The 71,897-nt window shown below is 45.2% G+C and overlaps 1 protein-coding gene, 1 non-coding gene and 1 pseudogene across 2 annotated transcripts; 2 read left to right on the top strand and 1 right to left on the bottom strand.

The window, feature by feature from the left end:
- Positions 1–3,260: 3,260 nt before the first annotated feature.
- LOC114089811 (ras association domain-containing protein 3 pseudogene) lies at positions 3,261–4,102 on the bottom strand (annotated as a pseudogene).
- Positions 4,103–27,984: 23,882 nt separating this feature from the next.
- Positions 27,985–43,241, top strand: Kbtbd8 (kelch repeat and BTB domain containing 8). Its single transcript, XM_027931939.2, has 4 exons — positions 27,985–28,057; positions 28,408–28,615; positions 32,914–34,028; positions 36,511–43,241. Exons 1-4 carry the CDS (start codon positions 28,042–28,044, stop codon positions 36,972–36,974), a joined length of 1,803 nt encoding a protein of 600 aa, XP_027787740.2. The 5' UTR covers positions 27,985–28,041; the 3' UTR covers positions 36,975–43,241.
- Positions 43,242–61,617: 18,376 nt separating this feature from the next.
- Trnav-cac (transfer RNA valine (anticodon CAC)) lies at positions 61,618–61,690 on the top strand. Its single transcript has one exon. It is a non-coding gene; the product is annotated as a tRNA-Val (tRNA).
- The last annotated feature ends 10,207 nt before the right edge of the window (positions 61,691–71,897 follow it).

Below are 71,897 nucleotides of genomic sequence, written 5' to 3' on the forward strand. Positions count from 1 at the left end.
TCCCCATTGAGACCGTCCTCCCCTTCCCCATTGAGATGGTTCTCCCCCTCCCCATTGAAACGGTCCTCCCATTCCCCATTGAGACAGTCCTCCCTCTCCCCATTGAGATGGTTCTCTCCCTCCCCATTGAGACGGTCCTCCCCTTCCCCATTGAGACGGTTCTCCCTCTTCCCATTTAGATGGTTCTTCTCTTCCCATTCAGATGGTCCTCCCCCTCCCCATTGAGACGGTCCTCCCTCTCCCCATTGAGACGGTTCTCCCCTCCCCATTGAGATGGTTCTCCCTCTCCCCATTGAGACAGTTCTCCCTCTCCCTATTGAGATGGTTCTTCTCTTCCCATTCAGATGGTTCTCCTTCTCCCCATTGAGACAGTCCTCCCTCTCCCCATTGAGACGGTTCTCCCCTCCCCATTGAGATGGTTCTCCCTCTCCCCATTGAGACAGTTTTCCCTCTCCCCATTGAGATGGTTCTTCTCTTCCCATTCAGATGGTTCTCCTTCTCCCCATTGAGACGGTTCTCCCTCTCCCCATTGAGACGGTTCTCCCTCTCCCCATTGAGATGGTTCTCCCTCTCCCCATTGAGACGGTTCTCCCTCTTCCCATTCAGATGGTTCTTCTCTTCCCATTCAGATGGTTCTCCCTCTCCCCAGTGAGATGGCCCCCCTGCCTGTTCACATGGTTCTCCCTCTCCCCATTCAGATGGTTCTTTTCTTCCCATTGAAGATGGTTCTTCCCCTCCCCACTCAGATGGTTCTCCTTGGATATCAGGGCCCTTGTCTCTCCTGCTCACTGCTGGGTGGTGTATTCATGCCTAAAGCATCTCTGGAACACAGCAGATAACAACTAATTGCTGAATGCCAAATGGATGAAATCAAGAGTTTCTTTTTTTTTTTTTTAACAATTTCAATTTTTAATAATGGAAACATTTTGCCATTCAAGAAAAAATTTCAGGGGAGAAAAATCTTCCCTATAAAAATAAACTCATCAAAATTATAAATATTATAACTTTTACTTCTGCAATTTAAAATGCTCCCCTGCAATACCACCCCTTCATATAACACCTTTCCTGTACCATCACATTTTGAAGAGAAAACAATATTACAGCAAAGCTCAGTTTTAATTTAACATAACATTTGTAAAATGACTTTTTAAAATCTTTGGCCTTCGGAGCCTTTATTCTTATTTTACAACATTAAAAATGCTGCTGCAGTAACCAGTGTTTGGGAGAGAACATCACTCTTCTAGAACCATGAACAGACAGAATTTTAATACAGTAACTTCCAAATTGTAACTTGTCGTGCACATGACAGGGAGGTTGGGATAAACACAGAGGAGAATATGCCTATTTCAGACAATCTACTTCAAGTAAAAAAAAAAAAAAAAAATTCACAGATACCCATCAGCTACTACTTCAGGTTCTAACAGTGTCATGAATCTGAGAAACAAATGCTTCACAAACTATAAGTTTACTGGGATGAGTAATTAAAAGACCAGGTAGTTGATAACAGTATATTCAAACCCAATCCACAGTCTGAATAGGAAAACCAGTATTAAAATCATGAAGGCATTCCCTGAACAACAAAGGCCAAGTGTTGGATGACAATGTCACTAAAACCTCATTGATGTACTAAAAAGAAGTTGCATGCAAAATTAAACAAGGTGTGCCATGCATAATTTATAGCTAGTTCTACTTTTCCCCCCACAACTTTCCTTAAAAGCTTAGGAAGATCTGATTGTCTCAGTAACTGTATGTGGCACAGTGTAACCAACATGTAAATCTGCCTCCAACAAGATGGGTATTCTCTGAAAAGTCAGAAGAGCCACCAAGAGGGAACAGAACTGAAGCACCTCGGAATTTCAAAAAGAATCCATTAGGTGTCACCAACGTGTTAACAATTCCTTGGGAATGTATAAACAAACAAATCTAGATTATAAATAGTGACTGTAAGGACCCACTGGGACCACAGCACACCTTCCCCGCCGTTCTCAGATCTGTAAGTCGCTGCAGAAGATGAGGTTATTTTGCCTGTATTAAGGAAGCCTTCTATTGCACATGCATTTCTTTGGTTGAACATGCACTTTTGTTCAATAGTTCCACTCTGAACACCCAGTGTGTGGTCAGCTGAATGTGGACTTCCCTCGATCCTGAGGGCCCTCCTCCTTGCAGTCAAGTCCTTCAGAACTGAGGATGATGTGGTAGTGCTGGGTCTTTACTCAACATCCCTGTTCTATAGCATGTGAGACCAGAAGACAGGGAGAGGGAAAAGGAGGGAGGAGAGGGGGGAGAGGGAGAGGGAAGAAGTAATGAAGAGGAAAATGAAGGAAGGGTGGAATAAAAGAGAAGGGAATGGTTGTCACAAGTTGGATATGAGCCCTGTACTTGATAAACCTCCTGGCTGATCATCGAGGAGAAAACATCTGCCCTTACCCAAACTCCTTTTCAACTTTGAAAACAACAGCGGGGTTGGGGGTAGACACAACTATATGATATAAATTTAACTGGCCAGGCCCCACCTACACAGACCAGGCACACCAGTGGGACCTTTCACTTGAAGAGGGGAGAATCTGGGTGTCCAGGCACGGAGGGGTCGGATCCAGCTGCATGAGACCCACCTTGGGCTCACCTCCGTCCACCTGCCTCATTCTCCAGAGTTGCTGGGTCCTTCCTTGGGGTTAGCTCCTACCTCTTTGGCTCTGCCCCACATTTTTCTCATTGGGAAATCAAGTAATCCTAAAACACATTTAACATCTCAACACTGAATGCTTCTCATCTAACTCATTTACAAGCAAATAACAAGGCCTTTCTTTTCTACCACCAACTTACCCCTGCCACCCTCCTCAGCCCTCAGAGCCCTCACCTCTACACAATCCTTTTTCCAAACTTGCTTTTACTTTCTTTGTCAAACTCCTACAAAATCCTTCCCAAATTCCCCAGAGTTCCTAGATTCCTGTGCCTTCCGTTCACATGGATAGATTCCTTTACTGTTAAAAAAAACAAAAATACAGACAGGTAGTTTCAACATAGGACAAGTATTCAGAGACTCCTTGTTAAGCTTTTAAAAACTCATTTGCACATCCTAAAGCTTAACATCATCACATAATTAAAACAACTAGAAGAGAGTAAGAAAAGAAAAAAACAACCCAGAGTTCATGCTTTCGAGCACTCTAGAACGCGCCTGATGCCTACAGGTTCGCAGCTTGCAAGAGGTAACACCGCCATGCCCTAACAGAAGGAGCTCGCGGAGTCCCTTAGGCAGGATGCATGAGGTGCGGCAGGCGGCGTGACCAGGCTTTGGGAACTAAGAGATAAAAGGAGAAGACCCCAGCATCATGGGGCAAGACAACAGCTCTCTGAAGAGAGGCACTGGCTGCTCTTTGAACATGGGTCCCAACTGGGGCCTTCCTGGCAGATGCCCCCGGCTAGCCAGGCTTCCACACCTCGCCACGGGCTTCTTCCAGCCTGAGTCTGTAGGCCGCGAAGCGCCTGTTAGGTTCTGCAGCGGCTCATCTTCCTCCTGGTCCAAGATGCGCAAGAAATTCTGCAGTTCTGGAAGGCGGAAAGCTTCCCACTCTCCAATTTCATGTTCCCGAAGAAGGAAACTGAGTGTGTGGGTTCTGGGCCCTGCTACCAAACGCGGGTGGAGTGGATGTTCCCGGTCAGAGGGCTTGCAGGCACAGCCTTGGTCTTCCCTATGACAAGGCTTATAGAGTGTCACAAGACACTGTGAGCAGGGCCTCGATGGCTTGGCCCAGTGTTGGTGCTGCCGAGGGGAAGTGTGTTCACGCAGCCAACGCTGCTGGGGTGACTGTCCCGGCGAGGGGAGGAGTGTGTGCAGGGCTGCAGAGTTCCGTCTGCACTTGAATGAAACCAGCGTAAATCCCATTTGAGTTCAAGGTCATCTTCGACTTGTCTGTGACAGCTGCATTATATTCATGAACTTTCTCTTTCATTTCCTCTTTGCTGAGGTGATGGTGAATTTCCTTCTTTCTCCACATCTTGCTGCCCGGCGCGGGGCTTGCCCTGGGGGCTCTCCTGAAGAAGGAGGTCCTGGCGGTGAAGAAGTCCTCCCGTCCTCCTCCAGGCTGCTGTAGCCGCTGCTCATGCTGCTGGTCCCGTGCGCACGGGCGGCCTCCCCGGGGCGCGGGCGGCCAGGCAGGGGGTGGCCCGGGGCGCAGGCGGCCAGGCAGGGGGTGGCCCGAGCCGCCGGGCGGGCCCTAGTGCTGCAGCTGCGGCGCCTGGGCCCCTCCCGCCTGCCAGGAGTTTCTTGGGTCACCTGACTCAGGAGTTATCACACACACTCTCTAGCAGGAGGGCCAGGCTTCCGTAGAAAGACGTGAACCTGAGCTACTTCCCAATGAGCAAGAGATAATGCATCTGGTAATGGCTTCATAAAGTATGTTAATTAAGGAACCACAGAAACCATCTAAGCTAGAAGGTTTCCTTACCAACATCGAGTGCTGATTCTACTCACATAGGAACTGACTCAGGATCATGCAGCTAGTAAGCACTGCTGAAGGCACACCTGCCAGAGAGAATCTCCAACCCTGACCCACACCAGAAATAATGTCTGTCACAAAAACGTGACATTCCTGTGCCATCCATGCCCTTTCCCTCTAGCAGAAGCAAAAACAGTGAAATAATGTTACCACAATTTAAAATTCTTAAATTATACAATTGTGTGATGATAGATGTGATCGTTAAAACCTAAAATGACTTTTTAAAACTCTAAAATTCTGTTGAGGTGTTAAGAATAAAGTGTTCACAGGTTGGTTTCCAAGAATCATTCTTTCATTAGTGGGTATGTATGAAACCACACCATTACTGTGTGTGTATACACAAGGAAAAGACACATATTTGTAATTTTGCATTCTGCCTCACAAATTTAAGCAAAAGGCAAAATGTGTATTTACACAAGCAAGCACCATGTTTTTTGTCTGATTTATATTATTCCATGAATTTTATTTTAAAATAAGCCCCCTCTTCACTGATGCTGCAGATAAGTACTGAGGAACAACATCTGCAAGTGACTGTGGGCTCCTTAGTGACTCCTAATGACAGAGGCACCACGGCTGCCACTCACCCTACCTGGCAGCTGGAGGGGCTCCCTGCCCCTCCCACATTCAGAACACATCCCCTGGGGTTGAAGAGCTGCCTGGCCTGGGCACGTGGGGTCAGTCTTGCTGCACTGATCTCACAGAGAGCCGATGCTCCAGTCCTCTCTTGTTCTAGAGAGCATTGTGTTGAGGAGCTGATTTCCGTGATGCAAAGTGTGAGTATCATCTAATAAGATTTTGAGACTTAGCAAGATCAGCTTAGTGATTATTTTCCATTTTCTAATTTACCTCTCAATTTCACTCAGATACATTTGAAAGTAATAGTTAAAATAAATATAGCAAGCAATGTGTTTTCGCTTTGCTCACTTGAGCTGCCAGAGTGCTTCACTGGACTGTGGCTTTTTTCTTCCTCTGTAGTTTATGATTATTTGGGGAGGTTATTTTTTGTTCTAATTAGTTACACATGACAATAGAATGCACTTTGACACAGCCTACATAAATAGAGTATAACTTCTCATTTTTCTGGTTGTACGTGATGTAGAATCACAATGGTCGTATAATCATATATGCACATAGGGTAATGGTGTCTGATTCATTCTGCTGTCCACCCCTCTCCCCTCTGTCTAATCCAAAGTACCTCCATTCTTCGCTAGCCCCCCACTTATTGTGAATTAGCAGACACATACCAGAGAAAACATTCAGCCTTTGGGTCCACTGTAACTATCCAACTCCTCATCAAAATATCAAACCATTCATTCATTTACTTATATCAGTATGGGCTTGAGGTTCCTGTTTTATTCAGGAGGCTATAATCTGTCTCTCTCTGTTTGGTGCTGGATATTATCATTATATACTTTGATATTTAATTGTCCCCGGTTTGACCAGTGGGAGCCCCTTTGAATTAATATGTCCCTATCATTCTTTGGGCACTTTCTTTCTGACACAACAAAAGAGTCTCAGCTCTTCTACTTTTCTTACCCCAGTTCCAGAACCAGCTCTTCTTCTAAGAAGCCCTGATTCTTGTTAGTGGAGAATGATATGTAGAAGCCAAGATTTGGAGCTAGGTGAGCTCATTGATGTGGGTGTTGGTTTTTCACAAACCTTCTCAGCGAAAAGAGCTCAGGAACTCTATTGCACACGTACATACTCATGTATGTATGTGTATTAATATGTCTGCATATGCATATAACACCTTTCAGTGAACAGAGCTGGGGGACTCGCAGGCAACTATATACACGTGCGTGTGCTTCAATATGTCTGTATGTGCATAAAATACCTCAGCAGCAGACAGAGCTAAGGAACTCTATGTATACATATGTATACATGTATGCATATGTGCTTTAATATGTCATATAATCTATCCACACAGATATCTAAACAACTACATCTAGATACAGAGGCACAGTATTTGCAATATAAATTAATTTCTATATCTCTCTGTGTACTGAAATCCATGAATCATACTATTGCATCCAGCATCTGTCCAACACTGAGGACTCACTCTTCACATTCCCTGTCTATATTTGTGCTGCCCTTTCAGACACTGAGAAGCTAGGTTCCCACAAAACTTAACACACATAATCATTGGTCTATCCCCTTGGTGTAGTTGATTTCTCGTACCCATCCTGTTGCTCCCATGTGTCAGTGGCTCCCCAGCCCACCAGCACTAGCACTATCCTTGCTGGGCCACGGGTTCCTGGACACTTCCTCACCCACCACGGCTCTCACTCCCTGGGGTCGACCCCTCTTCTGTAGGGGCTGTAAAGTGGGCTGACTCCCACCAGGTTGCCTTCCTCACACCTCCCGGGCTTCAAGCCCTCCTGCCTTTGCACACCCATGCACAGTCCTGCTCTGTCCCCCTGGGCTCCACACCAGGCCCCACCTCCATGCAATAGCTACCTTGCTCAGCCCCACCTGATTGCTTATTCAAGTTGTTGAATGGAAGGGAAAGGAAAAGGAACAGAAGGAAAAGGGAAGAACTATTAGACTCTTTCTGAAGACTTAAAATAGTAATCAAAATATAGCAAGGAAATCTCCATTATACTTTTGTTAACAGCCACATGATGCTTGCCCCCAGTGAGAACTCACATACCTAGAAAGCGCTCGGAACCCCAGCCCACCCCTGAGCTACCTGCCTCAGACATAGAAGCGAGACCCTGTACACATGCCCTTGTTTCCCTGTGAGCATAGCCATAGCAGGATTGCACTAACTGCTCTGCCATGACTTTCTGTGTCCATTGAATACATGTCAGAGGTCTTCAGATGGCAGCACGGTACTTTGATTTTAGTACTTGCAGGGCATTCTTGTTGGAATTATGGATGGACATTTAAGTGACTCCCAACCTTTCCTTCCTACAAAGAATGTTGCAGTGCACATCCTTATAGGAATCTCTTTGGGTATGTCTCTTCACATTGTCAATTACAAGAAATTATTTAGTTCCTAAATCAAGTAATTAAGTAGATTAAAAAAATAAAATATAGTCTATTTTTTAAAGATTTTTTTTAGTTGTTGATAGACCTTTATTTTATTTATTTATATGTGGTGCTGAGAATCAAATCCAGTGCCTCACACAGGCAAGTGTGCTACCACTGAGCCACAACCTCAGCCCCAGTATAGTCTATTTTAAAAAGCATTATATCTTGGGTTGGGGTTGCAGCTCAGTAGTAGAGCACTTGTCTAGTATGTGTGAGGCACTGGGTTCAATCCTGAGCACCACATAAAAAATAAATAAATAAATTTAAAGAAAGGTATTGTGTTCATCTTCAACTTAAAAAAATTAAAAAGCATTATATCTTAACTGCAAGTTTGTTTTGTCATTAAAATTGTAAGGTTAGGGCTGTGGTTGTGGCCTAGTGGTAGAGCACTTGCCTAGTATGTGGAGGCACTGGTTCAATCCTCAGCACCACGTGAAAATGAATAAATTAAAATAAAGGTATTGTGTCCATCTACAACTAAAAACAAAAAAAATTAAGGTTAAAAGAACATAATCAGATCATAAACTCCTCTCTACAGCAGATAAGGGAATGCAGGGGAAAGACCAGTTCATCAACAAAGCTGCCACTTGCACCCACGGGTCCAGCCGGGGACAGGATGGGGTGGGGGCCACAGTGCAAGCCCAGCCTGCAGGAGGCCATCTGCCTCTTACCCGCATTCACAGCTCACCTGGGAATCTACTTGCATTTGCAGAGGCTCTTGAATCCCACCCTCAGCTGTTCACTCCTAGACATCCAGGGTCTGGGTTGAAATCCAGTCAGACCTCCTGCTCTTGTTCTCCTTGTCTTCCAGTGAGAAATCAATGACTTGGTTTTCAACACTCAATTATCTTTATCATCCACAAATATATCACATTTAATGAAAGACCAGATCGATAAGGAAGAGAAAGATCAATAAAGACAAAACTAAAAATAAGACCTTAAAAATGAAGTCACCAGGGGAAGAGAAAGAAAATAAAACAAAGTAAAAGTGGTTGTAAAGGGCACATTACCTTCTAAGAATTGAGAGAAAAGGTCATAGAGTCCCAGAGCAACAGATGAATTGGGACTTCAGGCACCAAACAAATTCCCGAGATGAGGTTTAGAATTTAAAAATTGTGGATATAACAAGAGAAAAGGGAAAAATAAAATCACTGGCATCAACTTATTTCCCACTCAATCTTCTTAAATCTTAGACAAAATAGTTATTTTGGGATTGCATTGACCATTATTTTAAATTATTATTCATCATATGCTTGTCTCAACTAAAAAGAGTGAAATATAATGTAGGAATACAACACTAGGCATATCTTGGCAGGAAAAACCCATGACCACAGAAATATTTAGCAAGTAAACTAAACTAGCATGGTATTCAACTTATGAAAAAAGAGATGTTTTTGAAAATCTAATAAACATAAGAAGAGGACCCTGCTTGTATCACACCATGTCAATCTGGAGAAATATGCCAGGAAGTCTCACAACTCCAGTGTACCAAGTTTCTGATGCAACATAGGGTGGCAGTGGTTTCCTCCACCCTCAGTCCCTGCTAAGCCATCCTTGAACTAACCCAGGTTCGGGGTACAGCTGTCCCTACAGGGCTCAGTCACAGAGAGAGTACATGCAATGTGCTTCCAGGCAGATGGCTGTGAAGGGAAACAGCAGAAGGTAGAGTAGAGGAAGGGAGAGGGTGAAGCTGTCCCTTTTTCGATCTGTTCTAACATGTGTGCATTGTATCATGCTGTTTAAAAGTGCAAAAAATAGAGCCACTTTAAAATATTATCACAATGACGACTGGTTCTAGCTTCACTTGTTGAGTTTACTCACTGGCGCTACTATGGTCTTGCATGAGGCAGGAGGATAGGGCCATCTGTAGCTGGGCCTCACTAAGTTGCCATCCCCAAAGCATTGTAGACCTTTTGAAAATAGACATCCTGGGTCTTAGCCAAGCCCAGGGAGCTTGGCGGAGACCCCAGGGTCTGAGAGAGCATCCAGGCTACCAACACCTCCTGAGATACATTGTGCCTCCAGCCACTACCTCTGCAGATCACCAACCTTCCTCCTATGCCCAGGAGCTGGAGTCTGTGTCTCACCATCTCAAGTCCAGACAACCAGACTGGATTTTCACTACATTCCAGGTGGACTGAAAGACCATACAGAATTTTCTCACAGACCATCTTACAGAATGCCTCAAGAAGTCCATCACATCACCTCTTCTGCCACTTTACTTCCTTTCTGCTGACCTTTAGGTGAAACACAGGCGAAATACAAGGGAAGATAGAAGCCTGGCTCCTTGCATTACCCCTGGTGGCTTGCTGTCCTTCTCACCAGCAATCTATCTATAATTTAACTTCCCTGGGCACCCACAATGTGTGTCTTACTATGCCTGAGCCTGGAATCTGTCTCCCCCAAAGAGACTGAGGCCCCAGAATGCTAAGTGGCCTACCCAGGGTGACCCATTAACAGTGCTGGAAATGGAGACAGCTGGACCCAATCTTCCTGGCATGGCTGGACTTCTGTGGCCCAGAGCTACCCCGATGAAGATGTCTGAACATTCAGATGTTCACTCTCAGTTTCCCCAAATGCCAGAGCAAAGCCTGGGTCCTCACCTCTCTGAGGTCCTCTAGCTGCACCGAGCTGACTGGTCACTACTGGACACCTCCCATTATAGTTCTTATTACCTGCACTGTGTCTGCTTGTGGTTGCCAACTTCAGTATTCTTCGAGAACCTGGACCAAAGGGATATTTTTCAACGTCTTTGATTCTTTGATCTTGCACAGAGCCTGGTATAAAAGGCTCCACCAATAACTGATGAGTGAAGAAAGAAAAGGAGGACGTTAGAACTGGAAAGTCCCACACCATCTTCAGATATGCATGGAAGAGAAAGTAATATGCTTTGCTCGCCGGAAAGTTTCCAACCATACCCTACCTAAACATGATCCTAATAGAATGTGTCACATGTACATGATCCTGGGAATGAAATTGGGCAAAATGTTGGAGAAAAGTAATGTTTAAGGGCATCACAACTTTTTAAAAGTGTGTCATGCCCTCCATGAGAAGCAAACCGATTCCCCAACTTACTAGGGAGATAGACTCCCCTTCATTAGGATCAAAAGCACTTAACAGCATTGATGAATTATTTTTATACTTATATAGGAAAAGGATCAGGTAAACATGACAAACTTGTGAAAACAAAAGCCAAACAGAAAGATCAACCGTTTGAGATCAAAGGCAACTTCTCTAAGTTTCCAAAGCTCTAACAGAAATTCTTAAAAGTGGATGGTAGTGGTTACACAATTTAGCAGAAAGGAACATAATTAGGCTGTAAAATGATTAATTTCAGTATTTCAAACAAGATTCAAAAAGATGACATAAATACATATATCCAGTTTTCACAGAATTCCTCAGTTTTCTCTGTATGTTTGTATGAAATAGTACAGCCTTTATAAGCTAAGTCAAATGAACACACTAAAAGGTAAGCATTGCAAGGATGTGATATTTAAAATTCAGTACTCTTTGCTTTTCTACTGATTAAGCATGAAATAGAAACTAACATTCTCAGAAAAGACAGAACTGTCAATTTCAGAAGTTTTAGACAGTGGTCCAGGAGCTAAAAAACAATAAGGAATTTAAAAGTAAGCACTTATAAGCTTATTTTGCACCTAATAAACCAGTAACAGGTCCAGAAGGACTATTTTAGTCTTGCGTATAGTTAATCAGTTTATTTGGACTTTTCCCCTTAGAAGTAGCCAACTGCAAAATAGACATACTCTTCACTGAGACACCAATTCCCCAGCCAGTTACACAAACTGGATGAGTCTAGAACACGTGAAAGATGGGAAGTGCTTGGTCAAAAGAGAGCTCCATAACCTTTGTATCAGAAGTGCCCTTCGGACTATAAGGCATTGGTGACGTGCAACCACGTTACAGCACACACCGCGGGATTGTGAGTGGCCTTCTGCAGGTGCTGGTTGTGTTCACTAAGATAGACTTGGTTCTTAGGGTAATGTAAACCTAACTAGGACCCTGTCAGTTATTGCTCTATTTGGGGCAGACACTCCATTGCAAATGACTGTATTAGGAGCCCACTTAATGAAATTCCAAACATCTTCCTTGTCAACCTTTGAACTAGAGATGTTGTAATAAGCTTTGCTATTTTAACTCTTGAAGGATCTACAAGGAAGATAGTGATTTTAATTGGTAGTCGCATATTCCATTCAATGGATTCAGTAAAATCAGTCTTGAACTTAACACCACATTTCTACAACCATCCTTTTTCATGGCCTAAAAATAAATTTTTCAAAATATTATAAGTGAAGTGAGGTTTAATGATAATTTCTAGTTCATTCTTGCATTGGGTTCTTTGTTCAATGCCTGCTTCTGAGCACTCACTCGAGACTCAGGCCTTGTGTGGAACACAGTGGAGCAGGTATCAAGGCACATCCTACCTCTGCTCTTAGAGAAATGCAGATAAACAATATTTACGCACATGTGCATTTCGTGATGCAGGTGGTGAAGAGCAGGTGCTGAGTTTCGCAGCCAGTGGGCCTGAGTTGAAGCCACCTACAGGTCAGCAGGTGCTGGCTCTGGCCTCCTCCTTCAGCAAAAGGGAACTGTGACATCCTCCACCAGGATGCTGAGGGTTAACAGGGGTCCCGTCTGGGAAAGGTGTGATGAAAAGTGTTCAGACCAGTTCCGTTTCATCCTGCACCTGCACCCCTTCTCTCTTATTTTCTGTCCCTATAAAACTGAGGGACCAAAAAATTGGCAGTGAAACTCTTTTTCCCTCTGTTAAATTTAAGAAGTTATTTGTTCCAAAATTACTTGAAAGCAAAAGCTAAAATAATTTTCTTAGTTAATGAAAAAGTCATCTATATTGAAAGTAAGTGTATATTGAATTTTGTTATAAAATTTCTAGTCTAGTCTCAGTGTTCATGCAATTTCCTTATAAGAAGAAGGATTTTTAAAAATAAGAATATTGTTTTCATTGCCTTAGGGACAACCAGATTTTTAAATTCAAAATAACAACACACGAAGGAAAAAAAATAAATGAAGTATACACACTTAGAAAACCAAGGTTATGGAATTAAAATTATTTAGGTCTATGAAATCAATATAAATTTGAACAAAGCTAATGTAGTTAAGTCCATCATCTACAGTTTATAAGACTAACAAAATTTTTTACTTACTAGGATTGTGGGGTGAAACAAAATATTAATCTGCATTAGGCAACTTCATAGGTATGAAAACTTCTGTTCAGTTTCAACTCCATTTTTAAGATGTTAAACAGGGAATTGACTTTGTAGATGACGTTTTACCAATGACAACTGCGCTCCCCACCTCTCTTCGCTGCTGACTGCTTATATAAACCCAGTAAACCTAATTCTCAACTCATCACAGTTCATTTTAATATGATCTGCCTTAGAAGAAAGTGCAGATTTATGATCCAAAATTCTGATGAGGAAGAGTCTCCTGCTTCCTTTTCCTGCTAGGTAAAGAAAGGAAGTAGGTCACACCTTCTGAGTTTATACCTGGAAGCAGCAAGGGAACTGAAAGAAATCCTTGGGACCAGTTCCCTTAGGATCATGATGGGAAGCTCAGGAGGTCTGAGGACCTGTTTCAAGACAGCAGCAAGTCGGGTCCCACATGGGGTGGCCCTGAGGAGAGGTGTCCAGCATACGGGAGGGCGGGGGCCCTGCAGGTCTCCACAATCCTGTGCTTCCCCAGCCCCAGTTCACCTGGTCTTTAGTGCAGAGGAAACAAGAGAAGCCAGCCTTGCTGAGCAGTGGGAGAGAGAATTCTACCACTTAATCTCCTGGTGATTTAGGGTTCACATGTGTCCCAGCATTTCATGAAAACCTTTTGTTTGCTTATTCTATATCTTTAAACTATTTTAATACAATAATTTAAAGAATAAATCACACAAACAACTAAACGGTCTATATAACAAATTCTAACACAATTTAACAAATGTTTTGAAGATCGGCAAAACCTGAATCTGTTGTTCAGTTCACTTGCTTTGCTGCAGGCCTCAGAACAGAGCAGGGGTCTCAGAGTAGGACCACAGAGACCCAGAAGTATCATGGGGACTGAAGGCCATTGAATCTAGGAAGCAGATTTTTGCCTGAGGATATGTGGGCCCAACATTGCAGATCTTTGTTCTTTCAGATGGAGTTCTATGCTGTATCATTATGCAGTTATGAAAAATAACCACTAAGGATCCAACCTGTGACCAGCTTCATTACCACCTGCTCACTGAACTGTGAATACTAATCACAAAGAACAAAGAAAATCAAATGAAAGTGGAGTTACACAGTTTTCAAAGATTGGCACTTAGTGAAGTGAATAAAAAACCAGAACTTTGCATTCAAAGAAAGAATATCAGCTTGACCACCTCTAGGAAAAAACTCTCTTTTGTTTAATTAAAAAATATTATGGCCAACATGGTGTATTCATCTGTAATCCCAGTGACTTTGGAGGCTGGTGTACAAGGATCTCAATCAAGTTCAAAGCCAGCCTGGGCACCTTAGTAACACCCTGTCTCAAAGTAAAAAATAATAATAATAATAATTTAAATGGCCTAGGGTTGTAGGTTGCCGGCAAAGTGCTTGACTAGCATGTGAAACAGCCTGGGTTCAATCCCCAGTATCACAAAAAAGATTTTTTTCTGGGACTCCAAGGAGTTTGTTGAAACACACAAACAACAAATTGAGGCTGGAATCTCCTGCATCCCCTTTTCTCTTTGCTACTATTTCAGCAACATTTGAGAGTTTGTGTTCCTCAGGACTGATTTTTTTTTTTTTTTTTGGTACCGAGGATTGAACCCAGGGGTGCTCTACCACTGAGTCACATCCCCAGTCCTTTTTACTTTTATTTAGAGACAGAATCTCATTACTTTTATTTAGAGACAGAATCTCATTAATTGCTTGGGACCTTCAGCAGCAATGCTAGCTAAACTGGGGCTGGTTTTTCTCAGTTCTGTCTTCGCTTTGTGAGAGTTATAAGGAAGCAGAAGACAGACAATCTGAGGGACAGGGATATAGCCCAGTACTTGCCCAAACACCACGAAAACAAAACACACAAATCCTTTAAAGAGACCAACTAGTTGACTTTGAGCCTGTCTCATTAAATCATATTGTGAGAAGAAAACATGATCTCTGATCCCTCCTGCTCCCTCCTCTCTCCCTTCCCCTTCCTCTCGTCTTTTCTCTCCCCTCCTTCCTCTCCTTCCTCTCTTCCCTCCCTTCTCCTCCCTCTCCTCCCCCCTCTTCTTTGCTCGCTCCCTCCTTCTCTTCTCCTTCTCTTCTCCTCCTCCCTCCTCCCTCTCTCTTCCTCCTTCCCTCTCTCTGAGGGGCTGGGCTTCAGCTCTGCACACAGAAGTGGGACGAGGACAGTTAGGCAAACACATCTGGGGTCACCATCAGCAGAAACAGCTGTTCTTTACCACACCTTTAATTGTTGGGCATATTCTTTCCTCAAACAAAGCCAACTCGATGAGGTGCCAGAGAGTGGCAGCAAATGGATAAAACATTAAACGTACCTCCCCCTTTTACATATGCTTCCAGTTTCCAGGTGTTTGCATATGTGTTAACTTCAGAATCACCTTGAGAGTTAAGCACTATTTTTACCCCAGGTAAGTCAATGAAAGCTCAAAAGCATCAATTGATTTCCCTTCCACCATGGAGCCAGGAAGAGGCAGCATCAGGACTAAAATTCTCTTCTGTTTATTACTACCATAACCACAAAGCACAGATCTCAAGAAACACACAAGGCAACCCTTAGAGACAAAGACACATCCATGTCAAGGAATCTGTGTGAGTCTTGGAGGTACCAAGAAATGACCAGCACATGGCTCAGACCATTACTGCCTAGGGGTGCTGAGCTCCTGGTCTCTGCTCAGCAAAGAATGGAAGAACAGGACACAGAGACAGCAAGCAAGCAGCAGATTGATCCAAAAGGGACAAAAACAGACTTCTCAGAAGAGAAGGGGCCCAGAGCCAGAAGTCCCGTGAGGAGTTTTGGCCTGTTCTTTTTATGGTCTGGAATTTCCTTCTTTTCTATCTCCTCCCTGTCCACACCCTCCTCACGATTATTAATTGGTGCCCCTGTGTCCATGCTTTAGTTTTTCTATTGGGTCCCCCTGCTTAGGAGCATAATTGGGTCCTCACCCACCCTCTTGCCCTGGCTGCCTCTGCCCCTCTACATCCCCCTCACCATCACGGAGCCCCAGGCAGCAGAGGACCCGGGGACAGAACACCAAGCTCCCCATCCCTGTGTGGCTGCCACCAAAGCCAGAAAGGCCATGGAAAAGCCATGTCACCCTGAAAAACCCAGGCCCTTCCACTCTGCTGGCCTCAACAGCCTGCTCCTGGACCAGTGCTGGTCATCCAAAAGACAACCAGCATTTCAGAAGTGCAGACCTCCCTCCCGCCCTGAAGCCATCCCTTTGCCTCTTGCGTATTCCCGAGGCATTAAGAGACGTCCATCTTACTGCAGCCAGTCTTCCGCCTTCTCACAGATCTGAGTTATCATCCAATGGGAACCAGAAGACTGACTTGCTCAAGGTCCACGGTCAGGAAAGGTGGGAAAGAAGGAAGAGGGGAGGCCTCCTACGGGACAGCTACTCACCCTACTGTGTGTAGGAAGAACCAACATTTTCTTCTTTCCATTGACCTTCGCACCAATAAAACAAATTCTGTCTACTGGGGAGGCTGGGGTGGCCGTGTCTGAAGCACTGCTCTCGGGAGGAGGAAAGCATAATCCAGCTGAGCAGACCAAACTCTGCGCACAGCACCCCAGCCTCTCAGAGGAGGGCAGGATGACTGACTGGCTCTGTTCTCTCCATGTCTCCTCCTCCTGCGGGTCTTAGGTGAGGGGGTGGCATCTGGTGAGGTTGATAAGCTCTCATTTCTGTTGTTTCTGATACGATTTGAGAGTTATTATTATGAATAACAATAAATTCACAGGCTACACCACTTCCATGGTGGCCGCTCTCTGAATACTCCTGGGCATCTGATAGTCATAGGCCGGGAAAACACAAGTTCTTTTATTCTCGTCTTCATTCTAACAGCCTGTAGCTGTTCTGTACACCATGGAGTTACTCAGGGCAGGCACAGCCTGAGAGCTGCTGTTCTACACCCTGTGGAGTCACTGAGGAAGGCATAGCCTGAGAGCTGCTTCCTACACTGTGGAGTCACTCAACAGCCACAACCTCACACTTAGGCACTTGCAAGTCAACTAAACCCTCTAATCCAGGTTTTCTCAGCCACAACAGTAATGGCATCTTGGACTGGACGCTCCTTGTTGTGGATCTGTCTTATGTGATGTTGGGTTTTAGCAGCACCTCTGGTCTCTACTCAGGAGATACCAGCAGCAGCCCCAGCCATGACAACCAAACCTATTTCTAGGCCTGGGCTAATTTCCTCTAAAGGGTCAAATGGGCCCTGGAGGAGAACTGCTGATCTAATCCAGGAGGAGAGAGTACCTGATACACAGGCCTGCCAAGCCTCTCAGGGAGGGTCCTCAAAGGAGCCACACCCTCCTAATCCCAGTCGTAGAGCTATGGACTTCTCAGGCCATAATTGTATACCTCAGAGCTCTATATGCCAGTTTCACTTATTGCAATTTACATAAATATTATATAATCCAATGAAATTTGAAAGCAAGATACGAGTTTCTATTTCTACTCTAAGTTGAATGACTCAACAAGATTCCATATGGCTGAGACCAAGGTCCTCTTCCTTTCCATCAAAGGCTAAACGAAGAGTCCCAGCTTCCTGCAGTCAGGGGAAATCCATGTTACCACGTTCCAGGTGGGGGGATGTGGGCACAGTGACGAGCACTGTTTACAGGTGTGGCATTTAAAACTCCTCCTCTCTCTCTGGTTGCCACTGTAAAGACTTCAGAAGATGTCTCTGAAAGCCTGAAACAGGGTAGCAGACTGTCTACAAAAGATCAAGTACTGAACATTTTGAGTTTTGCCGATTATTTTTTAAATAATCCCTTAAAAAGTCAAAAACATTTTGGTAGTCAGCTTTTTGTCACTGAAAGAAAGGGAATTTAGAGGAGGCTCACGGTTGCCAAGTGTGGCTCTACTGCGGTGGGTGAAGCAGGACTTCCTGGCAGAGAGCACACAGCAGGCCAGAGGTCTCAGCTCATGGCTTCCAGGAAGCAGACAGAGGCCGGGAAAGGTCCAGGACAAGACAGAGTCCCCAAGAGCATGCCCCTAAGAACCACTCCGTTCAATCAGGCCCCAGCTCCTGCAGTCTCCACCAACTCCCCACAGTCCATTCCACCAAGACTTCATTAGGGGATGGATACACCGATGAGGTCAGAGCACTCATGATCCCCAAAGCCCATCTCTGACCACTGCTGCACTCAGAGCAAGCCTTTGACACAGGGCCTTTGGGGGGCATTCCAGTTCCCAGCCATACACATTCTTAGCTCATGGGCTGCACAAAACACACCCTAGACTGCTTGGCCTGTGAGCAGCAGTTTGCCCAACCTGCCAGTGTGATGCACACAATGATGCAAACGTCTTTCATCAGGATACCTAAGAAAATCCCTGTTGAACAGGCAAAATAGTATGGGAAACTATAAAAGTCTAGAGTGATCTGCATGCAGACAGCTTCAAAGGTCATTAAATTCTCATTCTACATTATGGATAGTGAAAGAGGAAACCCTAGAGTCTGCAACTCCAAAGACGTTAAAGGAAAGAAAACGAGCAGGATTCCAGAGAACAGACTCCGTCCAGATTCGGTCCCAACAGCAGTGAAAGGGACATTATCCTGGAGCTCAAATCAGTGCTCCTTATATCTCTCTTCTGAGTCTCCATTTTATCTGATTTTTATTCAAGAAAGAAGGCTTCTATTTTAACTTTTTTTGTGTGTGAAAACAGACTGAAATGAGATGGCAGAAGAACCCTAAGAGAAATGGCACAATTCCATCATGCAGATTCCTATACTGGGTCTTGACGCAGACATTATCTCTCCCAGAAATGTATGACACTGTAGAGTGGAAATGCTAGAATCCTTAAATGCTTGCCAGATGAAGATGTGCGAAAAGAGCAGCTAGTACAGTTAAAAAAAAAAAAAAAACACAAAAGGACATGAGGCAGGCGTAGCAATAAACTATTGAAAGCTAAAAGCAAACATCAGACCTGGGTACTGTGGTACTCACCTATAACTATAATCCCAGCTACTCTGTGGCTGAGGTAGGGGCATTGCAAGTTGGAGGCCAGCCTGGGCAATTTTGTGAGATACTATTTCAAAACAAAATAAAAAAATAAAGGCCTGGTAATGTACCTCAGTAGTAGAGTGCATCTATAAGGACGTGGGTTCCATTCCCACTACTGCAAAACAAACTAAAATGCATGAAAGTCAGTCATTATTCCAAGTGAATGTGTCTTTCTGTTCTTATATGTGCTTAGCTATTCAGCATTAGAAGCCCTACACAAGTTAGCTTCAGTGTTTTTAAGTATGACCTATATAACTTACACCATGCTCTTTCCTCTTGCAATTGCTAATAGCTTTCCAAGAAAATGTTTCACAATTGTCTCAGTCAGCCTGGCTTCTGTAACAAAATATGGCTCTGCAGGCAGTGCGGGAAGGTGCCAGGGTTAGCCACGCATGTCAACTGGGTCCTCTTCTTGCCAAGGTGCCAGTGGGGCCAGCATGTCGTGCGCACAGAGGAGAGGGACCAAAAGAGAAGGGAGGGAGAAGAGGGGGCACGAGAAGGAAGAGAAGGAAAGTGTGGGGCTGGGAAAGGGAAGGGGAGACTGGGGCTGTCTGTTGTTCCTTCTTGTAAGAACACTGATCCCATTGTGAAGGCCACATGTCCATGGCCTCATACAAACCCGACTCTCTCCCAAAGACCACATCTCCAAATACTATCAGGTTTGTGGGAGGTGGGCTTCAGCAGGTGCATTTGGGGGTGCAGTTCAGTCAGCCGAGGCTCCAGGTGCAAGCTGCTGTGCTGGCTGTGAGCGAGAAGGGCTGGCCGCGCCATTCTCGGCCTCCCACGGCCAGTCGCCAAGCGCTCAGCTCAGGCCTAGTGCTGGAGAGTCAGCCAGCTGGGGCTCAAGCACCACAAAAGCACACCTGTGTCTTCCTCTTCCCCCACATGCCCTTTGTATTGTTTCATTTTGGTAAGAAGAGGAACTGGTTGAGGTTGACAGGTGTGGTGACCCTGGCACCTTTCATCATCACTGTCAGAGAAAGGCTTGGGAGAGCAGCAGCTTAGATCTGCCCAGCAGATCTAACAGTGCCTCCATCCTGTCCAATGCTCCCTCCTAACACCTGTCACATCTCTGCGTGTGTGTGTCTGTGTGTGTGTCACTGGGGATTGAACCCAGGGCCTTGTGCATGCAAGGCAAGCACTTTACCAACTGAGCTATGTCCCCAGCTCTTTAAAAAAAAAAACAAATTAGTTGTAGATGGACACAATACCTTTATTTTATATTATTTATTTACTTTAATGTGGTGCTGAGGATCAAACCCAGTACCTCACACTGGGTGCTCTGCCACTGAGCCACCACCCCAGCCCCTGCCACATCTTCTTTAAGCAAATCCTAAGGCAATCTTTCCTTCCTCCCTCTCTCCCTCCCTGCCTCCATCCTTCCCTCCCTTCTTTTCCTTTGTCCCTTCCTCTCTCCCTCCCTCCCCTTCCCTCTCTCCCTTCCTCCCTCCCTCCCTCCCTGTCTCCCTTCCTTCTTCTCTCCCTCCCTTCCTTTCTTCCTACTGCTGGAGATTAGACCAGGACCTGGCACATGCCAGGCAAGGGACCTGTTGCTGCCTCCCCAGCACTTGAAGCCACCTCTACCGTCACCTCCCTGCAGCCGTTCAAGTTCCAATAGGAGAAACTGCTTCTTTCCACTATATCATCTATCTGGAGGTTTTGTGTTTCTCTGCTCTTACTTGAAAATGCTTAACCCTATACAGCGAGTTCACACACACTCTTCAGTTTACCAAAAGGTTATCTTGGTGCCACTTTTACTTTATGCCTCTGTGCTTATGTGCTTTTGTACTTATTATTTGTGCCAAACTGCTTATCATCAAATTGCAGACACCATGGCCCTTCGCTGCTAAACACTTAAGCTGGCATTCTCATTTACTTAATAAACACAGCCAAGGAGTGAAAGGATTTGCTGGCATTCACCAAGACAGATGTGAAAGGGGCCAAGTTGTTGTTGTTTTTAAATAAAGAATGAGTACATTGATTAAATTTCCCGTGTTACTGCAGGAATCTCATAAATAAAAGAATTCCAAATTGGGTTCAGGTCTGCTTCTTTGACCTTTCTTAGCCTGAGTAATTAATAGTGTTTGAATTGTATTTGCCCTATAAGCTTCAACTCCCGAGGAGTCCATGGGTCAACATGGGAAAATTGGCAATTTATAGGTTCTGTACATGCCAAGCATGTCTGAAAGCTTTCTTAAGCTTTATTGGAGATTCTGAGCTGGGAGCACTCTTGAGCGTGCCCACACTGGCTCTCTTGGCTCTCAGGACTAGCTTTTGGAGCCACCAGTTGACACCTGCCTGCATACCTACATGTGCCAGGTGAGCAGCTTCCATCCTGGAGCCAGAGGTTCCACATCCCTCAGCTCCGAAGCCCAGGGCAGGAAACAGGATCTGACACCTGGGAAATGACTTTAAACCTAAGTCCTAACACAAGCGAATGCCAGAAGGTCACAGTTTCAGAGTTGTTTACTTATAACTTCCTATTAAGTATGGAGAAGTCCCTCTGCCTGCCTTCCCCTCTGCAAGCAGGTGTGCTTCACGTAGCTTGCTGACAAATGCTGTTAGAGATTGGGCTCTAGCATGCCCTCACTCCTTGGCCACTTGTAGCTGACCGTATCCTGACTGGTCCATCATGGTGGACCATGCTGAGGAAGACATGCCCCTGTGCAGGCCCCACAATGGTCTTACCCAAGGCCAGGGTCTTGTTACATCATATACCTTTTTTTTTGTCCCCATCTGGACTAGCCCTTGCTTCATCAAGGTGTTAGGAATATTTGTGGTTCATTCTTTTTAAAGAGCAGTGTTTTAAATTTGAATTTCAAAGATTTTTGTGAAGAAACGTGTGGTCTAGTCTCTAGTCTGAATAGGAGCATCCTGTACCTAAGGGTGAAAGTGCCAGGGGCTCCTTACACGAGGCGCCACCTCCTCATGCCATCAGCAGCTTTCTATCTCAGTGGAGTGCGGGGTGCGGAGGTGCTCCTTTCCACACCCTAGATAGCGCCTGTGCTCTGCGCCCCTCAGTTCCTGGTCCACTTGCTGAAGGCTGCTGTCCACTTTTTCACCCTCAGTACCACTCACATCCGGGGCCATGGTTCTGTTACAGGAGCTTGTCTGGGAATGACAGGGCACGGGGCCAGCTCTCTGGCCTCTGCCCCCTCAGTGCGAGCAGCAATGCCCACACCCCCAAATATGACACTCAAACTTGTCTCTAGACGTTCCAAAATGTCCCTGCACACCACTGTGCCCCAGAGGAGACCCTGTAGGAGACAGCTGGGGCCTGTTTCTTGTGTACAGCTGGAGTAGACGCTTATCAAGGCTGCTTGGCCTTGGTGGGCATGTGCAGCTCCATTGCCACCACCTGCAGCCTGGTCCTCTTCACCTGGGCACCCTGCACACATCCCAGTCCTGGTGGGGGTACCTGCCTCTGGTGCTGCCAGCCAGACACCCCTGACTTTTCTCCTCCAGAGAATGGCAAGCATGTACTTCCCATCCTGCTTCTGCCAGGGCCATCCCTGGACAGGTTCTGAGTGGCCATGGGGCACACCCTCCAAGTGGGAGCTTAGAGCCAGCACACCATCCACCACACAGCTGTGATGCTACCGCCTCAGCAGGGGTGGTGAGCAGGGCCCTGCTGACCATGGACACAGGTGAAACCAGAGGGCTGAAGGTCCCGAGGCGGGTGTTTGTCACTGTGGCATGTCTTCACCTCTCCCTACACACGCAGGCTTACCTCAGTGCCACAGATGTGTGGAATGGAGCACTTGTATGCTTGATTCTTGTTCCCTCAGCCTTGCAGGGCCAGAGTTCGGTCACTCCTGGTGGCACACCCATGTGAGATACGTATCTGGGAAGACATCGCACCTCAGCGCATTGCTCCGGCTTAGCTGTGATGAGTCTACAAAGTGGTTAATTTGTCATGAAGAACAACACTTTAACTGTAGAGTTACCTAGAAATTTAATGGAATTCCTGCTTTACTCAGAGTCCAACTTATTAGTACTAACCAACATTCACTACCCACCCTCTCTGTGCCTGTCATTAGGCTAAAGATGCAGCATAAAGCATCTTCTCTAGTCCTTACAACAGATCTCTCATTAGCCCAAATATAAAGTTACACTCACCGACTCTGGAGTTGAGGACATACACGTCTTTGGACAGTCATTATTCTGGCTAGCATATCCATGTGGCATTTAATATATTCACTTATACAATTAATCTCCTGCCTTCTTTCTTGGGCAGTAGTGCAGGGCCTTGACCCCAGGACCTCTTGCCTGCTGGGTAAACACTCTTCCTCTGAGCCACACCTCCAGCCCCATTATGGGAACTCCACTGAGTCTTACCTATGCCAGGCAGTGAGTGGCTGGTGGGAATACAAAGAGGAAAAGCAACTGTACACAAAGAAATATGCATAAAAAAGAACCTCAAAAACACGGTACCAGGTGAGGTAAGAAACGCAAAGTGATCACGGTGCAACACCATCACAACAGCACATAAAATACCACGACACGTTTTATGAGACTAGATGGACAGGTTCTGAGTGGCCCCACATCAAACCTATAATGGTGTTGTTTAAAGCTGGAAAAGGATGAGAGAAGAGACTGCTGATTTCAGGAAAGAGTTCTTATATCATGTGAGAGATGGGACTTAGGAACCAAAGAGACATGGTGGTATGAACAGAGGAGTGGGATTAATTGAACTCTATGAAATGCATATTTAAAAAGGATAAGAACAAAATGGTTTTAAGCAGTCACAGCACTGAACCTATGTCAACTGAGACAGAACTGCTGGTGCAGTGGGAGAACCCACAGCACGGAGGGCGCAGAGCACATGGGCCTGTCTTGTGAACGGTGGTTCCTAACAGGGCGACTTCCCCAGGGGGACGTTTTCAGTTTCATGTCTGCTGGAGGGAACTGTGGCATCTCATGGGTGGGGCCGGGATGCTATCACGCGTCTGATGACACAGGGCAGCCTGCTGCAGCACAGTATCATCTGGCTGAAAACATCACAGTGCGGAGACGAAGAAAGCCTGTGCAGCACAACCAGAGGTGGATGGTACATACTGCAGAGGGGCCCAGGCAAGCAGCGGATCTGTCCTGCCAATCTCATGACCCGCGTGGCGGTGTGTCTGTCCTGTGCCATCTGATGGCCTGCAGGACCAGCCACAGGTCACTTGTGCTGCACACTCTCTCCATGGTCAAGGTGCTCCTTGTCACGACCCTGGTGCCTGTGCTCTGTGTTCCTGGGTTCTTGGTCTACTTGCTGAAGACTACTGTCCACCACTGTCCTTCCAGTCAGGCTTCCCAGTGATTCCATGAGCTTAACAAAATCAGATCACGACTAGAGTCAGAGGGGACCACAGTCCTTCTCCACTCTGATATTCCGTTGGTTCACACAGAGAAGAGTGTTTATGTCTCCTGGGTCGACAATGGTTTGGTTCTCAAAATCATTCTAAGTTTAAAAAACCACTGAATAAATTAGGTGTATATACATGGTATAGATATTATGTACTGGAAAAACAAAAACCTTTAATTACTATACCTCTAAAATTATCAGTTTTTTTGACAAAGTTCAAATAGTTCAGCAGGGCTATGAGGTTGTAGCCCAGGAGCAAGGCACTTGCCTAGCACGTCAAAGGCCCTGGGTTCAGTTCCCAGCACCACGCAAGCATCACACACACACACACACATACACACACACACACATGCACACACACACACACGCACACATACAGTTTACCAGTGTGACTTCAGCTGTTACCCTCTAGCCTTTCCATTCCTTCAATTTCTTGGAGCATTCAAATATCAAGCCTCTACCAATAGTTTTGTCCACTCATGACCAACACTCGTTTCCCTTGTGTTTGACATAAAACTAGATGTGCTTACTGTGGAGAAAATTCTACTACACATCATTTCCAGTACTGTATCATTTCCAGGGACCTGTGTATGTAACGAAAAGTGGGTTGCCTTGGAGCCAAAGACCCTCTATAACTATGGGCAAGTTATTGAAAATCCACAGACCTTACTCTCCTCATTTATAACACAGTTATTAACAAGTTAAAACAAGAATTTAAATGAGATAAAATAGGTACCACATAATTCTTTTCCCTTTTTCAATTCCTGAACTAAGTCCCATCAATATTAAAGTATGAACAGGGAATTCTTCATCTTCTAGGCCAAGTCAAGATAAAGTGAATAAGAAAGTGCCCAGCTGTTTCCGCAGTCTTCCTGTGGTGCTGACCAGTCTAAATCCCATACCAGCCAAACAGGATCTCTCCTCAACATTCATTGTGTGAAATATGTACTTTGTGCTGACTAGAGGTTTCCAAGGGCTCTAATCTGGTTGATTTTTATTTGAACATATTTTATCTCTATAGATCAACTACAAATTCCTTGAAGTTAGGAACTTACTTCCCCTACTTTCTGCCTCTTTCTTTTCTTCCTTCCATCCTGAACCTTGCTTCATATAGTGTCTATTGTGAATGCTGGTGGTGGTCGTGGGGACAATAAGTATTTTTGAGGAGTTGAATATTTGTGCTACTAGTTTCAGTCTCCATTTTTATGTATATGCTAAATTCCAAATACTTAAAATATAAATGAATGTGTTTTAATATTCCCAGTATAACCAGATTTAGTGATTCACAAACTTCAACTTTCTAACTATTACCACATTGAATTCTTTCATGACCTCAGAAGGCATTAAAAAAACACAACAAAGTTTGGAAATGCCAGGCTGGCGATGTGGCTCAAGTGGTAGCGCGCTCGCCTGGCCTGCGTACGGCCTGGGTCAGCACCACATACAAATAAAGATGTTGTGTCCACCAAAAAATAAAAAAATAAATATTAAAATTCTCTCTCTCTCTCTCAAAAAAAAAAAAGTTTGGAAATGCCCATCAGTGAACTTCCTGTCAATACCTATTTATACAGCTTTGAATTTAAAAAAAACAAATCACATGCAATATGTAAAGCTCTAAAAAATTGTTGAAAAAACAATTCAGTATCTGCTACTATATTAAATTTATATTGAAATGGTTGCTTTTGTTGCTTCTTTCCAAGCACTAATCCAGTCCTAACAAAAGTCTTTAGCAAGGAAAAATGTCACACTGAGCAAACCAAGAAGGCTGTGGCTGAAGGCTGAGAAGTATAAATACATAAGGATGTCATTTGGTGGAAGGTAGGATTCTCCAGCATTCCCCTTACTTTCGTTTTATATAGCTCTGGTCAATTTCACAGCCTCAGCTGATACGGAACAGGGAAATTGAAAACCGCAGAACTGATTTGCAGAAGTGAGGTTCTATTTTCTTAGACACTGCCTTCATCAGAGCCACCATCATTCTTGTGTGGTGTGATAGTATTATCAACAGTAGCCCAGGCACAGTTATAATTGCTAAAAAGTTGTTATCTTCAGATGGAAACAGAAAAAGAAACAGGACAACTGTGCCATTTTCTCATGTTTTAAATCTGCTCTTTTCATGGTCCTTCATCTTTGCTGCGATTTAAACGTAAAGACTTCTTAAAACTAAATATATATGACTTCTTTTCTGGCAACCAACCATGATTATAGCAATTCTCTTTGCACTTAGCTCCTTGGTAAGAAACATTATAATAATAAAATTCTAAATGTCTAATTTGAAATAAATATACGTCCTTCAGATATTCTGGTTTGATTTTTCAATTTTTACCCTTAGTAGAATTTACTTTAAACTCTAACTACATGAGAAAATTCCTTCAGAGAAAAATCTAGTACTTACTACTCATTTCTGTTGCTGCTGCTGTTCCAGATTGACAGTCGGTTTATAGGTTCTTATTAAAATTGAAATTAGAGCTGCCTTATTATAAAACAAAGCTGTAGCCTCTGGCTATTTAGTATCAACCCTGAAACAGAATCTCATTTATATTCTTGAAGATCACTGAGAATGAAGAGGACTGTCGCCTCAATTTTGATATTTTCTTATTCTGTTTTTAAAGTGCATCTTAATGATAATGAAATCTTTGCTATGCAATGCCATCTGCCCAGTAAAATAAAATATAATTGTAACTTTCTAGTTATAAATTGCTATTTTTTTGTTTACATTTAGAAATCTTTATGGGTCAAACAATCAGAAATCTTTCTTTTAATAAACTATTGCCAAACCTATGGGTTAATTAGTTGAGAATTCTCTCAGGATTCAGTAGAAATTCCCCTCTTCTTAAAGGTCTGAAAAGACCAATAAGTTTAACTTCAAATTAACAACAAATAATATTTCAATTAGATATGTCTCTAATAATGAATGTCCTGCACATTTATTTGCTAAATCTGAGAGGCCTGATAATTTATGCCATTTTTCTTAATACCATCAATATTGTGAGCAAAACCACTATTTTAATAAATTGAACTCATAGAAAATGGGCATTTAAAGTTACCAATCAAAAACTAAATGAAATTCATCCACGCAGAACTGTGCACTAAGGATTTTCATACAATCTTAAGTGCCTAGGGGAAACACCACTTCCTTCCTGTTCATTTGCATGGGAACTTGCAACTTTCCATTTCTAGTGGACAGAAATCAATTGTTTTTCGTCTTTCTCTATTTCTCAATCACAATCTAGATCCCAATATCCTTTATTAAGTAGATTTCCCTCTCTAATAAAATTCTTTCCCATTCACTGATAACTCACCCTTACATTCAAAAGTCTAGCATTACCCATGCTAGTTCATTTGTGCTTTACTTTTTTTCTTTTTAATAGTATCAATAAGGTGGCAGACACCTGTTAGATGCCAGAAACACAGGATGAGTAAATAGAAACACGTAAACAATAAAATTTATCCTTTCTTGTAGACACACCCATCTCTCCACCTGCTCCCGAGCTGGCCAATAAGAACCCCGGCGTGCCTTCGCACAGCCTCGGTACAGCCTCTGCGCTCCACCTCCGCGCGAGCCAGCCAATAGGAACCCGGTCCTGGCCCCGCCGAATCTCAGAGCTCCACCCTCAATCAAACCGGCCAATAGAAATCCCGGCGTGGGCTCGCTCAGCCCTTCGCTCCACCTGCGCCCCAGCCGGCCAATAGGAACCCCGGCCTGGTCCCCGCCTGACCGACCACGCGGGAGCGAGACCATGAAACTACATTTCCCGGCGCGCACGTTCACACATTGTGGCCAATCAGTGCCAGTAGTTCGTGAGGTGGGGGCGGAGCCAGGCTAATAGGCAACCCCATTGGCCCGGAGAGCTTAGAAGAGCCGGAACCCGGGAGCGAGAGAAGCGAAATGACATTTCCTCTTTAAAGAGCTGGAGCCGGGCCCAGCGCGCCATGGCCGCGTGCGCAGGTGGGCACCGCGGGGGCGCAGGATGGAGGGCGTGCGTAGGTGGTCGCGGCTGGTGACTGGGCGGGCCTGAGGCGGGGGAGGGCGTCGGGGACCCACCAGCCGGGGAGCCTCTCGTGTAGCGCTGCAGCGCGGAGCCGGCTCTGCGACCGGTCGCAGACCTCGCCGGTGCCGCCGCGCGTCCCGTGGCGGGCGCGGGCGCGGTTTGGCGGAGGCCTTCGCCGTCTGGCCGCAGGCCGGCCTGGCGGCCCTGCGGACCGGCGTGCGTCGGGCAGGGCTCGGTGCCGAGCCGAGAGCCCCGCGTCTGGCTGGCCGCAACTTGCGTGGTTATACGGCCAGTTTTCCTCCCCTAGATTTAAGTAAGTCCCCGACGCCGAATGGGACTCCGTCTGCCGACGCAGCGAGCGACGCCGTGGACCCCTCCCACGCGTGCAGTGTCCTCAAGCAGCTCAGAGCCATGTACGAGGAGTCACAGCTGACGGACATCGTAGTGGAAGTGGACCATGGGAAGACCTTCTCCTGCCACAGGAACGTCCTCGCTGCCATCAGCCCCTACTTCAGGTATGAGGGCGCCGGACTCCTGCTGGTGTCCGCACCGACCCCTCCGTGAGATGATGATGACGATTATCACGAGAGGGGACACGCGGGTCTCGTCCCTACAGGGCCCTGCGGCTCGCTTCAGGGATTCCTCCAGCGCTCAGGTGGCTGTTTTAAAGTTGGTGGTTTGACATTAACGACCAGGAAATCTAGATTTGTGCTACTCAATATGGCAGCCACTAGCGACATGTCGCCGTTTGGACAAATCATTTAAAATTAAACCAGCTCCTCAAGTACACTAAACACAATTTAAGTGCTTAGTAGCCACTTGTAGTGCTACTTAGTAGCTGCCGTATTGGGCAGCACAGATAAACAGCATTTGCATCGTTAAAAGTTTTCAGGGTGACTGGGGCAGTAGCTCAGTGGCAGACCTCTTGCCTAGCACGTGGGAGGCACTGGGTTGGAGCCTCAGCACTACATAAACATACGTACATAAATTAATTAATAGATAAATAAACGCATGCTGTCCATCTACAACTACAAAAAAATTTTTTATTAAGCAGTGCTGCTTTAGAATCTGTTCCAAAAAATTAATCATGATGCATTTTTTTTTTTTTTTTTTAGTCTGTGTATCTCTTTTGGAGTTTAAAAATCATAGAAACTTGTCCTTCACAAACAAATGACAAATGACCATTCAGTACATTGTCTTAAAACCATGGGGGTAAAAGCAGTAGAATAAAAATGAATATAGTTTGTGTGTGTTATAGACACCAAACTAGTGATTATTTCCAAGAGTTTAGAAGCATTTTTATCACTTTAATTTAGGTTGGTTTATCATAAAATGTTGAAAAGTAAACATTTAAAACTTGGGTTTGAAAAATTGCTTCCTACTCTTAAAAGGAGATTCATGGAAAAGGTAGTTTCCTCCCTGTGGGTAACTTCTTTTGTGTCAGGTGCCCACATGCCCTTCAGTATTCAAAAGTGGTGCATGGATGACAGTAAAATCATCATGTCAAGCACACATTTTTAGTGTTCTTTTTCTGCTTACCTTTATAGGGCACACAGTATTGTAATGTTCCAGATTACTTTCTGGTTCCTCTTTCTCAGAATGCTTGGTTAAAAATAGTTACCTGGGTCTGATGCTTGTGATATAATCATTTAGACTTGCCTTGGGTAGGTGATTGGACTACTGAGTATTAATTACCACAAGACAGTTGGAAGGAAAAAGATGAAACTCACATAAGTGAAGTTTGGCTTGGCAATGGAAATTCCTGGTGAGATTGACTTGTCCACACTATTGAATAGATATGTGTTTAAACACGTGGCACTGTTGCTCCTTATCAAGCTCCAAACTAAGCATACTTTACATGTGTTACTTTACATCATCTTTATAATCCTCGTTTCAGTGCAGTTGTTATTCCCATTTTACATGTGAAGAAACTGAGGATCATAGAGTGATGCCTACATCATCTGACTACTAAATAGCAGAGACTAGAATTGACTCCAGAGTCAGGCTGTTTACTTATTTCATGACTCTTAAGGAAGGAAACTGGATAAAGTCCTCTTCAAAATATTCTTTCAAAAATTTTAATTACATTTTAAATTTGAATGGTAAAGTAAATAAATGAAACTCCAAAGGGAAAATGTCTATTTTATGAAATTTTATGCTCTAGATTATATTTTTAAGTGTCAGATTTAATGAAAATTAGATTTGAGGGCCTAGAAAATTTACTTTAAAAGAAGTATGCTTGCAATAGATTTTCTTAAATTTTATAGTATGCCTAGAAAACTTTCTGAGCATAAGATATGTGCACTTAAATAAAGATGTGTGACTAGATAACTGAAGGGTTAGTTTCTTATCTCTTGCTAGAATTTTGGTACAGGAGTTTTTGGCACCCATGCAACTCTTGATGTGGAATTTGGAAAGTCATACTTTCCAGTGTAACTGAGATGCTTTTTAAAGAGGTTTGGATTTGATTTTTGTAATTCATTTATGAATAACCTTGAATGAAGCCTTAAAGGAAGTCTGGCTTCACAGTGAAAGAACTAGAATAGCTGGAAACCTGGCATGGCTGTTTGATAGTCCCCGTCGTCTGGTTGTTAGAAGTGCTTTGCTGCTCACAGTCGTGTGTGCAGGAGTGCTCCTACTTCATGTTTACATGAAGAACCTGTTAGAACAGAGAACTAGTCAGGTGTCACAGCCCCTGTGTGGGAGACCAGCCTGCTCAGGTCAGGACCCGTTCCCCTGTGGTGATCCTCACTTCCTTGGGGAGCCAGTCTCCACCTAACGACGGGCTCTAGTTTTCTTTTTAATTGGTGGCTGTATAGGTGAGTCTTTCAGCACCAGAATTGAAAACCAGCTCACGCATGGGAACATCTAGTTTTTAGTCATTGTGGAAAATCTTTTGATATTACACTTAAAATTTACATTATGGAAGTAAAAATAGAACTCAAAGATGATTAAGCAAGCTGGGCTCTGTGCTTCTTATCCTGCCTTTCAAAATTAATTCCATGTCTTCAGTGACGGCTTCAAAGGTGACTGGAAATCTTCCCATTTAAGGATGTTTTTCATATTCTAACACTTGAAATAAAAATGAAAGGATTATCACCAATGTTAGATTAATTTCTTCAGCAAACCTTAAGCATACTAGAACTTTAAATCGATGGTAAATAGTATACAGATCTTTTTTCAAATGGCTTTTTAAAGAGGTTTGGATTTGATTTTTGTATTTCATTTATGAATAACTTTGAATGAAGCCTTAAAGGAAAGAAAGGTAATGAAGTTTGAAAATGATTTCTACTTCACAAGCCAGTTTTTTTAACTACTTAATGTTTTGACCAAGAAAGTCCATGAATGCACCAATATTTTAATTTTGAGGAAAAAAAATTGTCAAAAGTTTGGGATTAAAAAACAAATTATCTCCAAAGAATTATTGTTGTGTCAAATGTTAAACTCTCTTTAGAAAAGGGCATTATAGTAACCTTAATGTAATTTTTATTTATGTGTGGATACAAGTAGGTAAGACATGGTAATTCTAACTGAGATGAAGTATATCTTTTAAGGAAAGATTTTCACAATGTCAAAGGGTAAGTGAAGTCGTCTTTAAAAATCTTGTAAACATTAAGGGAACATTCATCTACTAACATTAGTTTAAGAAAGTGTGGGGAGAGAATATGTGCTTTTGAACCTCTTTGTTTTTTGTTTTTTAAGATGAAATTTTTAGGGAGATATTTTGGGTACTAGTTGTAATGTCCAGTGGGACAGAAGCTTTATTAGACTGTCTCCCTGAGTTACTGTCTCATACTGATGCTCTTAAACCTTTTGGGGCAGGGCAATCCAAGATGTCAGGTTCATAAGGCAACTCAACTAGAAACCAAGGAGAGGCAGAACCTGAAATGGGCCAGCTCACATCTTGGTTTGCTTGACTCAAAATATTCTCCATTTTTCATCATTGACTCTGTGAGGGAGAGACAGATGCCCTCTATCACCACCACCACCACCATCATTATTATTATTATTATTATTATTATTGTGCTGGGGATTGAACCTAGGGCCTTGTGTACTCTACCAACTGAGCTGTATCCCCTGTCCCGCCTCCACCACCTTTAATTCTTTTGTGGGCTCTTCAGCTGGGTCTGGAGTTAACACAAGAACTAATTAACGAGGGGAAAGCATGGAAGTTTTCCTAATTTTCCCTGAACATGGGAATCTTCACATAAAGGTGAAGTCAAAGAAATGGCCAAAGCATCATGCTTTTTTTCCTTAAAGGAACAATAAGTTTGTGAGAGAATACAAGGTGGATGGCTGCCTGGATCAGGTTAACGAGTCCTAGGGCGTTACTGAGCACTGTACAGGGTGGGAGGAGGCGGAAGCTCCTCGAAGACAAGGGACACTTCAGAGCTTGTTTGTTCAGCTTGCTGCAGCCACAGTTGCCCGATTCCTCGGTGATCACGGCTGTTTTCCAGCCTTGGTATGTGAAGGAAATTCCTTCCCCAAGCATCTCCATGGCTGCCACATGTAGGGGAAAGGTAGGCAGTGACCATTCCTACAGTTAACAGCTCCTCAAGTGATTTCAGCCTGAACACTCTGCAGTGTGGCATATTTTGAGATGGCACCAAGTGGACTATCCGAACAGTAGGTTTGGGGGATCAGCCAGACTAACTCCTAGTAGATGGTCAGTTTTTATCCCCATTTGGAATATAAGGGAATATATTCATTTAGTTTCAAAAGGTTATCTTTGTGATAACTCTATACTTTAAAAAATTTGCCACTGTAATTTTTATTTGCATAAAATACTAACTAACCATTCTCTCCTTCTTAGATCCATGTTCACTAGCGGCCTTACAGAAAGTACCCAGAAAGAAATTCGAATAGTTGGTGTTGAAGCTGAATCAATGGATTTAGTACTGAACTATGCCTACACCTCCAGAGTTGTTCTGACAGAGGCCAATGTTCAAGCCTTGTTCACTGCCGCTAGCATCTTCCAGATCCCATCTATCCAGGACCAGTGTGCCCAGTACATGGTCAGTCATCTGGACCCACAGAATTCCATTGGGGTCTTTATCTTTGCTGATCATTATGGTCATCAGGAACTTGGAGACAGATCGAAAGAATATATTCGTAAAAAGTTTCTGTGTGTCACCAAAGAACAGGAGTTTCTGCAGCTGACAAAAGACCAGCTGATAAGCATTCTAGACAGCGACGACCTAAATGTGGACCGAGAAGAACATGTGTATGAAAGCATTGTGCGGTGGTTTGAACACGAACAGAATGAACGAGAATTGCACCTTCCAGAGATTTTTGCCAAATGCATACGTTTTCCTCTGATGGAAGATGCCTTTATAGAGAAAATTCCACCTCAGTTTGCACAGGCCATAGCCACAGGCTGTGTGGAAAGGGCACCGTCCAACACCAATGGCTGCACTCAAAGGCTGGGGATGACTGCTTCTGAAATGATCATATGTTTCGATGCTGCCCACAAACACTCAATAAAGAAGCAAACAGTGCCTTGTCTGGATATTGCCACAGGAAGGGTGTTTAAGCTATGCAAACCACCGAATGACCTGAGAGAAGTTGGGATTCTGGTATCGCCAGATAATGACATTTACATTGCAGGAGGGTACAGGCCAAGCAGCAGTGAGGTCTCCATTGACCACAAGGCAGAAAACGATTTCTGGATGTATGACCATTCCACCAATAGATGGCTGTCCAAACCATCCTTGCTTCGAGCCAGAATAGGCTGCAGACTGGTGTACTGCTGTGGTAAAATGTATGCAATTGGAGGTCGCGTTTACGAGGGTGACGGGCGTAACTCCCTGAAGTCCGTGGAGTGCTATGACAGCAGAGAGAACTGTTGGAGGACTGTGTGTGCAATGCCTGTCGCCATGGAGTTCCACAGTGCCGTGGAGTATAGAGAGAAGATCTATGTCTTACAGGGTAGGTGACCACGGGCCTTCATGCCCCATGGCAGGGTAGCACGTGCGTGCCCTCCTTGTGCCTGACGGTTCCTGGTGGTCGAGGCTTCTCTGCCTTCCTCATCATAAACCGTTAGAACAGTCTGTTCTGTGGAGAACCTTTAAGGAAAGTAAACTTTTGAACCAAAAAGTTTAAAATGCTTAAAAGTATTTTTCCATTACTACATTGATCCTCCAAGTTTTTTGCCCATTTTATCATATAGAATAAGTACTCTCGAAGTCTTCGGTAATAAACAGTGCAGAGTTTTGGAAGGACTATTTCAGAGTAGTTTTAAGATTTTGAACAATAATGTCAATATGTGGCAATTTTTATTCTTTAATGATATGAAAGACCAAGAGATGTAACAACTGCTGTTTTATGGAACTTACTGGATTGGTTTAAAAGAAAAAAGGACAAAGCTTTAACTATAGTTATGTTCTCAGTTACCAGAGGGTTTTGCATACGCCTTATCATTGCCAGAGTTATGAAAATTGATTACAAAGAGGTTGAAATTATAGCTTTCAGGTTTTAATTTCACTGTGTTGCCTTTCATGACAGGTTGTTTTCAGTTTCCTTGCTCTGAAAAACTTTCAGATGTCACCTTTTTCTTACTGTTGCTACTATTGGAGTGACTTGTGTTTAGTTTTGAGGACCCATGCTAAGTAGAGCAACAGGAAGAGGGAACGGGGTTCTGACTGTGAGAACAAGACTCTCAATTCTTTTTTTTTCTTTTAAAGAGAAAGGATTTTTAAATATTTATTTTTTAGTTTTTGTGGACACAACATCTTTATTTTTATGTGGTGCTGAGGATCGAACCCAGCGCCCAGCGCATGCGAGCGCGCTACCGCTTGAGCCACATCCCCAGCCCAAGACTCTCAATTTTTTTTTTCTTACACCTTTCAGTTGCTTGAATGCTGAGTGCAACATAGATACGACCAAAACCTTTCTTCTTCTTCTGTGTTTCTTAATGGGTTATATGTAAATGTTTTCCTCCACTACTGCTTTAATAAAACAGAAAGAGAGGCCACTATCATGAAGATAGACCTGATTTTTAAGCCCTTATCTACCTATTTTTTAAAATCATGGTCTTTGCTCCAACCCTTTACCTAAAACCTCCTGAAAATGCCTGAATACCTCGGCTTCAGGTTAATTTTCCAGAAGGAATAGTGCCTTCTTTTAGTTACACAGAAGCACAGCATGATTTGGGTTGGTTGGTCTTGCCAAAAAAATGGAACCTAAGAATGTAGAATGTATGTGGCCTGGTATGAAGTGTGCCTGTGGCTCACTGGTTCATGGACAGAGGTAGGGTTTACCATAGGACAGCCAGAGGAATGTAAAGGTCATGTGTAAATGCAGCTACTGCAGCAAAACAGCAGTGAATTAATGAGACTTCAGAGTGAGCATCATTTAATCCAAGGCTGTATTTTATATATGAAGAATCTGAGGCCATGGGGTTTTTCTTAATTGCTTATTGATTTCACTTTATTAAAGAGGACTTTAGATTTTAAAAAATCAACTTTTTATGTGTGTCATCTTTTCCTTCCTGTAAAAAAAAACTGTACAGAATTTGCACACATTAAAGTTTTGATTCCTCTGATTGATAGTCGTGAATTAGGCAAGCAATTAAAGCTGGGACCTACGGAAAACGAAGTTCAGATATCATTGCTGAACATCAGATGAGAGTGACTCCAGTTTAAAATAGATTTCAAGGGGAAGCTTAATTTCAAAGCAGGTATTTATAATTTAAACAAAGCTTATTTACATTAAAAAAATGAAATGAATTGTACAGTCATAAGGTACAAACAAGTTGAGCATCCAGATATCAACTTGTGTATATGCAGACACCCCCAGATCTGAAACATCTACAAGATTTTGTACAAATGTTAGTAAAATTCTTGTAAGTCTTCACTAATTCTAATAGACGTTTTCGTATTTTCAGTCTCATTTGGCATACTGTTTATTGCCAAATTCACTCAGTCAACTCCATAAACGGTGCATGTGTATCTGTCTTATGAAAGCAAGGTTTTCTCTTGTTGAAATTTATCTCTGCATTATAGGAGCACTCAGGTAAGTACATCAGTGACCCATAAGCACCAGTCTGAACTGGTCTTTTAATTAATTAGAAATAGGTAGCAGTGTGTATGAGTAAGCTGTATGTATATGTTTGGCCTTACTGACTGAGCATTCCTAATAGTGCTGTTTCAGAGCTGGCCTAAAATAAACTTTCACACGTTGGTTGGAACAAATGGAACCAAGCTCTTCACTGTTGTTTGGCCATCAAGCCAGAGAAACGCATTACACCTCCCCAGAAGAAACACCCCAACATAACAGGATCTGTTACATTGTTTATTTTAGAAAATGAAATATCTGGAAAATCATGCTCCTTTATCTCCAGTGGTTGGAACAACAGCCTATGACCAAAAATAAACATAAAAATGTACACATTCTTGTTTTCTCTTTCTAGGAGAATTTTTCCTCTTCTATGAGCCTCAGAAAGACTACTGGGGGTTTCTAACTCCCATGACGGTGCCTCGAATCCAGGGCTTGGCTGCGGTGTACGAGGACTCCATCTACTATGTGGCGGGAACCAGTGGGAATCACCAGCGCATGTTCACCGTGGAGGCCTACAACATTGAGCTGAACAAGTGGACCCGCAAGAAGGACTTCCCGTGCGATCAGTCCATCAACCCGTACCTCAAGCTGGTCCTCTTCCAGAATAAACTTCACCTGTTTGTCCGAGCTACTCAAGTGACTGTGGAGGAGCACGTCTTCAGAACCAGCAGGAAGAACTCCCTGTACCAGTATGATGAGGCGGCCGACCAGTGGGTGAAGGTGTATGAGACTCCGGATCGGCTCTGGGACCTGGGCCGGCACTTTGAGTGTGCTGTTGCCAAACTCTACCCTCAGTGTCTTCAGAAAGTGCTCTAGAGCAGCGGGCCTCGCAGCGTCTCTGGCCTCTGTCCCAAGAAGCGCTGTCTGTCTTTAAGAAAGCCGAGTTCTGTGCACAGAAATAGGTGCTCCTAAGCTCACAACATAGAGGGACTCGCTTTCGCTTTTCTGACGCGTTCATTTCAGTAAGGTAAAGGTGACAAAGTGCAATTATCAGCGTTTTTCCCCCCTGGCATTTAAGTAACCTGTCATCCTAGAGTTTTGAGATAGCCACTAAGGTACTAGAGGAGTCGAGGCAACTATGCACTCCATAAGCGCAGTTAGGGTGTCCCTGGGTGGAGATGCACAGACCAGGTGGACCTGACTCTTTATTTTAAATACGGGTAACAATCTGAGGCAATATCACTAGGAGTTGTTTAGCTGTGACCTCTAACACAGAAGCACTAACTTAGATCCTCATTCTTAATATTTATATGTATTTACATGTATATTTTTGTGTACTGTTTTCAAGTGGACTGAGATTTAAATGCGTTGTCACTAGAGCTGACTGAAGGAGAAACTTAGTCTCAGAGAGAACTTATTGGTTCCACAGTTTCATATTTCCCACATACCTTTAAGTTAAGCTAAAGTTTTAAGTGGCAGTTTTCTGTCAGAAACTTCTTCAAGTGCTAACACTGTCTCATTTTTTTAAATCCTGGAAAGGGCTCAAATTGGCAGGTGGCTGGTGCTAGTATAAATTAATCTGGGTGTGTAGCTAGCTACACAGTGTTTAAATGGTCTGAGCCTGCGCTCTCCTTTGACATGAATATGTGAGTTTCTTGGCCGTAGTACTCTGTCGACCTCTTGTGATTTCACAGGGTTTGCTAACTGTGATAAGGTATGGCCAGGTACTAACTGGATTCAGTGGGAGAACAGTCAGACTGTTGTACCAAGTTTGCACTAACAGGGGCCATTTTATTGCCCTACCTCCTTTTCCAGCCTCTGCCTGTCCAGATTGTCAGTCCAGTGAAAGTTAACTCATAATGTGAAGATTTACATCTACTTCTAAAATTTTGTTTTTTCAGAAACAGAAAATTCCTCCAGTGGTATAATAGTTTAATGACTTTTAAAATTTCATATTACAATTACAACCTCATCTTTTTCCTTTTGCACTTAACAGTAATGAATACTTTACATCGAAATACTCGTTCTAGCTGAAGGTGATCAAGGAAGAGTGAGAGAATAGAACCATGGCTATTGGTACGAGGTCATTTTTCACATTAACTGATGAATTTCTAACAGTGAGTTAGGAAATACTGACATGAAGGACAGACTTGTTTGTGTATCTAAGACAAGTATATTTGGATTGGAACGTATTCTTGACTCTGCCTAGAATGTCTGATAAAGGATTTAAGTATAGCCCAGTCTGTCCTCAGTCAGAACAGTTTGATTTTCTTGAAGAAAGCAAACTTGCGTGGTTTGTATTAAACACTCTTGCACAAACTGTAATATGATACTGTGAAAACAATTTAAAACATTGCCTCTTTGCATCACATACCTCGTTTTTCAGAAACTTTCCAAACTGCTTTACAAAGACCTCTATAAGTAGGGACAGTTTTCTGAAGTGGAAGTTCAAGTGGATGGCCTTTGTAGACTTAACATCTTAAAATCTAGTCCTAGAAAGCTAGATATGTGGCTTTTATTTATTGGCTTCGACAGTGCATCTGTGATCTCTTTACAAGCGTTGTCGGCCAGTATCTTACCCCACCTCCAGGTTTCTTGGTCTTTTATTTTATCTTTTGGTTATTTCCAGTTTTGTTTTTTACAGTTTTACATTGCTGAGGACAGGGGGAAATACAACCAGTTCTGCAAGAGATAACCATGTAATTATTTTGCAAGCTTTGTTGAGTATCTAAGATTTTCTTCCGCTTTTTGACAATCTTCTGTATTTAGAAAAATATGTTACTTGAAAACGAGACAGAACGTTGAGTGTTTGTGTGCCGTAGGATCCAGAAGAGAACAAAGCTGTGGTTCATTCTACAGCAGATTTATTTTGTTGATCTCTACAGTGGTCGATCCTTTTGCTATAACAGTTTATATCAAGGGTATGATCTAAGTGTAGTGTGTCAGGGCCAAGGCTTGGAATTTGCTGGAGCAGCAGAATACCTATTGGATTTTATATGAAGAACTGTTTATGTTATATAGCTCAGATGTTTTGCCACTGTTTAAAGTGGCTTCAGAAGAGGTCCTAGAAAACCTAGTGCTCTGTGTGGGTCAATGTGTAGGCACTTGATGGCACATTTTCATAGTATGATGAGAATATAAGTGAAAGACACAGTGGCTGCCACAGATTAGGGGTAAGTCTGACGTGTCCCACTTTAGCTGTGTTTCTGCATTTGAAGAATGTATGTAGCACTTTCCTATGTATTTTTTACACATAGAAAACTGGACTTGGTGTAACTGTGTCGTAGGAAAGTAGAAATTGTATTCTTTATTTTCCATCTTTGTTTTCTGCTATCTTACAAGTTGATGCTTAAGCGTCAGGCAGATTTCACTGGTGCATGAGAAAAGGTGGATGTGATCTGTAAGGAATCGGATTCCCTGTGTGAAGCAGTGTAATATGGCATTTGATGTTCAGTGCTCAGGTATGTAGTAAGTACTGTAGTCCTATGGGGGCAAATGTGTAGATATTTTTAAACATTTTGCCGTAATTGCACAATTTTTTGCATTTTTACCTGATGTCATTGTTTCTTATAATAAAACCTTTTCTGATTAAAACTTCCAGTGTTGTAATCTGACCTCCAATGAGTGAGTTTTGCAGAGTTAAAATTGTTGGAAGTCACGAAATACCTCATGTCATGATAGATTTTAATCTGTTAAAAACCTGGCCTTTGGTAGAGAATGAAATAATCACTATCATTGTGTGTAATGTTCTTTAAGTTCTAAAGAAGCTTGTTTATCTCAGTAACTCCTGTGTTCTGACCTGAACTGTTCCTGTGTTTGACTCATTCTCTTACACACGTCACATGCAATGTGTCAGAAGGTCCTGTGCTGTCCCCTCTGTCCATGTCCCCTACCTGCCACTCATCCGGTCTAAGCCAGCCTGTCTTGTCTACATAATGCAGTTGCCCCTGAACCTGTCTTCCTCCTGCCATCCCTGACCTCTTATGGAATTTCTCCACACATAGTCTCGTGACCCTGTTAAAACATAGGTCAGATCATGTCCCTCTTCTGCTCAGACTTCTCTAGTGGCTTCCCATCCCCTTATCTATGAGAGCCAACTCCTTATCTATATGGTCTGCGCCTCAACCCCGTCACCATCCCCGGCTTAACTTGATTCCAGCCACACTGAGGTGCGGCCTTCTTCTTGCTGCATCTCCCTGACAACTCACCTTACTGACTTGTGTGCTAAAATGTCACCTCAGCAGAAGGCCTTCCCTAAACACCTTATTTTCCACCTCCTCCTACCCATCCCACCTTCCTTCCCTGCTCTGTTTTTCATGTCTTCCCCCATTAAAATGTCAGCTCCACAAAGGGGAAGAGCATGTTTCATTCTCCATTGCACTTGAGATCATTGCCTGGTGCAGAGTTAGGTGCTCAGTACGTGTTTAAGGGAGAAATGGATTTTCCAAAAGATCTCAGAGCACCCTGAGAGGTGGTAGGACCTGAACTGTCTGTGCTTCTTATCCAGGGAGTGGATGAGGTGGAACCTAGCTTCTCTCTGTTTCCCCCTCTGCACCTCCTTCCTGTCACTGTGTTACTACACTATGCACAGAGGCTAAAGGTCACCTGATGAGGGGTTGCCTGGGCCTGGAGCCAAGTTTTCCATTTCTCCTCTGTTATGCACATTCTGTTCCAAACCAAATGCACAGAAGAGACAGTTGTTCCACCCTTTGTTGAATGGTTGCCTCTTTAGAGTTCCATTTTCTCTCAGCATTGTTATTTAAAATACCTACTGTGATTCTTATCCTGGGAGTGGATGAGGTGGGAAGTAGCTTCTCTCTGTTACCCCTCTGCACCTCCTTCCTGTCACTGTGTTAATATACTAATAAGCCACTGTTTCTCATTCTGGAAGAGATTATGGAAAAGTGGTGTAATTTTAACCTGAAGTATATGGCAGGATATATGTATAGTGAAGCCATTTGGACTTGATGCTCCATTTTGGAGGGTATTAATTCAATTCTCAGATAATATAGGGATATCTGGGTTGTATGTGTCTCCTGTGAGTTTCACTTCTGCCTTTCAAGAGAACATGAACAGATGTGTGGGCCTAGAGTTGTTCATTACATCCTTATGTCCATAGAATTGGCAGTGATTACCCCTCTTTCATTTCTGATATGGGTAATTTGTTTATTCTTTTTGTTCGCGTTTCACTTGCTAGAGGCTTGTCAATTGCACTGGTCTTCTTGAAGCACCAAACTCTAGTTTTAATGATTTCTCACTATTGTTTTGTGTTTCAATAGCATTGATTTCTGCTCTTTTAGACCTTTCTTCTTTTTCTAGTGGTATATTTAATGCTGTAAACTTTTGTCTAAGTACTGTTTTTATAGCATCCCACAAATTTTGATATGTTGCATTTTCATTTTTAGTACAGAATATTTTTATCATACCCACTTGGAGAATATGCCCTTACATAATTACATAATACCTCTTTTTGATCCTTGATAATCTTTCTGGTTCTGAGGTCTTGCTGTATAAAATTAGTGCAGCTTCTTGGCTTTCTTTTACTTTACACTAGCTTGACTTCTTTTTCTTTTGACTGCATCTTTATGTGCAAACTGGGTCTCCTGTAGACAGCTCCTGGCTGGGACTTACCCTGTGGACATGGACAGTCTGTTTCTGTGCAGCTTGTTTATAGAGCAGTGGCATTTAAGTTGCTTACTGACATCTTCCATATTCATGGCTGTTTTCTGTTGGCTGTTCTTAATCTGTTTTTGCCTATTTTCTTGTGTTGACCTTTTTTTATTACTCTATTGTATCTGCTCTTAACACAGGGATCATACTTTGAGTTCTTTCCTGAGGTTCTTGTTCACCTGACCCAAGGCAGCGGAGTGGGCACTCTGGCCTGTGCCTTGCAGGCTGTTGAGTCCACTCTACAGGACATGCTGTGGCTGTTCAGCACATCTGTATCAGCTTTACTTGCAGCCGCTCTCCTTTCAGATCGGTTCATATAAGAGATGTTTTACCTTTGTGTATTCCTTCCCTGACAGTGTTCATTCCTTTGTGTAGGTCTGTTTCTGGTGTAAATCAATTTCTTTCTGCCCAAACAACTTTCATTTGACACTGTTTGCAAGGCAGGTCTGCAAAGAAGATCTAATTCAGAGTTTGATTGCTTTATTTCTCTTCACTTCTGAAAGATGATTTTGCGGGCTGCAATGAGTAGTGTCCCTGTCTCAGTCCTCAGTAGCCTGTGCCTGAGGCTGCAGCCTTCACAGAAGCTTCTCTGCTGACTCCCCTGCAGGGTCCTCCCTTCCTGGGTGCAGCCCGCCTGCTGTAACCCTTGACCCCTGTTGACTGTTTAATGCTCCTCCCTGCAGGAGGGAAGAGAAGGCTGCAGGGAGAGGGTTGGGAATGTCCAGCTCTGGCCGTGCTCTTTCCCTGGAGAGTGAGTGGGCCTTTATTTCTGGGTACTTCATCATCCTGATCCCTCCTCTGCCAGACGCTGGGGGGGTCTTCCTCAGATTTTCCACAAGAAGCGCCTATACCCGAGTCCAGGGTGGCGCCTTCAGCCTCCCTTCTCTGAGGGTCTTTCAGCTGGAGCAGAGCTTTCTTCCCATAAGGTTCTGGGGTGACCCCCAATGTCTTCACACCCTCTTGCTGAGTCCCCACAGCAAGCTCCTGCTGTGGACGTGTGGGTTGGACAGATGAAGTATTTGGTTTGTACATAAATGTTTATCACTTCTTTATACATTTAATGTTTCACACAAAAAAAGTTGGAAAGACTGACTTTGTAAGAAGTTCATATGCTGCGCATTTGGGCGTATCTTTTACTCGTCGTTACATGTTCATGGACTTACTTGGCATATAGTTCAGAGAATGTTGACTCTCAAGTACCTTATAACCCAGCACTCCAGGACCAAATTAAAGTGATTTGATATAATTTAATTAAAGTCATCAATCATTTTTAGATATTTTTACCAAACTGTTAAATTGAAAACTTCAGTGTAATCATTTTAAATTATGCTTATCATGTTCATATGAAACGTTTTCTATTGCCTAGTTTGTTAAAGAAAAAAGATTTGATCCTTTCTGCCTTTCCTCCTCCATAAACATGTGTATAACTCTGATTTGGTGAACAAAACACTGTAATAAATAATAACAAACAAATTGTGTAATATGTTTTTCAGTGTTTTATATAGGACTTATGAGCAAGAAGTTTTGGTGAGTATGGGGAGATTATCGACCTTTGTGAGCTTTAGTTTTCTCATGCATGAAATGGGTAATCCATCTTAGAATTTTTATGAGGATCCAATAGGCATTTAAACACTTATCACAGTGTCTGATAATGAACTCCGTACGTGTTTGCAGTTGTTAGTGTAACTGTACTGTAGCTGTCTTTTAGGCAGACTTAATGCATGACCTTGTAGAACAGCACTCGGTCACAGCTGACACCAGGCACGTACTGGAGGAAGGAACAGCATGGACTCTGGGCTATAAGCCACACGTGAAAGCGATTTCACAGTCTCGCACACACAGGGTTCACACAGTTCTCACTTTCATTTCTGTCCTGTGCATTTAAAGCATTGAAATTAAATGGTATTTGAAGTACCTTATACAAGGTTTGTGACCTAGTTGTAAACTAAGATCTGTCTGTCCGTAAACAGTGACAATGGCCTGTCCTCAGAGTTGGCTGTCCTTTGTTCTTGTCTAGAGATAAGGATTGTCCATCTTTGGGTCACTAACAGATTGCCTTAGACGGGGTGGTGTACACCACAAACATGAATTCCTCATGGTCCTAGAGGCTGTGGCAGGTCTTGTGGTGAGAGGGCCCTCTTCCTGGTTGGGTCCTTTAGGGAGCAGAGACAGAGGGCAAGACTCTACCTGTGGGGTTTTTGTTTTATTGTTTTCATTTGTTCATTTTGTGGTGCTGGTGATCAAACTCAGGGCCTCACACAGCTAGGCAAGTGTTTTACCCCTGGTCCTGGGGATTGAACCCAGGGGTGCATTACCACTGAGCAACATCTCCAGTCTTTTTTTTAAGACGGTGTCACTAAATGGCCCAGGCAATCCTGCCTCAGCCTCTATTGTCGCGGGGATTATAGGTGTGCACCAGTGTTTTTGGCTATAGTGTTTGTGTGTGTGGTAGTGGAGGTGTTGAATCTAGGGCCTTGAGTATACTAAGCAAGAGCTCTGCCTCTGCCTCTGAGCTACATCCCTAGCCCATCTGGTAACTTTTTATGAGGGTGTTAATTCCATTCTTGAGGCTCTGTCCTCCTGAAGACCCGCCTTCTAAAACCATCATGGGGGTAGGATTCCAACATGTGCATTTGGATGGGTGAGGGGGAGACATTTAGTCCACAGCAGTATCTAATAGGGTTCAGGTCTCATGGTTTATAGTTCCTTTGCAAAGGTCCTTTAAGGATAAAACAAGTCAGAATGCTCTGCGTATGGTAGGTAGCTAGAGCGAAGTCTACAGGCACACGTGCCAAGAGCGGCTGCAACCTGAGACCCTATGGCGGTTGGAACCCTCGTGCCAGAAGGTCCAAATCTAACAGGTAGGTCATGGTCAGTCATGGATTCTGGGAGTCTAGCACCCAGAAAGCAGTTTTAGCTACTTTGAGTAAATGAATTAGCTCACAGGTCAAGTGTACCTAAGAGCAAGATCTAAGAAATTCAGGTGAAGGGTCAGTAAAGAGGCAACGGGGAAGTTACCAGAGAAGAAAGGGACCGCAAGCGGTCACATCAAGGCAGCGAGTTTCAAAATGGACCCAAGAAGAATCACTGCAGAACGCAAGTCTTCTGGAACTGGCTGTTTAAAGACCAGAAACGAGGAAGTGGTTTGACAAAGTGCAGGTGCAAGGAGCAGAAAAGAAGAGCTGGGGCTGTGGGGAGGCCAGAGGGCAGGGGCTCTGCACAGCCTCAGGGGAGACTGGGCTAGAAAACCAGAGCAGGATGCAGAATGAGTCACCTGTCTCCTCTGGACTGCTCCCTGGTTAGGGTTCTCCATGCCCCTGCTCCACGGAGTGCAACCACAGAGGGGCTCACACCGAAGCCTTCAAGCCAGGCAGGACTGATAGGGGCAGCTCCGGCCTGGGGAGGAGGCGCCTCTGGGGCCCCACGTTTCTGTAAGACAATGCTAACGGTGACGGTTTTGCAGTTTTTGTGCTAACTTGCCCCAGAGCCAAATCTGTTTCCCTCTCCTGATCCCAAACATCTGCTTGTGATAAGTCCTGCCACACATGTGTTTAATACGGCATGCAGTGGGTGTGGTGATGACACGGCACTGGCCCAAGAAGGGGTGAGCTAATCAGAGCATGTGGTCACGGAGGTGAGAGGACAGGAGGTTCTCATGTTGTGTTTGTGCAGCCCGAGAGGCCAGGGAGATGGTACCTGTCACCCAGGGGCCGAGCCCCAGGAGTGGGAGTCTCGTGAATCTCAACCCCACGTTGCACAGCATGTGTGCCAGAATAACGGTGGCCAACAGTTTATGAAATGACTTTAGAGAAGCTTATTTTTGTTTCACAGGGAACAAAAAATGGGCTTTGTATATTTGTAGGTAAATATGGCACGTAGCAAAATCTGCTTGGGTTTGAGGATGGCATCCCTGAAGGCTTCTAAGAGATGGTCACAACTCTTTCTTAAAATTCATTTCACGATTTCAGAAACTAGCAATGGCCCACACTTCACTGGGGGCCACGCTGCACATTTGACCTGCTATTTGGCGTGACAGCCTGGATTTGCCCCTTGCGCCCGACAACAACCTCACAAGTGGAGAGCACAGTGCTTTACGAGCCACTGGCTAATCCCCCTCACTCTGACGTGTCCCTTCTGGGTTTGAAATGCCTTTGTGTGTATTGCCTACCTAGCTCTAGGCCTGTGCCTCCCTGAAACTACCAAGAAACCCGGACTCTGGAGGGGAATGGTGGAACTCAGGGGAGCAGACAGAGTCCAAGAGCAGACAGGTTAGCCCCCCACCCCCACCCCCGCATCCCCCCACCCCTCTCTCTCTCTCTCTCTCTCTCTCACACACACACACACACACACACACACACTACCCCCAGTAGGGGGCCAGAAGGCGGAGGTGCAGCCAGTGTGGAGTGTAGAGTGAGTGAGCTCACTTCTGCAAGAGCCAGGCTCCAAGGGACAGGATAACTGCAGATTGCTGTGCTGCAGCCAACACGGGCGTGGAGACAGGAAGCTGAGCAAAGGGACAGGTCAGGAGACGATGCGAACCTGGCCATCACCCAGTCCAGTCCTAGTTCCAGGCACTCGCCGGGGGAGCAAGGGGAGACGGGCCTGTGCAGGCCAAGCCCTGGAGGCCCATGTGGCAGCTTTCAGAGGAGCCAAGAACAGAGGGCTGCAGGCACCAGGAGCATAACACAGAAGGAGAAGCCGCCACCTATCCAGAGAAAACCAGGCATTCAGGTGACAGCAACTTGGGAAAACTTGGCTGAACCTTCTGTCCATGAAGTCCCCATTGTCACGTGAGGGCATAAAATCCCAACTGAAATATGCTTGCTCCTGCAAAGCTCATGAGCTGGGACGCACACACCGACTAACTGGGACTCAGAGGTCTTCCTGTGCTGTAACTCCTTGTCCTCACATACTGCACAGGACAGGGTCCTCCTCTGCTGGTCTGGGTTCTGCCCGAGGGCAGGGACCCTCAACCCCACATGTCCACTGGGTATCGACCATGGTGCCTGGGCCACAGGAGTCCCTCGGGTTTTGAGGAACATGGCATGCAGTCCTGCTCTAGTTACCACAGGCTTATTTTTCCCTTGGGGGCCTCTAACTTCTGTTCCCTGTTGTTAGGAGAGATGCATTTTCAGGCTTAGTGGATTGGCAAGCATTTTTATGTGGGGCTTGGCATTTAACATCTGGCCAAGTTGTGAAATCAATTTGCTACAGATAAGGAAGGACAGATGGAAATATTTTGAGTTCCCTGCACTTGGTTCAGAGAGAGCGCTGGGCTTGGACTGCTGGACAGATGGGGACCGCTCCTCAGTGCTCAGGCTCCACACACTTCCAGGAGGTTCCATGAACCCTTGCAGAATTCAGACTTCAGCTCCATTCCACCCTCTACCCTGATTGCGCCTCTTCCATCGTGGTCTGCCTATGTGAGAGGCTGTGGTGTGGCTTGGAGGTGGGGTGCTCTCAGAGGTGGGGTGCTCATCTAGCCTGTGTGAGGCCCTGGGTTCAACCTCCAGCGCTGCAAAGAAAGAAGTAGCAAAAAGATAGAATCCTAGACGTGGGGCTGGGGTTGTGGCTCAGAGGCAGGGTGCTGCTCGCCTAGCACATGCAAGGCCCTGGGTTTGATCCTCAGCCTTACATAAAAATAAATAAATGCATAAAGGCATTGTGTCTAACTACAACTAAATAAATATTTTAAAAAAAGAATCCTATGTGTGGTAGAAGAAGGTAAAGAAAAATAAAATTGACAGAGATGGGGGCCAGGGAAGGGAGCTGGGCTTCTGGGAAGGAATTGCTGAACTCACTGGGCCAAAGGTAGGTTTTAATGGAAGAGAATTTGTTATCATACCTCTCCCTTCCCAGTGGGTGGACCCAGAGTGGCCTGGTGGGTTATATTCAAAATTACGACACAATTGCTCTGTACATTCGAAAGCCCGTGTCATGCTGCACTGTGTCACTGAGACTCCCAGTGGGCTCCCACGTGGGGCCATCCGCACCCGGTTCCTTGACCTATTACCGCCTTGCAGCCTCCAGGGCTGGCCGTCAGAGCTGAAGGTCATGCTGGTGGCTGACCTTGGCAGAGGACAGCTCTTCTTCTGGAAGCCTGAAGAATCTTTTATATTCTTTCTTATTTTGAAAGTTCACAGCACACACCCACGTGTATGTGCAGCGCCCTGGCTCCCGGGCCACGGACTTGGTAGTTTGTTCCACGGTGGTGGTGGTTTCCCTCCTGAGACTCCTACTAGTCAGACCTTGGACGACGACGACTTCTTCTTCTTCTTTTTTTTTTTTTTTTTTTTTACCTATTTAGTTGTAGACGGGCAAAATATCTTTATTTATTCATTTTTATGTGGTGCTGAGGACCAAACCCCGGGCCCCACATGTGCAAGGCAGGCGCCCCACCACTGAGCTACAGCCCTAGCCCCTTCCTTCCTTCCTTCCTTCCATCATTGTTTCCTTCTGCGGATGTGGATTGAATCCAGGGCGTTGCATGTGCGAGACAGATGTTTACAAAAGAGTCACAACCCAAGCCCCAGAATTATCTTATGTAAAAATGTTTATTCTATTTCTCCAAAGAATCTCATTTTCTTAATACTTCATCATGAAAATTTTTGAACATACAAAATATTAATGAATCATAAAATAGGTCCCTATCTATAGACCCATGAATATGCAATTGTTATAATTTTATTATATACCTATTCAAGCAATAACTTTAAAATGACATTTCTTCCCTGTGCTTTGAGAAAGGTCAGTTTTCTGAGTTTTCACTTTTTCCCCAAGATCCAGGTTGCCCTTATTAGTCATGACCTGCTGAGGGCCAGTCACGTGAGTGGTAAGCCCCAGGACCCACGTCCACCCAGCTTTCACACAGGGGGTGGACAGGTGGCTGCTCCCGAGGGAAGGGGTGGCTAACAGCTGTGTGTGGACTTGGAGTCCTGGTCCTGCTCTGTCCCCTTTCCCCCCGAGTGCTCATTTGCAGACGGCCAGGTCTCCCCATGCAAGCTGCCACCTCTCCATGCCTGCAACTGTGGCCAGCAGTGTCCCCCACAGCTCCCAGATTTGTTAGAGTTCACTGCTCTCTTCTGGTCCACCTTGCCCTCGTGCTGCCCACTGGTGGCCACCTCCATCCTGCTGTCTCCACTCTTCAGCGTGTTTTCTGTCTTGGAAAATCTGTGTGACATCTTCTTTTCAGCATGTCCCTTGCCACAGTCCCTCTGTCCCTGCATATTCCGGCAGGCCTATGTATGCACACAAATGCACGTATGGTTCACTGTTCATTCCCTTCACATACACACTTCTACGATTCCGGAACGTTTTACAGGCAAAGTTAATTATGTCTGTATCATAGATGTGAGTTTGTAACATCACTGAGCGGAGTCTCAGGATCACAGGGAAGTGCGAAGGGCTTATATTTCTATCAGAAAACTCTCCAATGTGGCCCTGCGTTCTTTCCCCAGTACTAGGGGGAAAAGCCCTGTCTCCTTTCCTACTTCTTTGTTTCACGACCACAGTTTCAGGTAGTTTTCTATCAAGTCTTCATGGCTAGTTCACCCTCTGAATCCTTATGAAAGCAGTTTTGCTTGGTTTTGGTTTTCGTTGCTCGATAGGAGCCCAGGCCTCGTGTCTGGGTGTGTGGTCTTTATCTGAGCTGCACCCAGCCCTGCTTTTGTGTTTCCAATTGTCAGAATTCATAACCCTTTACTCTTGGAAATTCGTAGTATTTTTACATTACCATCTTGCTTTTAATGTCATGAGAGGCAGCTGGATGCCAATCTAGTTTTCATTCCTTTTAAAATTATTTTTTTTTTTCTAAATTATGTGGGGCTCTGACTTTATTTTGGAAATTAAAAAACAGTGAGGCTGGTGGCTGTGGGGGAGGTAGCAGGCTCCACTGGCCACAGCATGAACCAGCATCACGCTGGATATGGGAAGATGTGCTATTGTCATTGTCCTGTGTCTTCTAGAAGTGTCTGTGTCTCACCTTCTCAGAAGCAGTGAGACCTGGGGTCACCGGGGCCTGTCAGTGTTCTCTTTGCAGGTCACAGCTGAGCAGAGAATCATGAAGAGAGGAGTCGCTGATCCAACTCACACAGACCTGCCAGCTGCCATCCTGATCCAACTTCTTTCCACAGTGGTCTGCTGACCTTGCAGGTCAACGGGGGTATAACGGTCATAAACAGCTCCATACCGGAGGCACTGACCCCCAGCACAGGGACTGGCACTTGCAGAGCTGGGGTACAGAACAGGGAGGGTGCCTGGCTGTGCTTAGCCCAGGGCACTTCTCATCTGCCCAGAGGCAGGATGGCTGCTGTGGCTTGGAAAGGCAGTGTCCCCCAAAGGTGAGGGTCACAGTTAGGGATGGCTGCTGTGGCTTGGAAAGGCAGTGTCCCCCAAAGGTGAGGGTCAGGGTTAGGGATGGCTACTGTAGCTTGGACAAGGCAGTGTCCCCCTAAGGTGAGGGTCACAGTTAGGGATGGCTGCTGTGGCTTGGACAAGGCAGTGTCCCCCTAAGGTTAGGGTCACAGTTAGGGATGGCTGTTGTGGCTTGGAAAGGCAGTGTCCCCCAAAGGTGAGGGTCACAGTTAGGAATGGCTGCTGTGGCTTGGAAAGGCAGTGTCCCCCAAAGGTGAGGGTCAGGGTTAGGGATGGCTGCTGTGGCTTGGAAAGGCAGTGTCCCCCAAAGGTGAGGGTCAGGGTTAGGGATGGCTGCTGTGGCTTGGAAAGGCAGTGTCCCCCAAAGGTGAGGGTCACAGTTAGGAATGGCTGCTGTGGCTTGGAAAGGCAGTGTCCCCCAAAGGTGAGGGTCAGGGTTAGGGATGGCTGCTGTGGCTTGGAAAGGCAGTGTCCCCCTAAGGTGAGGGTCACAGTTAGGGACGGCTGCTGTGGCTTGGACAAGGCAGTGTCCCCCTAAGGTGAGGGTCAGGGTTAGGGATGGCTGCTGTGGCTTGGACATGGCATCATGCACAAACGTCCATTTGCTAGGGGCTTGTTCCTCGGGGTGGCACTACTGGGAGGTGGTAGAGCCTTGGGACTTGGGGCTTGGTGGGAGGTCACTGGGGCACTTCCTTGAAGGGGTCACGAGAGCCCAGCCAGGCCTCTTCCCTGTGCTCCCCAGCTCTTGACACAGCCTCACCACGGGCCTTAGTGATGGACAGATGGACCTGGCACTGGCACCTCCAAGACTGTGAGCTGACATAAGCCTTTCTCTTTGTAAGTGGATTATTCCTGGTGTTTCACTGCAGCGAGCAAGACTGGCTGACAATGGCTGGACAGACCATGGACCACCGAAACCCAGCCTTCACTCTGCTTTGAAGGCAAAGCATCAAATGGCTCCCAGGGAAACATGGAATCACAGAATTCACCCTAGGACTACATGGATATATCTGTATTTTCTTCAGAAGTAAGTGCATGTACCTTGACGGTAGCCAGAAAGGTCTTTCAAAGGAACAATATGGTGTGGGAAACGGGGCAGACCACAGGAGGAAACACCCCAGGACCCTGCTGGGGGTGGAGTGGGGTCAGGGATGGCCGGGAGCCACTGCACTGCCCACCTGCACTGCCTACCCAGTTCCCAGCCTTTCCGGGGGGAAGAATGCTTGAGGGCATCATGGAGTGGGTGGGGAAGGACAGGCGCAATGACAGCTTGGTGTGTTCAGAGCAAGTCAGTGGAAGGGTTTGTGACCAGGGTGCTGTTCTGGCCCCCAGCTCACCCCACAGTGAGGAAGGCTCAGAGCCAAGGAACTGGGTTTTGCCCAGGACGGGAGACACAGATGATGTGATGAGAAACAATTTGAAACAAGTCACCCGCACCTTATGGCCACTGGCAGCTCACAGGTCTCCCAGCCCCTCCGCCCCTGGTCTTAGTCACACAGGAAACTCAATCCACCTTCAAGAGACAGACAGGGAGAGGGGAGAGAAGCCACCACAGCCAGGGATGAGGAAATGTGGCAGGACCCCTGGGAAACAAAAGAAATGCAGACACATAATCTCAATTCCTATGCTAGTTAAAGCACCATGAGGAAAAAAAAGAGGCCCAGGAAAGGAAAGGAGGCCAAGAACACAAAAGACGAGCCTGGAGAACTTTCTAAAGAAATGGGAACCAATCAAGTCTCCACAGCCGGCAGCATTAGGCAATACATACAGCAGAGATAGGGCCAGGAACAGAGCAGGCAAGTGGGAAAAGAAAGATCACACCAGGAGAAAAGCTGTGTTTGCATTCTAAGTGGCACGAACTTCAACAACCAAAGTGAATAAGAATACCCAGGAAACTAGGAAGAGCAACACGTTTTCTTTGGTTCCTAAGAGAATAAAGTAAAGTCAGAGAAACAGATGCTTTTACTCATCTTTGCTCTGTTAGCGCTCATCATTGCAACATTAGACAAGAAAGCAAAATAAGAATTGATTTTGTGGGGCAAAAAAAATCAGGGGCTGGGGATACAGCTCAGTTGGTAGAGTGCTTGTCTCACATGCACAAGGCCCTGGGTTCAATCCCCAGCACCACACACACACAAAAAAAATCAAAAACATTACTTGTGAATGCTTAGTTTACCTACATAGGAATCTAAAAGAACCTAGTTAAGAAGGGTAGAACTTAATTATATTGCTCAGTGAATTGGGCAGATTATAGGAGATGGTTATTAACACAGAATCAAAACACTGAAGCGTGGAAACAGAAGAATTTTCCAAAACGTGATTTTTAAAGTTCATCTTAAAGTTGTAATAAATAAATAAGTTCATCCTTTTGAGGGACAATTTATCATTTGTCCTACAGAAATCAGCACATGTGGAAGTTCTATGTTCCCGAGTTACGATGGGGCTGTGTGTCGCTGTGGCACAGGAAGGGTGTGTGAGCTTCCTGTGACTGCCTGGAGGCTGTGAGCCACCTCAGCCCCAGCCCCGTTGAGTGTTGTGAGCCTGGGAAAAGCTCAAAACTCCAAGCACAGGTCCTATTGAGAGTGTTCCACTCTCCCACCACCATGGGGCCCCCAAATCACGGGTCAATCCATCCTCAAGCTGGGACCATCTGTGTAAGATTAGTAATTGTACATGGAAAGATGTGTTCAAAGACAAGAGAAACATATTTTGGAGATTAACACTACACATTGTATAATGTCCAGAAGCTGTGTTCACACTGTGCGTCTTCATGTGTGTATCCATGTGCTAAATTCCACCATCATATGCCAGAATAGAGATGTGTTTTTGCTTCTTTGTGAGTTTTTTTGTGTGTGTGGTGCTGAGGATTGAACCCATGGCCTTGTGCATGTGAGACAAGCACTCTACCAGCTGAGCTGTAACCCCAGCCCCTTGTATCTCTTTTAAAGGAGAACTCATACCAAGTGAGCAAAGCTGACTCTAAGATACCCAAGCCTGGCCCAGCTCTGCTCCTCACAGCTGGTGTGAACTCTGGCAGGATGCTGGAGTTCCCGTGTCTTGTTTCATTTCTAGCGGGGACAATGACAGTGTCGGCCTCTCAGTCAGAGGGCTATGAGAGCAAGCTGCGTGGCATTGTGAAGGTCCTGGCCCCAGGAGCACTTGGCAGACATCAGCTCCATTGAGAAGCATGTGTTCACTGGAGAATTTGCCCTAAATTACTTTTTTATTAGTGGTTAACTTGGTCGATGACATAATACATAAAACTTTGGTATGTTTTACAAGTGTTCACCGACTTCCATGTTTCATAGAATCATACTTCTCTTCTTTGATACAAGGAGGCTGATTTGTAGTGGGATCAGGAGCATGGGAGGAATAGATGAACTCTAGATAGGGCCGAGGGTTTGGAGGGGAAGGGAGGGGGCATGGGGTTAGTAATGATGGTGGAATGCCATGATCATTGTTGGGTGTGTGGGAGACTCCCCACTGAAGTTAAATTTTCCTCTTGGGAGAACATAACGGAATCCCCCTGCTCTCTGATGGGCGCCAAGCCGAGCAGCACCAAATTCAAAGGTTTTCTTGACCAATCCCCGCAGGACACAGTGTCCGCTCGCTGTTCCTGAGTCACTCTGCCAATCAGCACCCGCCACGTCACCACGTCGCCACGTCACCACGTCACCACGTCACCCATGCAACCCTTCTTAAGCCAAAGCTGCAAGCTCACTCTCTCTGCCCTCCTCCTCTCCTCTCTCTGCTGTCTGCCTCTCCTTTTCTTCCCCTTTGGGCAGCCCCCCAATAAGATCTCTTGGTTGAATCTCCATCTCAGGTGAGTTACTGCCTTTCAATCACTATTATCCAAAGTACAGGTGTGAAGACACGAATCGGTGTGAATGAACGATGTAGACAACCAGAGGTATGAGAAATCGTGATCTATATGCATAATAAGAATTGTAATGAATTCTGCTGTCATATATAAATTTTAAAAATTATACTTCTCTGTGACTTAAGCTAATAAATTGACTTTTACATAAATTTTCTCATTTTTTCTTCGACTTTAATGAAGACAATAACATACTACTTAAGATGTAAGACTCTCTTGAAATACAAGTTTGTTTTTAAAAAATGAATATATACAATTTAACTTATTTTTAGCCATTTGTGCATCTCATTCTCCTCCCACCCCACATTTCATTGCTTTTTAATGTCATGAAAGTTCTCTTGCCACAGAGGCTACAAATCTCCAATGCACCCTCTGGGCAGCCCACTTTCAGAGAAGAATACTGTAATCTTGTTAATCTTGGACCATCTCACACACATTTATGGCACATTTACACACACATGCTGTGGTTTGGGTGTGGCTCGTCCTCCAAGGTTCCTGGGTTGGAAGCTCGAGACTTTAGGAGGTGGGCAATGGAGGTCAAGCCTCAGGGGCTCTTGGAAGAAACAAGGGCTGCTCTGAGAGACTGAGTCGGCTGAGCTGGCTTAAGAGTGAGTCTGACTCCCAGCTGGGCCCGGTGGTGCAGGCCTATAATCCCAGTCGCTCAGGAGGCTGAGGCAGGAGGATGGAGATTTCAAAGCCAGCCTCAGTAATTTAGTGAGACCCTAAGCAAGTTAGCAAGACTCTGTCTCTCAACAAAATATTTAAAAAGAACCGGGGATATGACTTAGTGGTTAAGCAATCCTGGGTTCAATCCCTGGTACCAAAAAAAAAAAGTGAGCCTGACTCTGAATCCCTCTCCTCTAGCCCCCGACCGCCCCTGCCAATCTCCTCTTGCTCCCTGCCTTCCCACCCTGATGGCACTGTGAGCCTGCACCAGTGGCTGCCCAAGGGACAGTGGCTGTCCACCAGGGGACACTCAGCCCCCAACCCTGTGAGCTAAATAAGCTTCTTTTTTAAAATTGTTAACTAGCTTCAGGTATTTTGCTCTGGTAATGGAAAACGTAGCATCTATCTAACCAAAAAAAGGTAATGAACATTTTTGTGTCATGTTTTATCCCCAATCTGTAGCTTTAAAAGCCATCTCCTCTCAGGGATGCTGTTAGCCTAATATTGTGCAGTTAAACTCAGTTTCTTCCACTGTGCTGCACACCATCCAGCTGACACAGAAAGTGCTGTGTGTGGAGCCGAGTCCCGAGAAGGGGGCAGAGAAGGGGGGAGCCAGCCAGCGACAGGGCCACCTTCCTTCCTCTCTTTGCAGGACCACAGAGTGGGTCTTAGGAGGGTTTTCTTCATTAAGAAAGAGCGTTGAGGTACTCTGTGGTACTGATGCTCTCTTGGTCACCTCATAGCACCTGAGATCTCTTGCCACTCTCAGGGCTCATGAATTGAAGCCAGAATTTAAAATAGGCAGTCAGCATAGATAAATGAGGCCAGATTGAAGAAGACAGACCAAATCAGTTTGGGTCGATGGAGCTGTGGGAGATTGAAATGTCATTGTCCCCTGAGCCAGGGCTGACTGCCCTTCCTAAAGAATCTTTAATGAAACATCTCCTGAGCAGACAGGGAACTGCTAATTAATCTGCCCTGGCCCCTCCACCCACCTGTGTCCCACCTTTCGGCTTTCCCACTGGCATCTCCGGATCACACACACAGTATGAGGGAAAATGAACAAGATAAAGGGAAGAATGTGAAAGAACGAAGAAAACTTTAGATGTATAAAAGAAATGGGACTTCCTCATCCAAGGGATTCTGCCTTTTGGGTCTCCTTCTTCCTCTGGGCAGAAGTCTGTTCTGCTATCCTTTACTTTTTACTCTACACTTCCTCAGCGTGTTTCTCTTGTGTCATACTTCAACATTCAGGGACCAGGACTCCTCAAGATGACCCGTAACTGGCGGTATCAACATCGGCTCTCAGGGACGGTTGGGTGCTGAGAGAAATTCAGAACCAGCTCGACAGCAGGCAGGATGGAAAGTGGATGTCTTGGGTTTCCCAGCTGTCTTGCATGTGGACTTAATGGTTTTTTAAAGAAATCTTTTATTCTTTCACAACTTTAGAGAAAACATATAATCTAGTTTCTTTCAGTGTCAGGAGGTCAGGCTGAACTTCAAGCTGTAAGAATGTCACAGTAGATATTCTACTAAATGTTTCCGTTTTACCTGTTTCCTCCAGAACCCAGCCTCCTTTAGCTGGAGTTAAAGTTTACATTTACAAGATGGGAAAATGGATAGAACTGTGTCACAGCATCTCACTCTTCCCCAAGAACTCTGTTTCCGGGATGCATTTCACATCTTTCTGCTGTAGTTACAAGTGGTAAAACTGGGTGGCCACCTTTCCACCCCTCCTTTTGTTCTCTATCAGTTCCACGCTGAAGCTTGCCACCTGGGCTCCCAGTCACCTCCTCAGCCGGGGCCTTCTTTCTTCATGACTTCTCAGCATGACATGGGGAACTGCCCAGCTGGCCACTGTGACCCTCAGGTGGGTCCCACCCCCACAGTCAGATGGACTGCAGTTGGTGTTCAACCAGTACACACAGAGGGTTACTGAGTGGAGCAGCCAGTTTTCTTGTCCCTAGGAAGACTGTTAGGGACATAAAGCCACCTTGTGGGCCGGCCGAGAGCTTTCCTTCAGAGGCCCTTGGGCCGACGTCACCAAGATATTCTAAACACAGTTCCAACACTCAATCATGTGAAGTAAGCAAGGCATTCGATCTGTAGTTCTGGGTGATTCTTCGCCTTTGTGAACTTTCCTGAATTAATTTCAGGCATAATCTTCAATTTTGCAGAAAAACATTTAAAATCAACCCCAAGGTATAAGTTGTAGAACAGCCCAATGAAGTCACTTTTTTAAAAAATTTATTTCTTCAGTTACAGGTGGACACAATATTTTTTATTTTCTGTGGTGCTGAGGATCGAACCCAGGGCCTCACACATGCTAGGCAAGTGCTCTACCTCTGAGCCTCAACCCCAGCCCCACGAAGTCACTCTTCATGCTTCGCATGGGCAGAGGACCATGTTTCCTCTGCAACCAGGCTCCGTCTAATGACGTGACCTTTACCACATTAACAGAGAGCAAACAAAAACTTGCCAACTGTGATACAATGGGGGCTCGAAATATCAGATGAATGGAGCTGAGAAGGTTCTAAAGGTCAAAAGCTCGGCAAGAAAGAAGTCAACACAGTGATTTGTGTTTGACATGGGTTGTACCAGGCTCTTTACAAGATTACTTTTTGAATTCTTAATGCTTAAAAACTATAGTAGTAAATGTAATTTAAAAGTCTATCAGTACAATGATGTCAACTAAGGTTTACTTAGACTCGCATGTTACAGCCTAGAGCTCTGTATTGTACACCGACATGTGCCAGAATGTGGGGATACTCAGTGAACACTCTGGGCCCACCTGACTTGGAGTTTCATAGGGGACACAGATAAACTCCCAATCACCCCATCCAGCAGGGCCAGCAGCAAAAGGAGAGATGAGGAAGTGGTGTCCTCCAGCCCAGGGTGGTAAGAAGGCGCGTGGATCTGGCCAGGCGTAAAGGAGGCCACACTGCACCCTGAGGCTGAGATACAGCTGGCCAGGGGTGGAAGAGTGGGAAGCGCATTGCATACACAAGGTGCTCTGCAGCTATGCTGGCACAGGGGAGAAAGACGGGTACATCCTGATATGTTCACTATGGTGGGAGGATCAAGTCTGAGTAAAGAGCTATAAACTGGTGATTCTCAATGAAGACTGGAGACTGTCACCCCTGGGGACATTTATCAGTGCTTGAGGATATATCTCCATGGCAGAGAGGGTGCTACTGATCTCTGGTGGGTAGACTGCAGAGATTCCCCTGTACCTCCTGCAATGCACAGGACTTCCACACAACTAAGAGTCATCCAGGCCCCATCAGCCCTGCCTGGGCTAAGAAGCCCTGCTGTAGGAAGCCTGCAGATCCAACGTGGGTGAGACCACAGAGCTACCTCAATGACCAGAAAGCTCTGGGTAAGCACACATTGCTTGTCACTGTGAGCACCACACTTACGGTGGAAGCTAGTACTTTTAAATCTGTTGTGAGTTTTCCTGGTATGATCTGACAATTGTACCATTACATCTCCCTGTCTTACAAGGTGGGAAGACCATCATTGTAGAAAAATAGGTGATAGTTTAAAAATAAAAAGAAATAGTGACTTATTCTTTGGACCCTTCCAGTCATAGTATATTTTTTAAAAAAACACATATGCAGTACTTATTTTTGAATGTCTTTGCCACCCAGGTCAGCATGCAGGTCTGGTCTCATGAATCTACAGCACTCCAGCAGAGGAAGGAAAGCACACTAGGCCAAACCGTACTCCATCTGGAAGTAAAATACGGTTTGTATAGGGCAAAGGGCGGCTTCTTCTTCTTCTTCTTCTTCTTCTTCTTCTTCTTCTTCTTCTTTTTCTTTCTTTATTTCTTTCTTCTTTTTTTAAAGGGCTTCTTAATACTGAAAAATTTTTAGAATCAGACACTTTTGAACACCTGGTGACAATTAAGGCCTCTCTTCAGAATATGCACCTTTATCCCAAATGTTTGCTATCAGGAGTTCACAGGCCCTTCCAAGACAGTGATTTCTCATGTGATGCAGATGTTCCAAACATATCTAATGACCAGATTCATAGCAACAAACATTTGCCAAAGGAAATTTGGCATAATTTAGAATCATCCAGAATAAATTAGCATTTTTTAATCACAGAGGAACTCCTTCAAAAATGTTCTCCATGATGCCCTGTGTGGTTGCAAGTATGCATGGATGTCCATAGACACGAGCGTTCTCGGGATCCGTGGTGAAGACGGCATTGCTCCGTTTACAACGACCATTCGTGAGCGGTTCTGTAACCTGTGATTTTCTCCTGATCTCTTTCCATTTCTCCACTGCTTTCTCTAAAAATAGTGATTACTGTGAGGCAGGCTCACTGCCTCGTGGATGGGAAGGAAGGAAGGTGGGTTGGTCAGTGCTATATTCATCAGTTTTCCTTCCTACTTTCAAGTGCCGAACTTCCAACTCCCTTGACTCTTTATCAGCAGATGTCCTGTCTTGTCATGACAGATGGCTGCCACCACCTTCTACACATGCCCTGGAGTTCCCAGAGGAGACCAGGCACACTCCCCACTCCACCACGGCCACCACCCATTCTTTGGAGCATTCCTACTTCCTGATTTGCCCTTCGTTTTTCTCGCTGGCTTCCTCTGTGCAGTCTGAGTGTCAACCTTCTTTTCAGGTCCAGCCATGATTTCTAGTCATTTGAACCTCTTAAGCCACGTTCCTTCACGTCGGTGTGACCTATTGATGCTGGGCAGAGGTTTCCACCTAGTGGAACTGCAGGTGTCAGCTGGGCCACTGTTCTCACCTGGGACTCACGTGTCTCAGCTCATGGCTGTTCCCAGAGCCCATGTCCCATGCCTCCTTTCCTGTGGCTGCTCCCATCTCCAAGGCAGCTGTGCTGGCAGGATCCCCTCCTGCTTCCCGTCTCTGTTCACATCTGCCACATCTCTGACTCCCAGGGGAGACCATGCTTTGCTTTGAAAGAACTATGTGATTAGATTGGGCTCAGCTGGCAAACACGGATCCTCTATTATTGGGTCTGTGACCTTTCTAGCCCATGCAAAGTCCCCAGGCCATGTAACCAGGTACTCACCCATTCCAGGGATTAGGGTATGCACACCTGGAGGGTGGGCATTCTGTGTACCATAGTGACCTCCAGGTAGAGTGTCACAAGGGACCAGGTTTGATTAGAACCACATGGAAGAACATTCAATTAGAACTGTTAGAGGAAGGACCATGGATGTAAAGAAAAATAATAATAAGGAGACAGAGACAAGGTGCAGAGGCAAGGAAGGTGGCAGAGTGGCCTTTGTCCAAGGGGCCACGTTTATTTATAACAATAGGTCCCATTAGGTCATCAGTACCATAACCACATTATTGTTTAGAGTATCAGTAGGGTTGCTTATTCTGCAGTTACATTTCATAGTCACAATATGCAATGTTAGGAGCTTTGTTTAGTTCTCAAGAAGGCCCATTGTCTGAAGTTACTGTTAGGCGGGCAGCTCCAGGAGCACCGGAGCTTGGTGAAACATGGTAGTTATCTAGCCAGCAAGTTCCTGTGTTCCCAGGAGTTATGTGCCTAAGATCAAGGTCGAAGCTGATGAGACTATCATGGAGGGCATTGCCATAGCAACTGGGCATCCTAGGCCTTTGCACAGAAACTTTCTTAGGCACTGAGCATGCCACAGCCCTGAAGTCATCAGGGGCCCCAATCCCAAACGCAGAGACCCTACACCTGTTAGCTGGCCTGGAAGTATGGGTGAAAGTCTGTTTGCTGAAAATGAAGGCAGGAGTTAGTAGTCAGGTTTTCCTCACTGGGAACACAGTACCCAACCCGAGCAGCGCAGAGGAGGAAGAGTTCTAGGGCTCATGGTTTCAGAGCATCAGGCCATGGGCAGCCACCTGCAGCCCACTGGGCCCGAGGAGAGGCAGCACATCCTGGCAGAGGATGTGGCGGGGGCAGCTGCTCAGCGCATGGCCTCCGTGAGCCCGGCCCACAGGGACAGTGGAATCCCCAGCTGCTCCCCCAGCACCCCTCCCCAGCCATGCCCCCACCCACATCAGCACAGTCAGCACTTCCAGTCCATCAGTGCACCAAGGGGGTACAGGCACTGACTGTCCAGCCTTGTCACCTCTGGACATAGTCGCCGCTGGGCACGCCTCACACTCGACCCCAACAGCAGCTCTTTCAGAAGAAGGCAAAGGTGGGAAATGTGGGAGTCTGGAGGAAGAAGCCCCCGCCACCCTGGGGGCCAGGGAAGGAGCAGTGAGGGTGCAGGGGGAGGGGACATTTTGTGACAGGGCAACAGCAAGGCTTCCTCCACATAGGACACGCACATTAAACAAAGACACCAAAATTAAAAGCTCAGTACAAACACTGCTACGGGCAGCTATGGGCAGATCCTGAGAGTTCAGTGTGGCGATGGCTGGATGGCATGTCAGCAGGACATGCAAAAATGCCACTTGAGAGCTGTGGATTTGGGGAAAGGTCTGAGAACTGACAGAGCCAAACACAGAAACAGCGCCTCTTCATCACCCCTGAAGAGGGCATCACACCCAGGCTATGACACCTCCACCATGCTGGTCACTGTGCATGCTTCCATGACTCACAAACGCAAGGGACCTGAAGGTGATCCCTGTCCCCTCCACTCAGGAAAAGGGTCAAGCATACTGTGTCTTGAACTCTAAGAGATGAAACACTACAAAGACGTAACAGAAAAACACCCCGTTCCCAGTTCAACTTGTTAACTTACCAAGAAATTAGAGCTACCTGAAAAGACTATAAGTCACCATCAAAGGACAGAAAAACTACTCAAAGAATGGGAAGAAGACTCAGCATCACAGCAATCAATCCATGTCAACTGGAAACTCAATGTTTTGATGCCAATAAATAATAGCTTCTTTTTTTTTTCTACTGGGCAAACTCAATATAAATTTCATATGGAAAAAAAATGAATAAGAATATCTAGGGGCTGGGGATGTAGCTCAATTGGAAGAGTGCTTGCCTCACATGCACAAGGCCCTGGGTTCGATCCCCAGCACCACCACTTTAAAAAAAAAAAATTTCCAAAATGTAAAAACTCTAAAGTAGAAAAGGAAGGAAGACGAACTCTGCTGGGTAGTAAGTTACACCCCAATATTTAGTAGTTTCAACATTGAGGTGGGAGTCCAAGACTCCACAGAACAGCACAGGAGTAGGCCAGAGGGTAGAACTGGGCCTCCACCCACGCCTCTGTGGCTGGGAAGCCCATCAGTCAGCGAGCGGTGCAGAGTGAGGGGGAGCCCAGGAGAGCCGCTGACCTACAGCCCAAGCACCCAATGTGGGGAAACAGAAGGGTAAAGGCAAAAACACTTCAAGAACCACTGAGAGGGGCTAGGGATGTGCGGCAGCGCGCTCGCCTGGCATGCGTGCGGCCCGGGTTCGATCCTCAGCACCACATACAAACAAAGATGTTGTGTCCGCCAAAAACTAAAAAAATAAATATTAAAATTCATTCTCTCTCTCTCTCTCTAAAAAAAAAAAAAAAAAAAAAAAAGAACCACTGAGGAAATCCCTTTAGGATCTTGGAAAAGTGGAAGCTCTAAGAGAAAAGCAACATTTAATAACAGTAGAATTTTCTTCTGAGAAAAAAGCCAGTCAAAATATGTCATAATGACCATAAATACATTTATGGCAAAGTTTGAAATAGCAAAAATGGAAGTGATTTGTCATTTTTAGAGACCAATTAGTGTATCATTTGGCTGTATAGGAATAGTATTTTGCTGTAGAAAATAATAAGGAAGTTATTTATGTACTGGTTCATAAAAAAATTCAAGATATACTGTGAAGCGAAAAAAGCAAAGTGAAAAACACTGTTTTAATATGCTGATCTGTATATAAAAAGAAGGAAATTGAGAGTATTTGGACAACAAGCCCTGCCCTGCCCTAGTGACTCCATGGTGTGTAGAACAGCAGTCCTCAGGCTGCACCTGCCCTAGTGACTCCATGGTGTGTAGAGCAGCAGTCCTCAGGCTGTGCCTGCCCTAGTGACTCCATGGTGTGTAGAGCAGCAATCCTCAGGCTGTTAGAATGAAGGCTGGAATATAAAAGAACTTGTGTTTGCCCGGCCTATGACTATCAGACGCCCAGGAATATTCAGAGAAAGACCACCATGGAAGTGGTGTAGCCTGTGAATTTATTGTTTTTAAACAAATCCTGGCCTTGTGGGAAGACACAACACCTTGGCTGCATGGTGACAGCAAAGCTGTGTGCAGTGTGTTTGCACCTTGCCTGGAATCAGGAGATTGTGGAGGTACTTAAGAAACAAGAGCAGAGCCCATCCAGAGGTCGGGACAGTGAGCAGAAGTATCACAGGTGGGATTTTCTCTGAATCCTTTTTATATTGTTTCATTTTGCATTACTGACTCAAAATCATAAATTCAATCAGGTCTAGTAATATCTCACCTCTTCTTGGAAACCCGACTTGTTCTGTTAGTTGTTGTTTTGTTATTTGCCATAGGGAATGTGCACATGAGAGTTTTACAACACCTATTATTTAAAAGGAATTCACCCAAACTGTGCCCCACATGATGCCAACATAAGAAATACTTAAGCTATACTGTGGCAAGGCATTTGGCTATATTTCTGCTTTATTGACAGAGAATTTGGTTTTAAGAAAATCTCACTACATACAGGGCTGATTTAGTCTTGTCTGCAAGAAAGCTGTCATCCAGAGCTCAGAGCTGTGACTTTCACATAGAGGCCCCCAGGGTTCTGGAGGGAGCAGGGCACCTGCGGAGCTGGCCTGGTGAGTGGCACACCTTCCCCTCACCCTGGTGTGGATGACAGGCACTGGAATAGGCTCCTTGGGCAGGTGCAGATTTCAAAATGAGATTAGATCTTAGGTCTTCAGAGACTAAAAACCAAGAAAAGCAAACAAACTTGGAGATGGTTCTGGAAGTGCATTTAATGCTGATTCAAGCAACTTAAAAGCCGGTCATTTTTATCTTTGTCAGGGGCTAGAAGGAAATTCTCCTTCAAAGAATAGCCTGACATTTACAAGAAACAGCCCCCTGGGAGACATCCTGCCTGGGAGACATCCTGCAGCTACCTATCTCCCTGGAACATCCTGCGGTTATCAGGATCATCAGACATCTTGCAGCTGGCAGTTTTACCACCCACATCCAGCAATTGCTGATTAGAGAGCTTCCCCATCCCCAGCATATAAATACCCCTGTGTGAACAATAAAAGTTTGCAGCTTGATCAGAACTCCTGTCTTGCTGTCATCCCTCGTGTCTCTTGTCCCTTCATTCCTCCCCACCTAGGTTCGCGGCCCTCGTTGGGTTGGGACATTTGGCATCCAAGTGTACTCAAGCCTTTGACTGAGAAGGACAATCTTCACTATTAACATTACAATTTTCGAAAATCCCATTAGTGAAACTCATTTTTCAAACCTTGAACTCTACAGAATCTAGATACGGATGGCAAAGTTACAATTTTATTTGTGTTAACCTGTTTTATAAGTTCATACCTATGACAGTTTGTACGTATTCTTAAAATCGGAGGGAATGGACTGTCTTGACACTTTGGTGGACTGTGAACCAGAGTAGTTGTCCTCTCAGAGGTCATGAAGTCGTGGTCTTTGTCAGCCGCACACTCTGGTAATCTGTATTTTGTGCTGTTGCACAACAGGGATAAGATCTTCATTCACTAAATAGAGTAAAGAGCAGCTTTCTAAGCCTCCCATGTTCATCCTCTGAGTGCTGGACAGTTAGACTTCCCCTGAACACCAAGGAGAAGTACATTGCTTTCCCATAATTTTCATTGATTTTTCTAACTATTGGTCACACTATTTCAAAGAAGTCAATAAAGATATCAATTGGAGTATGGGTAAAATACTTAAAATTTTTATCTTATGACATAACGTGATGCTTAATTTCATTAAAAAATTTTACATGTTAGCCAGTCATGATGGTGCATGCCTATAATCCCAGCACTTGGGAGGCTGAGGAAGGAGAATTGCAAGTTCAAAGCCAGCCTCAGCAACTTAGTGAGAAACAGGTCTCAAAATAAAAATACAAAAATAAAAGGACTAAGGATATGGCTCAATGGTTAAGTGCCCCTAGGTTCAATCTCTGCTACAAAAAAAAAAAAACAAAAAAAAAAACACTTCAATGCTTCTCTCTATCAAATAGAGGGTTATTTACAGTTTCAAAACAGCAAAATGAATTTTGTTTGGTCTGTTAAGTCCAAAAATTGGTTTCATTATGAAACATAGTTCTATTGCAAAATAAATAGCCTGGTAAACCTTATTTATTAGTAAGAATTATTGTAACATACCACAATTGATCTAAAATGACAGCCACAGTCCTGAGTAACTGATAAAAATCATGTATGCAAAGCCACATTCACTGTTAGAGAATAACTTCACATGTATAAGAGGCTCCACCATATACAAAGAGACGCCAAAGAAAACATCATTTTGAAATCTGTACCTAAGTGATGCCATCTGACAGCACAAGAAGAGGTGTCAGTGCTCATATGTGTAATGTGACATCACCACTTTTGAACAGTGGGTGTGTATGTGTTGCAGTGTAATCGCATCTGAAGACATGTGGAGTAGTAACTGCACTGAATAGTTGCAGGGATGCCAAGGCAGTGTTGTGAAGCACCTCCTAAATGTCTCAACAGTGGAGTCAGAGTTCAGGGACTGAGGGCTGGAACGCGTCGGCAGGAGCCCAACACTCCAAGCTTTCGCGTTGCTGTGTGAACCCCTGAGCCTCTGGATCACCCCTAGTCCAAGACTTCATCTGATTTTATCAAAGCAGTCCTTGGAGCTGATAAAGGCAGGTTTCATACACTCTTGGCCCATCAGTATGCGCCCCAGGCTTGCCTATGTCCTCCTGGAGTTCACACCTTCAGAAAGCTCTGCTGGGACTGTCCACACTGCACTGTCACCAAGGCCGATGGCTCTCCTCCAGTGGGCAGTTGACCTTGCGCACGGGAGCCATAGGGAAGACTTGACAGGACCATCAGTAAGTGTCTCTGGTGTGGCTTTCAGTCAATTCTAGTTTCTGTCTGTATTAAAGGCATTTTATTTCAAGTGTCATGAACTGTGATCAACTCTTACCAGTGTGCCTGTAGGAAACAGTCACCCATACATCCTTTTCCTCACTAATGTGACTCAAAGAGGCAAAACCCAGGTCCTTCATGGCTGATTGTAAACTCCACCGTGTGGATTTCATGAAATAAAGCTCATTTAAAGACAGGTCATCCTCAGATTTGCTCGTTCTCCTCTCAGTTACTTTGCTTTGGAAAGAAATAAACTCTAGTTAGCAGCTCTTTGCAGAGGCGCTTGTGCTTACTGGTGGCTGAGGCCAATCTCCGTCTGGACCTTTGCTCACGTTGTCTCACCATGTAACTCTGTAGCCATCTGTGAAAGTTGGTGCCACAGCTCCAGCCTCCCCACGCCCTGAGAGCCCCATCTGCCCGTCCCTTTCTCCTGCTCTGTTGCCATCTTGCTCTAGGAAGCATCAGGGACATAAACTTTCTAAATTTTCACTTTATTGTGGTAACAACATTTAGCGGGACTTGGGTCCACGATGACCCAGGATCAAGGCTGCCTTCTCTTTGCCTCTGAGTTCTGATGGGGGGTGAGCTCCACAGGGATGGGCACCACCGGTTACTTTGGGAAGAAAACAGAAGCCCAGCAGGGAGGTCCCCAGGCCAGCAGGTGTGAACGATGGACAGCCCAGGCCACGGCACAGTGCCACCCGTTGGGCCTCTGGCTCAGATGTACTGCAGCTGGCAGAGCACTTACTATACTAGTGAGCCAATCCTCACCCAGATTCCCAGGACTGTAGAAACCCTGTTTTTCATAAAAGCAAACTAGAAAGGCTGTACTATCCAGCTACCTTCACTAGTGCTGCTCTCCTAAGGGATCACAAGAGCATCCGGTACCCATGTGGAACAGAGCTAAGCCAGGGTTTCGTCCTAGATTTGGGGTGTGCTCACACAAACACACTTGAAGGTGACCTTCGTTCTGGGAATTTGTATGGCTTACAGAACGATAATCTTGCCTCACATCTGACCCTAGAGACCACAGTGTGTCTGCTTCCTGTGTTCACTGGCCTGGCCTTCAACTTCCAAGACAGATTCCCTCGGGTGAAAAGCAGCAGCCCTGAAGGAACTCAGTTGCTCCTTCCATTTCCGCTCTTACCTACCATATGGAAGCAACAAAGTGCTTTGACCATGTCTTTGGCTGTGTTCCAACTGGACTGTTGGCTTGCTTCCACTGAAGAGTGATGTGAGCTCCTTAGGTCCTCGAGATGTTAGGACCCTGGCCTGGAATTTGCTTTCTCATGTTCTTGGCAGGGTATTTCACAGAACAACAATTTTACCTTTAATTGTGATCAATTGTATTAAATTAAACTGTGTTGGGCCAAGGACGCCTCTGCGGAGTCCCTACGGAGGAACCACAGCCTAACTTTTTCTGTCAACAGCAGGAGGCCTGGCTGCATGGACACTCACGCAGCAGAGAGCAGAAGGTCAGCAATCACAGTGCTGTCGGGCGAGACTCGGGCAGGGCGGGACCCCTAACACCAGTTAGGAGCCTTCCCTCGTTGCCTCCCTGGTCCACCCATGAGAGGTCTGGAGGGCTAGGGGCCTCTCACCGGTCCTTCTTTCCATCTAACTTGAACTGTCTGAGGTCTTCCTTCTATCAGGACCTTCCAAACAGCAAACGGTTTCCATTTTGAAGAAGTGCAGCTCACACCTTTCCCCTTTGAACTGCACTCCGTGTCGGCCCAATGGGGCTTTGCCTCACTCTGGAGCCCCAAGATCCCCTTGCACCCCTTGGTCTTGGTAGTTGTGCATTTGGGCTGTGGCCGTGGCCCTCTTGACAGGCCCTGGTGTCGGCCTCAGCTCTCATCTTGGTCCACAGCTCAGAGGACGTACTTGTGAGGTGTTCTCTTGCTTCCTGAGTTTCAGGAGTATTTCTCTTTGCTTAGAAGCAGTTCTCTGCAGCCTTCTCCAAAATCCTCATCTGATAACTCCAAGTGGGCTGTCCTGGTGCTGGCCGGCGACTTCTTCTCTTGTTGGAGTGGGGAGCCGCTGGGCACTTTGTGTGACTGGCAACTGTGCACTGAAGCCCTCGTGTGGCTCAGGTCTAGGTCTCTCTCTGACTTCCAGAGTACATGTCTGCTCCTCACCAGTGTCCAAGGCTACAGATGTGCTGGACAGGAGTGATGGGGAAGGCCACCCCACGTTCCCACAGCTGGTCTCCACAAACTGCTGCTAGTCCATCATTGAGCACAATCGCACACAATGTTTTTGTTTAAAATCCCTCCTTTTTTATTTGTTCACGTCTCCGTGGGTATACTTTGCTGTGTGCCAGTAGTTACTGCAGGTGACATTAATGAGCTAGAACTCACAATTTTGATATTTAACTTCAAAAACCATAGAATGTATATCTGGATTGAAAGAGTTTTACATATTAACTAGACTTTAAATATAAAATTTCTAGTTTCTTACCTAGATAGTCTTAAAGAGTTTAAAAAGTCAATTGACCCAGTCGAAGTAACTATTTCTACCCTTTGCATGAATCTTACCCATATCCTTTTGCATCCCTTAACAGATCATCATGTCTGGGGTACAGCTTGCACACTGCCCACCTCCAGTGCAGGAGGGACCAGTCACATGTTTTTCTGTTTTAGGTGGGACACAGGAAAGGGTGCCCTGTCCCAGCTGAGGCACAGTGATGGAGGGGTCTGGGCCTGCCCTCGGGTGCCCTAACTCAGCTGAGGCACTGTTGTACAGGGAAGTCCTCCATCCTCTCTGAACTCCTGGACTTGCTTCCTGGCTTTCCTTAAATGACCGCCTTCCCCATGGCTCTCACTGTGATTTGGTTTTTTGTAACTCCGGGACACAGGGCCAATGCCAAGTGGCAGCAGGCCTTCTGACCCTGTCCTGGACTTATGGATTCCTTTCCCCGTATCTTTGCATTGTTGTCCTTCTGTGTGTGTGTGTGTGTGTGTACCTGCCATCCTGGATTAGCACACACCCAGTTACTGTGATGCCTTTTATCACCTCTAAAGATCATGTCTCCTAAACAGTCTCAAGCTGAGGGCCTGGGGTTGGGGCTTCAACCTGCACACATTTAGGACTCGATCCTTGATCCTTAACGTCTACTCCTGAGTGGTTGGTTTGCCATCAGGACGGGCAATCTCCAGCAGCGTCTTACCGTGCTAGGGTCTTGGTGGGCAGCCTACGGTTGGCACTGGAACATCACGTTACACCAGCACCAGCTTTTCCTCCTCTGTTTGCAGTGTGTTGTTCTGCACACCCCTATGCACACCTGAGAGAATCTATCAGAGCCTGTGCTGATTCAGGAGCCTGTGGTGTTTTTGTTACAATACTTCACTGAGATACCATTCCTCTATGTTAAAATCCACCATTTCTAGTGTACTTCAGTTCTCCCTGAAATCATCGTGGGGTTGCGCAACTCTTGATCTGATCCCAAGGCCCTTGGACAATATCAGGTCCCCTTCCTCCCAAAAGCTGTCCTGTGGACTGGCCTGCTCTGGACGTTCCATGTGCAAGGCCCACTGCACAGTGTGTCTCTTTGTGAGTGCTCCCCTCCCTCAGAAGGATGTTTCAAGGTTCCTGTGCCGCAGTGAGTTCCAGGGCCTTGTTCCTCTCTTTTGTCAAGTAAGGTCCTGCCCTATGGTCACATGACATGCTGTTTGGATGGATCCTGTTTTGTTTATCCATTCATCAGATGAATAATGTTTACATTGTCTCTACTTTGGGGCTTTTACAAATCTTGCTGCTATGAATATTTATGTGCAGATTTTTGTGTAGACATATGTTTTCAATTATAATGGGCATAAACCAGAGAGTGAAATTACAGGTTTTAATGTGACTCTGCTTAACATTTGGAGGCTGTGTAACTGTTTCTCAGAGAGACAGCAGCAATTTGCCATCCCTTTACAGTTCCTGAGGGCTGCCATTTCCCTGACTTCTTGACAGCCCTTGCTGATTTTAGACAGCCCATGTGCCTGAGATAGACATCGTGTGGTTCCTGCTCTTCTCAAGTGGGGTTAGGGCATGTTTTAAGGCAGAGAAGGTGTCTGTCTTGTTGAACGTTCTACAGAATGTGTTTTCTGCTGTTGTTGAATGACGTCATCTCTAAATATCAATCACATCCATTGGCTGATGATTTTGAGTTCAGCTATGTCCTTACTGATTTTCTCCTGCTGGATCTGACCCAGGGGTGTTCAAGTCTCCAACTTTGCAGTGGACTCATCTACGTATCTGTGTGGTTCTCTTTTTATCTCACATCTTTTGATGCTTTGTCTTTAGGCACATGCATGTTCAGGATTGTTGTATCACTGGGTGACGGAGATCAGGTCTCCAAGCAGATACAACTGCAATAGGAAGGAGGAAGTCAAGTCTCCCTATTTTCAGATATCATACTACATGTGGAAAACCTTAACACTCCACCCAAAGACTGTTAGAAGAGCTAAGTGAATTCAGTATGTTAAAGGATACAAAATCAACATACAAAAATCAGTAGGTAGCATTGTTATGTACCAATAATGTGTATCACTGAGTCACTGAAAAAAAAAACCATAAAAGCAATCCCATTCACAACTACCAATAAATAAAACACCTAGGAGGAAACTTAACCAAGGAAGGGAAAGACCTCCACAATAAAAATCATAAAACACTTCTGAAAAAAATTGAAGACATCAAAACAAGTGAAGAATTAATATTGTTAATTAATATCCATGGTTCTCAAAGTGATTTACAGATTAAATGAAATCCCCATGAAAGAACTAATGACATTCTCCATGGACTGGAAAAAATATCCTAAAATTCATCCAGAAGCACAAAAACCTCAAATAGCCAAAGCAACTCTGAGCACATGGAGCAATGCTGGAGACATCACACTGCAGATGAAAGTGACCATCATGTGACATAAAAACGATCCACAGGCCTACGGGACAGCACAGAGATCCAGAGGCTAGCCCCCACAGCCACCGCCAGCTGGCTCTTGACAGAGGTACCAGAACTCACCCTGGCGAAGGCACAGCCTCTTTACCTCTCCTCTTCACCTGCATGATTTCTGCAGACTTGACACAATTAGGTCAGGTGCTTTTCCCTCTGGCTTACTCAATATGGTTTGTTTTTCCCCTCCTCTGGCTTAAATGTACCCAGGGGTAGGTTGTTTTTACACATGTTACTTGGTGTTCTCTGAGCTTCCTAAATCTGTGTTTTCACCTTAATCACAGGGAATTCTCAGTCTACTGCTTCAAGTGTTTTTTCTGGTTTTCTTTCTTACTTCTGTTCCCTTCCTGCACAGGTTACTCCTGTGCAGGTGCCCCACAGTTCTCGGGTGTTCTGTTCTCTCTCTTCCTCTGCTTTTCAGGTTTGGAAGCTGCGACTGGCATGTCCTCAAGACCAGAGGCTGCTTTAGCCCTGTGTCTCTGTCACCGAGCACCTCACCCCAGCATGTGTTTGTATTCTTCTTTTCCATCTCTCCACTTTTGGCGCCCATCTGTTCTTGTATGTCGCCTGCCTTTTCTGTTGGAGCCCCCCCCCCCCCCACCGGGTGGGATAACCTGGCTGGAGGGGTTGGGGCTGGTGTTTCCCCCCACCCGGGTACTCTGGTGCAGGCGGAACCTCAGGAGGTCAGGCTCTGGTCACAGTCCCTCTTGGTGGCCAGTCCTAACAAAATCAGAATGCTTGGAGCATCTAACACTGGTTCCTTCTACTCCCACACCGACCTTCACTGTAAGAACTAGGTGGAGCTTCAGGAAGGTCGAGCCTGCTGTCCAGTACATCGCCTCTGGCTTTCAGGAGAGAAGCCATGTGAAATGGCACCATGCGACCCCCTGGGAAACCAGACTTTCTCCCCTCCTAGGGTTTGTTGTTTGCTCCCCTTTGTTGTTACTATTTGCTCCTTTTGTGACTTTCCAGGTCCAATTTGGTAAAGTCCCCCCCCCCTTTTTGTCACTGCAAAGTCACTAAAGTGACATTTCAGAGATTAGTCAAGAGATTTTCTTCACTGCATTGAAGCAAACAGTGCCCCAGCTTTTGGTGTCTGGGCTCAGCACAGCTGAGGTTGACCGCTGACCCCGCCTGAGCCTCCACTTCTTGTGCTCAGGGCCTCCTGGTCAGCCGCCCTGGGTTCCTGCTCAGCCCACCACCCTGCACATGACGAGTCCTTTTAGATGCCCAGGAGCATGCCTGAGGCTCCCAAAGCCTCCTG

The sequence above is a fragment of the Marmota flaviventris genome, chromosome 20 (assembly GCF_047511675.1).
Source record: "Marmota flaviventris isolate mMarFla1 chromosome 20, mMarFla1.hap1, whole genome shotgun sequence".
NCBI classification, from domain to species: Eukaryota; Metazoa; Chordata; class Mammalia; order Rodentia; family Sciuridae; genus Marmota; species Marmota flaviventris.

What these genes read in the sequence shown, in the direction of transcription:
- Kbtbd8 (XM_027931939.2), top strand. An exon ending in GCCATCAGCCCCTACTTCAG is followed by an intron (nt 28,616 to 32,913) that starts GTATGAGGGCGC and finishes TCTCCTTCTTAG; the next exon opens with ATCCATGTTCACTAGCGGCC. An exon ending in GAAGATCTATGTCTTACAGG is followed by an intron (nt 34,029 to 36,510) that starts GTAGGTGACCAC and finishes TTCTCTTTCTAG; the next exon opens with GAGAATTTTTCCTCTTCTAT.